This window comes from Hyla sarda, chromosome 1, assembly GCF_029499605.1.
Source record: "Hyla sarda isolate aHylSar1 chromosome 1, aHylSar1.hap1, whole genome shotgun sequence".
NCBI lineage: Eukaryota > Metazoa > Chordata > Amphibia > Anura > Hylidae > Hyla > Hyla sarda.
Window position 1 is genome coordinate 21,572,623 of NC_079189.1, and position 72,089 is coordinate 21,644,711.

The window sequence follows — 72,089 nt, forward strand, 5'->3', positions numbered from 1 at the left end:
TCAATGATTCGTACTCTGATTGGTCCCCGGTTATTAGTGGTGTACCCCAATGTTCTAAACTGGGACCGCTGTTGTTTAATTTATTTATCAATGATATAGAGGATGGCATTAACAGCTCTGTTTCTATCTTTGCAGATGACACCAAGCTTTGTAGCACGGTACAGTCTATAGAGGATGTGTATAGGTTACAAGATGACTTGGATAGACTAAGTGTCTGGGCATCCACTTGGCAAATGAGGTTCAATGTGGATAAATGTAAAGTTATGCATCTGGGTACTAATAACCTGCATGCATCGTATGTCTTAGGGGGGATTAAACTGGCAGAGTCACTGGTAGAGAAGGATCTGGGTGTACTTGTAGATCACAGACTACAGAATAGCATGCAATGTCAGGCTGCTGCTTCCAAAGCCAGCAGGATATTGTCATGTATCAAAAGAGGCATGGACTCAAGGGACAGGGACATAATACTCCCCCTTTATAAAGCATTGGTACGGCCTCACCTGGAATATGCTGTTCAGTTTTGGTCGCCTGTACATAAAAGGGACACTGTGGAGCTGGAAAGGGTGCAGAGACGCGCGACTAAACTAATAAGGGGCATGGAACATCTTAGCTATGAGGAGCGATTAAAGGAGTTACAATTGTTTAGTCTTGAGAAGAGACGTTTAAGGGGGGATATGATAAACGTATATAAGTATATAAATGGCCCATACAAAAAATATGGAGAAAAACTGTTCCAGGTTAAACCCCCCCAAAGGACGAGGGGGCACTCCCTCTGTCTGGAGAAGAAAAAGTTTAGTCTCAAGGGGCGACACACCTTCTTTACCATGAGAACTGTGAAGTTATGGAACAGTCTACCTCAGGAACTGGTCACAGCAGGAAAAATGACCAGCTTTACAACAGGATTAGATACATTCCTGGAACAAAATAAAATTAATGCTTATGAAGAAATATAAAATCCCATCCCTTCCCCAATATCGCGCCACACCCCTACCCCTTAATTCCCTGGTTGAACTTGATGGACATATGTCTTTTTTCGACCGTACTAACTATGTAACTATGTAACTATAACAGCGCAGCTTTCAAATTGCCAGAGTTCATTAACATATTAAAGCTTTTAACACTCCTAGCATGCCACCTCCTGAATTAACTAAATGTGACTTGTTAATGCAATATTTTAACATTGGAGGGCCTGCTTTTCATTTTTCCCAGGGCCGCACTGTCTAAAACCGGCACCGTGTAAGCTGTACTGCTACCTGAGGCGACACATATTGAGTTGTCCATTGACTGCAGTCACAGGATACCTAAACCAGAAAGACTGAGTGTAGCATTTCCCTGGGATTTTTTTTGCCTGCATTACTTTCAAACTTTGGAGAATCTCCTATAGGCTGTAAGATCTAATTTGGATTTACCAGATGGCTTCTGATCCATATCTCTGTATACTGACCTCTCACCTGGAAGATCATTTTTTGAAGTTACTAAAATACTGTGCAATGCTAATATTTCCTGCTGCTAGGATTTCCCAGAAAAACTGTTCATCTACAATATTATATTTAATTTCCATGTTCATTGCACATACTCATTCTAATGGTCCACATTATGATATTTAGAGTATCACTAGTTCCTTGATAGAAGCATGGGGTAGGCATCTTCTCAAACCTTTTTTTAAAGAATGCTACACACAAAGTCTATAATATTCAGGTCTTACTGACTGAGCTGACTCTGGTAGTTGCTTAAAGAGTACCTGTCATCATCTAAACTTTCCCTGATCCCCCTTCCCATCTGTCCCTTTCTCTAACTATGCCTATCCCTGTGTTTCTATAGGTTTAAAACGCTGTGGAAATACCTTTTTTCATCCCTCTTCATTAGCTCAGTCTTTCTGAGGGGTGGAAGGAGGCGGGTCCCGGCAGGCATGATGTCACATGAAGCTTGGCTGGGACTCTGCTTCTGCCAGTCCTCCTGTATGCTGCTCTCCCTCTTCAGCAGTGTTTCCCAACCAGGGCACCTCCAGCTGTTGCAAAACTACAACTCCCAGCATGCCCAGGCAGCCAACAGCTGTCCGGGCATGCTGGGAGTTGTAGTTTTGCAACAGCTGGAGGCACCCTGGTTGGGAAACACTGCTCTGCAGTGTGCATACAGACTAAGTACAGGGGAGGGACAGCAGCCTGTCTCTATCTCCTGTGTCTCTCTGCACTAAAAAGTCAATGCTGAGAACCAGGGGCTGAGGGAGCAATTACAGTGGCAGTAATTAAGATGAATGTCAGAGGGGGGGGGGGGCACAGAGCAGGGAGTGCAGTGAGATAATACAATGTATAAGATAACGTGTGGTGAGGGGCAGGGAGAACACAGAGCAGGGGGGAGGGGAAGGTGACTGGCTGTAATATGAGAGGCATGTGAAGGCTTGTAGCTCACAGTACTGAACTTCCGGTGGAAGGACCAGAGCCCTTCAGCATTAGTCCTAAAAGCTGTACACTTACTATGAAAAGCATAGGAGGCTGCTTGCAGACCAGGCATAGAAGAGTGACCCCTAGTGGCCAAAAGTATAAAATGAAAAAACTGGTATAAATATTAATATTTTTTAATGAAGATATATTACAATATCTCTTCATTAATGATTATGAACAACATATTAAAAGTTTTTGTTGATGACAGGTACTCTTTAACTTTATTTTAATGCTCCTTGAACCAAGATCCAACACACAAAGTATGGACAGGATCATTGTCAACCTGGAGGATTGGATCACCACCTGGAAACCATTATCACTTTACCTTTGAGGATGACTATCGGACTATAACATAAGAGGACACCCACACTGTATATATTAAGAGATGTAACAATCACAATAAGGCTATGTTTCTACACAGGTTTTTTTCTTGTATTTTTGGGAAAACTGCCACTGCAGTTTTTCAACCAAAGTCAAAAGTGGATCCAATAAGAAGGAGAAGTGTACATTATAGTGGTACTACCGTTACAGTTAAATCAACTGGTGCCAGAAAGTTGAACAGATTTGTAAATCACTTCTATTAAAAAATCTTAATCCTTCCAGTACTTTTAGGGGATGTATACTAAAGAGAAATCCAAAAAGAAATGCATTTCCTGTGATGTCCTGACCACAGTGCTCTCTGCTGACCTCTGCTGTCCATTTTAGGAACTGTCCAGAGAAGCATATGTTTGCTATGGGGATTTTCTCCACTTCTGGCTTTTGGCTCAAAAACTGCAGGGTTTTCCAAAAGATGCCAGATAAAAACCTGTGTGGAAACTTAGCCTTACTTACTCTTTCTCAATGTCTTTTATTTGTAACTAATGCCCTAGATTCCCTTATTTTGCGATCTAATTCACACCAGACGTCACGTCATGTCTTCTATCTTCACTTTTTCCATTGAAGTGATGTTTTATAATGTTTTCATTACATGTGAATATTGAAGGGATCAAACCATTGACTGACCCTATAAGGAAGAAGGGGAGTCTCCTTCCATACCACCTTGTAACAGAAGTCTACAAAAATAATTTTCTACCGACTTTATGGTGACACAAGGTGGGGACCCAAGTATATTACATCTGTGCACAAATTCTGACCAAGTATTAAAATAAAATAAAAATGTTTTTAAACAATTTACTTACGGTATGGGGCGGGGGGGTAGTCTTATCAAACCTTTAGTCGTTACGGAAGAGAAGAACATCTCTCATTCATGTCACACTAGGTCATCCTTTTATTTATTTATAAGAAAACTATTTATTAAAACAACCTGCATGTAATACTACATTTCATTCCATTTACAGAGAGAAAACATGGCCAGCAGCAGTTGTCCCAAGTAATAGCAGAGGGTTTTAAGAATCTAGATCCATTAAATCAATGTATTACATAAAAGAAGACAATAAAATAAGGGTAGTCAAGTTTATTGACCCCCTTATGTCAATATCATTTATTTTACTAATAAACGTCTAGTGTTCAGTTCTGGTTTTGTCAGTAAATTCCACAGCTTAGGTAAAAATATACAAAACAATATCCCATTACCTGAAGCCAATATAGCAAACACTTCTACACTAACCATACTTTTCCCCTTACTGCTCAGATAGGCCGGGATGGCACCGATCCAGACACTGCAGAACACCAGCATGCTGAAGGTGATGTACTTGGCTTCATTATACATATCAGGTAATGTCCTCACCATAAAAGCTAGAACAAAACTCACAGCCGCCAGAAACCCCATGTAACCCAACATGAAATAAAAGGCCAGTCTTGAACCCTCATTACACTGAATGATGATTTTCCCTGGATATGAGTCCATGTCTTCCTCCTGGAATGGAGGAGAAAATGACAACCAAAGTATTCCATTCAGGACCTGAAGAGATGAGAAGACCAACACTATAGCATTGGGGAGTCTAACACCAATCCATTGTCTCCAGTAGCTGCCAGGTGTGGTGGCCTTGAAAGCAATACAAACCATGATAGTCTTGGCCAAGATAGATGACAACACAACAGTGAAGATGATTCCAAAGGAGATGTGACGGAACATACAGGTTGTGTCCTCTGGTTTACCAATATACAGGAATATGCAAAGGAAACTAAGCTTGAGGGAAACAAGCAAGATGAAGCTGAGGTTACGGTTATTAGCTCTGACAACAGGAGTATTCCGGAAAAATATAAAAATTATGATTATAATTAAGACCACAATGGAAGATAATATAGAAAATAACAAGAAAACATAAGCTACAACATCAGTTTCATAAGAGAGAAATTCAATAATTTTAGGAATACACTTGTCTCTTGTCTCATTTGGCCATTCAGTGCTAAAACACTTCTCACAGTTTTCAGCATCTGAAATATAGAAATGTTGGAAAACAAAATTAACATTTTAAAAGATTTTTATCAAATGCAGGAGGAAATGATAGGGAAGGGAATGATGGTCGAGGTTTTCTTCTAACAATTGGTTGTCCAACCTCCTTCAATTTCATATATTTGCTCTATCTGTTTAGTAGGCAATAAATTATGCTATTTGCTTAATTTTAGTTTAGTCATTCTTTGTACTTAGGACACTAAAGGGGTACTCTATTGATAGACATATTAAACTCTACCCATGTTTGACCCCCACGATCTCTGTGCAGACACCCGGCATTCTTACTATTATGTTCAGATCCCTGTGTTCAGGAGGTCATGGTTGTGATGTCATGCCACGCCCCCTCCATTCATGTCTATGGGTGGAGGTGCCATGGCTGAGTACCACTTTAAGCTTTCTTGGGCTTAAAGGAGGTATCCAGCCAAAAGTGGAAATGAAATACTTAAATAAGTTATATATATCAAAGCTCACAAGGCATTCCAGCTGATATTTTCAAAATCAGACCCCCATAGCCCCCATAAATAGCCTTTGAAAATCTTGCTGTGTCAGCAAAAACCTGCACACACTGGGCTTCTTTCCTGTGTGAGCTGCAGGGAGGGTCTGATGTGAGAGTGAGCAGGGAGGGGGTGTGCCCCCCAACCAATTAGAAACTTCCAAACACAGCACACTGAATCTGTCAGCTGGGGAGAAGGGAGAGTAAAGATTCATCTATAGTAGACGCTAGTCATCAGTATGATAAGATCTCCTGGACTTCCTGCCTGGAGAGAAACAGCGTATGGGCACAACAAAATTACACTTCACATTGCAAAGTTATATAACTTTACCATGTGAAGCTATATAAAGCTAATTTTATTTGGCTGGAGTTCTCCTTTAATGTCTTGTTTGTACTTTCTACTTTGTAAATACTGGTTTAACGGCTAACATTATTTTTAATCTTTTTATATAAAAGTAATTTGTGTCTTTTTTTAAGACAAATTGGGCAATCATTTTTTTTAATCAAACAATGCAATGTGTTTTTAAGCCCAGGTTTACCCAATGCGCAGTGTAGGTGATATACCTGCCCTGACCATGCTTTGCAGACAAGGTATCAGTGGTCAGATGGACCCTTGCCCCTACACTGTGTGCCAGACATGCCATAATTTCCTTTTGCACAATGTAGTAAAGGTTGGGGATTGCCTTTTGTGCCAAAAAAATCCGGTCGGGTACCTTCCACTGCGGTGTCCCAATGGCTACAAATTTTTGAAAGGCCTCAGACTCCACCAGCTTGTATGGTAAAAGCTGGCGGGCTAGCAGTTCCGACAAGCCAGCTGTCAGACGTCGGGCTAGGGGGTGACTTTGAGACATTGCCTTCTTGCGCTCAAACATCTCCTTGACAGACACCTGACTGTGGGAAGATGAGCAGGAACTGCTCAAGGGGAGAGACGGAGAGGCGGATGGTTGAGAGGGGGCAAGGAGGGCAGCAGTGGTTGACCTGGCTGAAGATGCTGGACCAGGAGGAGGATGGCGGCTTTGACTTTGTGTGCTGCTTGTACTGACGTGTTGAACCCATAAGCGTTTGTGATGTGACATCATGTACCTACGCAAAGCAGTTGTGCCTAGGTGGGTGTTGGACTTCCCACGACTCAGTTTCTTCTGGCACAGGTTGGAAATGGCCTCGCTGTTGTCAGAGGCAGACACACAAAAAAAAATGCCACACTGCTGAGCTCTGCGATGACGGCATTCTGGTGATGGCAACAGCATGCGTTGATTGGCGTCCCGTCTGGCTGACCACGGGTGCCGATGCTTGCTGTCTGACTGTGCCATTAGCTCCTTGCGACAATCTCCCCCTGCTTCCAACTAGTCTCCTCCTCCTCTCTGTCTCCCCATCTGAACTTTCCCCCTCTTCTTCTCTTCTAGCGGGCACCCACGTGGCATCCACTGACACATCGTCATCATCAATACCTTCACCGCTATCTGACACCTCAAGAAAGGAAGCAGCATCGGGTACAACATCATCATCACACCGTACGTTCATGTGTGTAATGCTGCCTGACTGAGACATATCCCTGTTAACTACATCCTCTGGCAATAATGGTTGCGCATCACTCATGTCTTCAAACTGATGTGTAAATAACTCCTCTGACGGATCAAGTAAAGCTGCTGTGGTGCTAGAGTTGGTGGTGGCGGCAGGCGGGCAAGTGGTAGCATGAGAGTTGCCCGAAGCTAAGCTAGAGGAGGAGAAGGATGGTGCGTCAAGGTTCCGAGCGGAAGCTGTAGTAGATTGGGTGTCTTGTGATAGCCAGTCAACTAAGTCCTCAGAACTTTGGGGTTCAGAGTACGTGGCCTCTGAACACTGGCCATTCTAGGGCCAAAGGGAATCCCAGCACCACGACGGCCCCTGCGGGTGGCCTTCCTCTGCCTGTCATTTTTTTGGTTACATTTTCACAAGTGTCACACCAAATGTGATTTGCACTAGGGTGAAACAATTTGCCCTGCAGGCAAAAAAACTGGTAACTTTGACCTGAACTGTCAGTGACGACTGGTTTTATTTAACAGCCAAAAAGGGTATTTTTTTTTTATTTGCACAACTGTCACACCTAATGTGATTTGCACTAGGGTGACACAATTTGCCATGGAGGCAAAAAAAACTGGCAACTGTGATGTGAACTGACAGTGACAAGTGGTTTTATTTAACAGCCAAAAAAGTTTTTTTTTATTTTTTATTTGCACAACTGTCACACCAAATGTGATTTGCACTAGTGTGACAATGAGCAAAAAAGCTTGCCAGCGGAGTTCCCCTTTTAAGCAGTAGTTCCCAACCAGGGTGCCTCCAGCTGTTGCAAAACACACGGACTGATATATTTCAGCCCTTTGAATACTGTAGTAGTTAGTTGCTTTAAATAAAAAAAGCTTGCCAGCGGAGTTCCCCTTTTATGCAGTGGTCCCAACCAGGGTGCCTCCAGCTGTTGCAAAACACACGGACTGATACATTTCAGCCCTTTGAATACTGTAGTAGTTAGTTGCTTTAAAGAAAAAAAGCTTGCCAGCGGGGATCCCCTTTTAAGCAGTGGTCCGCAACCAGGGTGCCTCCAGCTGTTGCAAAACAGATGGACTGATATATTTCAGCCCTTTCAATACTGTAGTAGTTAGTTGTTTGAAGGAACTTCAGTTTTATACTGGAGTACCCCTTTTAACCAGTGGTTCCCTCCCAACCAGGGTGCCTCCAGCTGTTGCAAGACACACGGACTGATATCTTTCAGCCCTTTCAATACTGTAGTAGTTAGTTGCTTGAAGGAACTTAAGTTTGATTCTGGAGTACCCCTTTTAACCAGCGGTTCCCTCCCAACCAGGGTACCTCCAGCTGTTGCAAGACACACGGACTGATATCTTTCAGCCCTAAAAAGGGCTTTTTTGGGTGCTGTCCTTAAAGCAGATGTTACACTAGTGCTTTAGAAGTAAACTGGACCCTGAATACACCACCTAGCAGCAACCTAGCTATCAATTTCCCTATACAGCAGGAGCAGCTTCTCTGACCCTCCACTTCCTAAGCCTGCAGCATGCTGAATGAGGGTAAAATGGTGTCCGTGAGAGAGGTAGGAGGGTCTGGAAGGGAGGGACTGCTGCTGATTGGCTGTAATGTGTCTGCTGACTCTGACTCACAGGGTCAAAGTTTACTGCAATGTTAATGTATAGGGGGCGGATCGAACTTCACATATGTTCGCCCGGCGATGTGAACGCGAACATGCTAAATTCGCCAGGAACTGTTTGCCGGCGAACAATTCGCGACATCTCTAGTGGGCTTGTACTTTTTGATCAAAACGTATACTAACAACCTGTTAGTTTTTGAAATTATGCTGAGAAGCAAGTAGATCAAATTACAAATGGTGGATTTGCTGCTGTGTTTCTCTCTTTGTGTTGTACATTTGTAGTCTCTCCCTTCTTCCATAGCCAGTACTCCACTCCACCCATTTGGCCCAGGCATTTTTAATTAGCAGGAAACTGCATAATGGTTTCCTCCAACCATTCTCCCAGCCCTCTGGCAGTAAGCACATGGTAGGTTTCATACTGGTGTGGTTCTCTGTGGCGTCCATTGTTTATGTGATACTTTGTCTGTGGGGTGGAGTGGCCCAGAGCCAGGGGCTTGGTCGGGCAGTAGTGGGGCTGCCTGGCCACTGGGTCGCTCCCTCCATTGGGCATGGGGTCTCGGAGGCAGTGGTTGCCACCTGGGGCTACGCCAGTGTCAGGTTAGGGACCCACTCTAACTAGGTGGCCTTGACGTGGCGAGTGGGCATGTACTTTTTGATCAAAATGTATATTAACAACCTGTTAGTTTTTGAAATTATGCTGAGAATCAAGTAGATCAAATTACAAATGGTGGATGTGCGGCTGTGTTTCTCTCTTTGTGTTGTACTTATTGAATATTGGTTTTATATTATATGCACAAAAAATACTGAAACTCCAAGGTTTTGTCCACTGTAAATTCAAACAAATGGTTTCAGGATCATCTTCTACTTATATAGAAAGAATAACAAATAATTGTTGAACATCTTTTCATTTCTGTATACCCCCCTAGAACAATGTGGAACTCAATGAACAATTCCTTAAAGGGAATCTGCCATCAGTGTCCCCCACACTAACCTGTTGGTACAGGATTGCAATGCGAGTGACAATAATGACAATGATATTTACCACAGGTTGATCAGTGGCTCCAGTAACCCGTTATCCTCCTTAATTGGATGGCAGACTTGGTGCATGAGCTGCACTCAAGGAGCACAATGACGTCACTAGATAGTGATGAGCAGCAGGGGCCATCATTCGTCCTATGTTCGCGAAATTCGCATTCGCTATGTTCATTTTTTTTATGTGAAATATCGTAATGAAATTCGCATAGTGCACATGCGCAATTATATTTTTCACCTAAAAGAAGGGAGGGATCAGTGTCCAGTCTGGAAGTGCCGATATTCGCATAAATATTCACATAAATATTCGCACAAAAAAATAATAATATTCGTCATTACTTCAATTCCCTGGTTGGACTTGATGGACTTATGTCTTTTTTCAACCATACTAACTATGTAACTATATATATATATATATATATATATATATATATATATATATATATATATCACTATATTCAAAATATTCGCAAAATCACGAAGGGCTGATCTTAGCGGTAAAAATTAGCATTTTAACTGCTGCCCAAATAAGGAGGATAATGGGAAAAAATAGGTGTGAGATTTTTGTTGGTTAACCAGAAAAATTATAATTGCCACTTTCAGAGCACAGAGGTACCTCCATCATGCCTCTGCGTCAGATGCTCGTATATATAATTTCTTACTGGTAGAAACTAGGGATGAGTGAATCGAATCTGACGAATCTGATGAATCTGAATTCGTTACAAATTTGCAGGAAAAATGTAATTCGTAAAACTTCATTAAACTCCATTTAGTGCGGTCCAGGATCCAGGGCATCTAAAATGGTGGATCCACATCTGAGGACATGGGGCAAGGAATCCTGGGAAGGTGGGAACAAGGGTCGGCAGGATGACCCTGAATCACATGAAGCATGCAGCTTATGAGCAGCCAGCCATCCATGTGATGTCACAGCCCTATATATTTGCGGCCAGTCACATCAGCATTCTATTATAGAGAGAGGGACAGACAGCTGTGTGTGTTGCACAGAAACACATTTTTACAGCAGCGATTCACCTCCCAGTCACATCAGTGTTCTATTGCAGGGGGACAGAGAGCAGTGTGTTGCACAGAAAAGCTTTTTTTACAGCAGCGATTCACCTCAAGCCCAAATCCAGCCTAGAAGCACTGATAGGGAAGGGAGTGAGATTGAGAGAGAAAGTGCAATTTTGGGTGTAGTACACAGCGACTGTGTGCTGCAGCACTGGTGTGTACAACAACTGAAAAGCTAATAGTAGCCAGACAGTTAGGGTGAGCAGAGCACTAAAAGCATATTGTCCTCTATTAAGTGTAACCTGTGCGTACATCTAAGCGGTGTACCATTTACCAATGCCTGATGCATGAGAGTAGATTGACCATGGTGCCACACCAGCACTGCACAAATATGGATATTGCAAAACAGATTTAAGGTGCTGCTCCCCAAATACAGACATTCCTCGGCATAAGACCACAAGTAAGTATTGAGGATATGCATTAGCTAAAACTTTTCTTAGGATAAAATATATGGTCCCAATTTTTTTTTTTAAATGAAACAATAGGAAAGGTGTGCAAAAATCACCATGTGCCTCCTACACCACCAAGTATTGATGTGATGCAAAGACCTCTAAAAGGTGGAAGGGAACAACGTATGGTCCATTTTAACTGGTGGGGGTAAAAACTTCCTCTGTAAGGCCCTACTCTCGCATTATTAATTCCCTTCTTCTGAAGAGTTGCTCACCCTTAAAAGAGCAACCTCACCCAGGAACCTCTCCCTATTTCCACCTAAAAGCCCTGGGAAATGGCAGTGTTAGCAGGTGGAAATAGGGAGAGGTTCCTGTGTGGGGCCGCCCTTTTTAGGGCGAGTAAAAATTGCCAAGAGGGGAATTAATAATGTGAGAGTAGGGCCTTACAGGGGAAGTTTTTACCCCCACCGGTTACAATGAACCATACGTTGTACCCTTCCACCTTTTATAGGTCTTTGCATCTCATCAATACTTGGTGGTTTAGGTGGCACATGGTGTTTTTTGCACACTTTTCCTTTTATTTGATTTCCAAAAATTTTTGGGTACATATGTTTTATCCTAAAAATATTATTAAAAGTTAAGTTTTAAGTAATGCATATCTTCAATACTTGTTTGTGAAAACTAACACTTTTACAAAAGAGACCATTTTCTTCTGCCTACCTGCATCAGCTACTACTCTGATGATTCTGCCACCCACCTGATGCCACACATCTAATGCCACATTTTCCTTTTTTCATACATCTTCATCACTGGGTACTGGTACCCCCACCCACCACCCCACTATGTCACCGGGTCACTTTCAGGACTCCTGATGCTGTTGTTGCCACCTCCAGGCTGTCTCATCCTGCCACCATATGTTCTTCTCATGCTGATACCAGCTCCAGGCTGTCTCATTCTGCCACCATATGTTCTCCTCATGCTTCCACCACCTCCAGGCGGTGTCATTCAGCCTCTATAGGATCTCCTCATACTGCCGCCAACTCTAGGCTGTCATTCAGCCACTATATTGTCTCCTCATGCTGCCGCCAACTCCAGGCTTTGTCATTTAGCCACTGTATGGACTGCTCTTGCTGCTGCCAACTCCAGGCTGTGTTATTCAGCCAATACATGATCTCCTCATGCTGCTGCCAACTACAGGCTGTGTCAATCTGCCACTATATGGTCTCCTCATGCTTCCGCCACCTCCAGTCTGTGTCACTGTACCGCCATGTGGTCTCCTCATGCTGCTGGCACATTAAATAAAACTTTTTAGGTTCATCTATCTGAAATCTTCAATTTAAATGTTAAAAAAATATCTTTAATCTTTTCAATTGTGAGGCCCTATGGTCTTATCAGGCTGTTGTATGGTCTGCTCTTGCTGCTGCCAACTCCAGACTGTGTCATTCAGACACCTTATATTCTCCTCATGCTGCCGCCAACTACAGGCTGGGTCATTCAGCCACTATATGGTCTCCTTATGCTGCCGCTACCTCCACGCTATGTCATTCAGCCACTATTTGGTCTCCTCATACTGATGCCACCTCCAGGCTCTCTCATTGTGCAGCTCTGCGACAGTGATTCTAATCTGCATGTTATACTGAATAACAGTATTATTTCACTAACCCAGCACATACCCTATGCGTGTTACAGCAAAGCAAAGTGTTCTACACCCCTATTGAGGCTTTCTGTAGGCCAGAAATAGCCGTCTTTAATACAGTTTCACCGCAATTAAATTCAGACCAAACCAAATTTTTCAGACAATTTAGCGAATCGACTGAATAAAATTTTTCAAAAATTCGCTCATCTCTAGTAGAAACCACATTTAATGTCTTCTGTGGATCTCATATGAACTAGGCTTTTATTATAATTTTTGAGCAGTTACAAAATTATTATGCAAATTCTATTTATTTTGTTTTTCGGTTTAACTTATGGATTTCATTGTGTCTCAGGGCTTTTTTGATCACTAGTGTTGCTCACGAATATTCGCAATTCGAATATTATTTGCGAATATCGCATATTTGCGAATTCGCGAATTTCGCGAATATAGCGCTATATATTCGTAATTACGAATATTCGTTTTTTTTTTTTTGTTTTTTTTTCCCAGTACACATCACAGTGATCATCCCTCTCTGCTTCCAGCTTGTGTGGTGTAAAGAAGGCTCTAATACTACTGTGTGAGACTGGCGTGCGAAAATTCGTATATGCGAAAATTAGCACATGCTAATTTTCGCATATGCGAATTGTAGCGTATGCGAATTTTCGCATATGCTAATTTTGTATATGCTAATATTCACATATGTTAGTTTTCGCATACGCGAATTTCCGCATATGCGAAAATAAAACGAGAATATAACGAATATGCGAATATTCGCGAATATATGACGAATATTCGTCCATATATTCGCGAATATTCGCGAATTCGAATATGGCCTATGCCGCTCAACACTATTGATCACTGAAAACAATCTCAGATACCTGTGATAATTAAATTGCCAGGTGAGCCCATTTAAAGAAAAACTACTAAAGGTGGGTGTTCCACATTATTAAGCAGAGCACCATTTTCAAGCAATTTGGGGAAGAAAAAGGATCTCTCTGCTGCCAAAGAGTGAACTATGAAAACATTAGATATTTCATGAAAAAGTAAGCTTGATCATTGCACTATTAAGAGATTTGTGGCTGGTACAGAGCACAGACAGGTTTGTGCAGATAAAGGCACATTGAGGAAGATTTTTGCCAGATCCATGCATCAGATCAAAAGAGCAGCTGCTATAATACCATTGCATAGCAGCAAACAGATATTTGAAGCTGCTGGTGCCTCTGGTGTCTGATGGACATTAAGGTGTAGTGTCCTCCTGAGTCTTGCAACTGTGCATAAACCTTCTATTTGGCCACCCCTAACCAATGTTCACAAGCAGAAATGGCTGCATTGGGCAGAAAAATACATGAAGACTAATTTAAAAAAAAGTCCTATTCACTGTTGACGGCACGTGCAACCCTTGATGGTCCAGATGGATGGAGTAGTGGATAGTTGGTGGACAGCCACCCTGTTCCAACAAGGCTGCAACGTCAGCAAGGTGGTGGTGGAGTCATGCTTTGGGCTGGAATCATTGGAAGAGAGCTGATCAGCCCTTTTAGGGTCCCAGAAAGTGAAAGATGAACTCTGCAAAGTATGTGGAGTTTCTAACTGACTTTCTTCCCTGGTACAGAAGGAAGAACTATAGTTTCCATAATAAAATCATCTTAATGCAGGACAATGCACCATCTCACGCTGCAACGATTACCTCTGCATCAATGGCTGCTATGGGGTTAAAAGAGAAAAAGTCATGGTGTGGCCCCCATCCTCCCCTGACCTAAATCCTATTGAGAACCTTTGGAGCATCCTCAAGCAAATGATCAATGAGGGTGGGAGGCAGTTTACATCCCAACAGCACCTCTGGGAGGCTATTCTGATACCTTGCACACAAATTCAGGCAGAAGCTGTCCAAAAACTCACAAGTTCAATGGATGCAAGACTTGTGAGGCTGCTATCAAATAAGGGGTCATATGTTAAAATGTAACGTGACCTGTCAAAAAGTTTAAAAAGTTAAAATGTTGTTAAAAGTTTGATTGAAATATCTTTTGATTTCAGTAAATATGCTGCAAACACAACACATGACAATATTCAGATCTTTACAACCTATAAAGTGTTTTGAAACTTACTGTGATTAATAATTTGGGACAGCGCATTGTAATTTTTTAATGTTTAAAAAAAATCCTGCTATCATTAGGAGGTTTGTTCAATAACATTTGAATTGCACTCTTAATAGTTCATAATTTGATAATTATGCTGGCTGTTATTTACATAAATTATTTAGGTTAATGAGAAAAATATAATTTGCATTATAATTTGGGAACAGGGTGTTTTTGTGTTGTGCATATAAGCAAACCCAAGCTCTGTCAATAATTTCTGAGTACTGGAAAGATTCCTTATCTGTCTTCTTTTGGAAAGATTTATCCCAAAACCTGTGCAGAGGAAAAGCGGAGCAATTGCCCATAGCAACCAATCAGATTGCTTCTTTTATTTTTCACAAGGCCCCTAGAAAAAGAAGCGATCTGATTGGTTGCTGTGGAGGAGTGCTCCGCTTTTACTCTGTAAAGAGTTTGTTAAATCCCCTCCTATATTTCTAGATTTTGTTTTTTAGTTTTACCAGTTTCTCTTACCGTAAATATTAGAAATTTCTCCTTCAGAACACGCGATGCAGTCGTAACAGCAAATGTGATTTCCTTCTATCACAGCTTTTCTGAAGCCCGGAAAACATTTTTCTGAGCATCGGCTATAAGGTATCTATAAAAAACAAAAATATTAATTACAGATAATATAAGGACAAATGTTTGTAGTCAGGATCTTTGTGGCTTGTTATTTCTGCTCTATACTTTTATGTAAATAAAAAAAAAAAACATTTAGCTTGAGATGATATACAAAATATAATGAGAGATAATGTCATTTTAAGTAGCTTTTAAGGACAGGCTGCCCTCTATGTGTACATGTGTAGCACTATTTCTGGCCAGTAAATCATTTATATATTACATTTTTCATTAGATTTCTTTTCTGAAGGCTTTTTTTCTTTAAAGCAATTTACCCAGCATGTGTAATAAAATAAAAAAAAAGCCTCTACTTCCCTCCCTCGCTCCCGCTCAGCCTCCGGTATGGGCAGCCAGTCTTACTTCACGTCATGGAGCTGCAGACACGACGTTACATTGCTGCTCAGCCAATTACTGTCTGAGGCAGGACATGGCTGTAGTAAGTGATTGAGGCTTATACTCAAACAAAGGCAATGTTGTCCAGCTCACCCGTTCTTGAGCACAAAAACTCTTACGCAGTCTCCTGCTGACTGAAAACGCCTGGGTCGACTGGGTGGAGTGGAAATCTTTAGTAAAGTGTCTATGCATTACAAACAGTTGCACAGTAGCCACATCTTAAACACATTTCTGGTACCTAGGCACCCTTAAAGGGGTACTCCCACCCTAGACATCTTATCCCCTATCCAAAGGATAGGGGATAAGATGGCTGATCTCGGGAGTCCCGCCGCTGGGGACCCCCGCAGTATTACATGCGGCACCTTCCTGTTTTTTGTCCTGACGTCATGGACTTCCGCTCCCATAGTCGCAACTCAGACCCTCCAGCGCTTCCGGACAAAAAACAGGTGGGTGCCGCATGCAATACTGCGGAGGTCCCCAGCGGCGGGACCCCCGAGATCAGACATCTTATCCCCTATCCTTTGGATAGGGGATAAGATGTCTAGGGTGGGAGTACCCCTTTAACCCCTTAACGACCACATACACATATTTACGTCCATGGCCGGCTCCAGCGATATAACCCGGGGTCACGTGGTGACCCCGCGTCATATCGGGTCGGTGTAACTCAAGGCGGGACCCAGGGCTAATGGGTGCTGCACACTATTAACCCTTTAGACACGGCATTCAAAGTTGAAAGCAGCTTCTAAAATGATAGTAAAAGCTACCCGGCTGCTCATTGGGGCAGAAAATGCGATGTCCCGATCAGCTAGGACGCGAGCGCAGGGTCACCCACCTTCCTCTGGCTCGTCCGAACGGCGAATGAGTGTTCCAAGCCTGAGTTCCACGCTTGAGCAATCGACCGCCGATAACACTGATCAATGCAAAGCTATGGCTTTGCAGTGAACAGTGCTGGCAATCAGTGTATGCAATGTTATAGCCCCCTATGGGGATTATAACATTGCAAGAGAAAAGTGTAAAAAAAAAAAGTTAATAAATGTGATTTAACCCTTTCCCTAATAAAAGTCCAAATAACCCCCCTTTTCCCATAAAAAAAACATGTAAATATAAATAAATATAAACAAATGTGGTATTGTAAATGTCCGTACTATAAAAAAATATAATTAATTAAACCGCAGGGTCAATGGCGTATGCACAAAAAAATTCCAAAGTCCAAAATAGCGTATCTTTGGTCACTTTTTATATCATGAAAAAATGAATAAAAAGCGATCAAAAAGTCCGATCAATACAAAAATGATACCGATAAAAACTTCAGATCATGGCGCAAAAAATACGGAGTCATTTTACCAAAAAATGTACTGCGTAGAAACAGAAGCCCACAAAAGTTACAAAATGGCGTCTTTTTATTCAATTTCGCACAATGATTTTTTTTCCCGTTTCGATGTAGATTTTTGGGTAAAATGACAGATGTCACTGCAAAGTAGAATTGGTGGCACAAAAAATAAGCCATCATATGGATTTTAAGGTGCAAAGTATAAAGGGTTATGATTTTTAAACGGTGAGGAGGAAAAAACGAAAGTACTAAAACGGAAAAACCTGTGGTCCTTAAGGGGTTAATCATGGCCATGATTTCCACCTACCATTCTCACAGCCGTCTGGCAGAGAGCACATAGTAGGTGTTCGCACTGGTTTGGTGCTTTGTCTGTGGGGTGGCCCAGAGCTGGGGGCTTGGTCGGGCAGCATTGGGTCATTCCCCCTGTGGTCAAGGTTTTGCCTCCCTGCGCTATGCCAGTATTAGTCTAGGGATGCACTCTTATCAGGTGGCCTTGATGTGGCGAGTGGCCTTGTACATTTTAATCAAAAGTTACACTTACAACCTGATAGTTTTTGAAATTATGCTGCGAAGCAAGTAGATGAAAGTACAAGTTGTGAATGAGTGGCCATGTTCTGTTTCTCTATTTTTGTATTGTGTAAAAAAAAAATTAAACTTGTGTCACCTTTTAATTAAGATCTAACAACAGTCCTTTTACTAAACAACATCAAATAATGATAATATATTTACAAATATATATTTGTATTATTGTTGTAGTAAAGCATATTGTATTACTTGAGATCATTGTGCATCATTTACCTTATTATTATTCCACTTAATATTTAAAGATGAAATATTAAGTTGCTGATCTGGTGGAAGTGTTTCATCGAATGCACCAACATCTAATGTGAATCCTTGTATAAGTTTCTTTTTTCCGTTGTATTGTATTTTAGTTATACAATTTAGAATCTCTAAATGTTCAGGGATTTCACCTTTATTGTTAAAACACAATCTTCCTGCCTCTGGATCATAGATACACATCAACTTCATGTAATGTCTCAACTGTAACATAAACACATTTACAATTTAGCTAATATACTTTTATTTCCATTCTTATATAAGTTTACTATAATTCAATATGGTGATCTCTGTTTTGCTTCAGGACCTGTTATGTAAAAGCAATTTTAAAGTACTTAACTTAAAGGGGTACTCCGGCCCTGAGACATCTCACCGTGGGAGTCCTGCCGCTGGGGACCCCCGCAATCTTGCATTTGCCACCCACCTGTTTGAGCTGCATGCCGCGGTGCCAGCTCACAAACAGCCAGGTGGCGACCACAGGGTTGGAGTATCGCGAGCCCCGCAGTGAGACATCTTATCCCCTATCCTTTTGATAGGGGATAAGATGTCTCAGGGCCAGAGTACTCCTCTAAAGGCGTTATCCAGGAATAGAAAAACAGAGCTTATTTCTTTCAAAACCAGCTCCCCGTCTGTCTCATGGTTGGGTGTGATTCTGATGCTCAGTTCCATTGAAGTGAATGGATCCTAATTGTAATGATACACACAACCTGGGGAAAGACAGGGAGCTATTTTTGAAAGATATTAGCTCTGTTTTTCTATTCCTGCATAACCCTTTTAACCCCTACAGGACCCATGATGTAACGTTACGTCATGACACCCTGGGTCTTAAGGACCCATGACGTACAGTTACGACATGGGCAATTGCGGTCCCTGCCGCACAAATGCCCAGGGGGGTCATCAGACGATCACACTTGCGATTTGCTCAATTCTGGGTCATACGGGTCTATGGTGACCCGATGACCCGGAATATAAGGGGTATCACGGTTGTCCATTACACCCATGATCCCCCTGAAGGGATAGGAGTGATGTGGCAGGGGTGCCACCCCTCCTATCCCTGCTATTGGTCGCCAGACACGACGACCAATAGCAGATCAGGGGCGGGGGGCTTAACTTTTGGTTTATCCGTTCTGCCCACCCACAATAGGCCGGGCAGAATGGCGAAACCCAAGGGGACCGGGCGCCGAAGTCCACTTACCCATCCGGAGGCAGAGGAGCTACGATCAGGGACAGAGATCAGCGACAGAAGAGGAACGCGATGCGGCTCCCTGAATCCTACAGAAGCCGGTGAGTTGCCTAGCAACATCTGGAGGGCTACAGTCTGAGACCACTATACAGTGGTTTTCTAAACTGTAGACCTCCAGATGTTGCAAAAGTACAACTCCCAGCATGCCCAGACAGCTGTTTGGGCATGCAGGGATTTGTAGTTTTTCAACAGCTGGAGGGCTACAGTTTGAGACCACTGCACAGTGATCCCTATACTGTGGCCCTCCAGATCTTGCAAAAATACAACTCCTAGCATGCCAACACAGCTGTTTGTTGTTTGGGCATGCTGGGATTTGTAGTTTTGCAACATATGGAGGGCCACAGTTTGGAGATCACTGTGCAGTGGCGTTAAACTGTAGCTCTCCAGATGTTGCAAAACTGCAAATCCCAGCATGCCCAGACAACAAACAGCTGTTTCAGCATGCTGGGAGTTGTAGTTGCATACATCCAGCTGTTGCATAACTACATCTCCCAGCATGCCCTTCGGCGATCAGTACATGCTGGGAGTTGTAGTTTTGCAACAGCTGGAGGCACGCTGGTTGGAAAATACTTAGTTAGGTAACTGAACTTAACTGAAGGTTTTCCAATCAGTGTGCCTCCAGCTGTGGCAAAACAACAACTCCCAGCATGCACGGTCTGTCAGTACATGCTGGGAGTTGTAGTTTTGAAACAGCTGGAGGTTTGCCCCCCATATGAATGTACAAGGTACATTCACACGGGTAGGTTTACAGTAAGTTTCTTGAAGTTTGAGCTGTGGCAAATGTTTCGCCATTGCACAAACTCCCAGCGGGCAAACTCACAGTAACCTGCCAGTGCGAATGTACCCTAAAAACACTACACTACACTAACACATAATAAAGGGTAAAACACTACATATACACCCCCTTACACTGCCCCCCCCCCCCCAATAAAATTGATAAACGTATCGTACAGCAGTATTTCCAAAACGGAGACTCCAGCTGTTGAAAAACAACAACTCCCAGCTTTTCCGGACAGCCACTGTGCAGGCATGCTGGGAGTTTAGCAACAGCTGGAGGCACCCTGTTTGGGAATCACTGGCGTAGAATACCCCTATGTCCACCCCTATGCAATCCCTAAGAAGTCCTCAAATGCGCATGGCGCTCTCTCACTTCAGAGCCCTGTCGTATTTCAAGGAAACAGTATAGGACCACAGATGGGGTATTTCCATACTTGGGAGAAATGGCACTACAAATTTTGGGGGCTTTTTCTCCTTTTACCCCTTATTAAAAGATAAAGTTAGGGGCTACACCAGCCTGTTAGTGTAAAAAAAAATAAAAAAAATTTACACTAACATGCTGGTGTTGCCTCATACATTTTATTTTCACAAGAGGTAAAAGGAAAAAAAGACCCCCAAAATTTGTAACGCAATTTCTCCTGAGTACGGAAATACCCCATATGTGGGCATAAAATGCTCTGCGGGCACACAACAAGGCTCAGGAATGAGAGTGCACTATGCACATTTGAGGCCTAAATTGGTGATTTGCACAGGAGTGGCTGATTTTACAGCGGTTCTGCCATAAACACAAAAAAAAAATACCCACATGTGACCCCATTTTGGAAACTACACCCCTCACGGAACATAACAAGGGGTACAGTGAGCATCAACACCCCACAGGTATTTGACGATTTTTTGTTAAAATTGGATGGGAAAGGAAAGGAAAAAAATTCACTAAAATGCTGGTGGTACCCTAAATTTTTCATTTTCACAAGGGAAAATAGGAAAAAAGCCCCCCAAAATTTGTAACCCCATCTCTTCTGAGTAAGAACATACCCCATATGTGGATGTAAAGTGCTCTGCGGGCGAACTACAATGCTCAGAAGAGAAGGAGCGCCATTGGGATTTTGAAATCTGGAATTGAAGGCCACATGTGTTTACAAAGCCCCCATAGTGCCAGAACAATGGACCTCCCCACATGTGACCCCATTTTGGAAACTACATCCCTCATGTAATGTAATAAGGGGTACAGTGAGCATTTACGCCCCACTGGTGTCTGAACAGTGGTCCGTGAATATGAAAAATTTCTGCCACACTGAAAAACTGTTCCAAAGAGCTGTCAAACGCCAGTGGGGTGTAAATACTCACTTCAACCCTTATTAAATTCTGTGAGGGGTTTAGTTTGCAAAATGGGGTCACATGTGGGGAGGTCCACTGTTTTGGCACCACGGGGGGCTTTGTAAACGCACATGGCCCCTGACTTCCATTCAAAATAAATTCACTCTTCAAAAGCTCAATGGCACTCCTCTTCTGAGCATTGTAGTGCGCCAGCAAAGCACTTGACGTCCTAACATGGGGTATTTCCATACTCAGAAGAAATGGGGTTACAAATTTTGGGGGTCATTTTCTCCTATTACCCCTTGTAAAAAGGTAAAATTTGTGGGGAAAAACTGCATTTTAGTGAATTTTTCTTTTTCATTTACACATCCAACTTTAACAAAAAGTCGTCAAACACCTGTGAGGTGTTAAGGCTCCCTATACCCCTTGTTACGTTCCTTGAGGGGTGTAGTTTCCAAAACAGTATGCCATGTTTTTTTTTGCTGTGCTGACACCATAGGGGCTTCCTAAATGCGACATGCCCACCAAAAACCATTTCAGCAAAATTTGCTTTCCAAAAGCCTAATGTGACTCCTTCTCTTCTGAGCATTGTAGTGCGCCTGCAGTGCATTTGACGTCCACACATGGGGTATTTCCATACTCAGAAGAGATGGGGTTACAAATTTTGTAAAAATTGTAAATTTGGGTAGTTTCCAAAATGGTATGCCATGTGGGGAGTTTTCTGCTGTTCTGACACCATAGGGGCTTCCTAAATGTGACATGCCCCCCAAAAACCATTTCAGCAAAATTCACTCTCCAAAATCCCATTGTCACTCCTTCCCTTCTGAGCCCTCTAGTGCACCCACCGAACACTTGACATACACATATGAGGTATTTCCTTACTCGAGAGAAATTGGGTTACAAATTTTGTGGTGTTTTTTCTCCTATTACCACTTGAATACTTTGAGGGGTGCAGTTTTTTTTAAGGGTGTAATTTATGGGGTATTTCTAATATGAAGGCCCTTCAAATTCACTTCAAAACTGAACTGGTCCCTGAAAAATTTCGATTTTGAAAATTTTGTGAAAAATTTGAAAATTGCTGCTATACGTTGAAGCCCTCTGATGTCTTCCAAAAGTAAAAACATGTCAAATTTATGAAGCAAATATAATGCAGTCATATTGTATATGTGAATCAATATATAATTTATTTGGAATATCCATTTTCCTTATAAGCAGAGAGCTTCAAAGAAAAAAAAATGACTCTCTTTCAATAAAAAAAACAAAAGTTGGAGTCAAAATGTCCAACTTCAAAATGGCCGCCATGGTCACCACCCTTCTTGAAAAGTTTCCCCCCTCACATATACTAATGTGCCACAAACAGGAAGTTAATATCACCAACCATTTTATTAAGGTGTATCCATATAAATGGCCCACCCTGTAGAATATATCATGAAAAAACAATCTCGGAATCAGAATGAAAGGTGAAAGCATAGAAGCATAGAATGTGTCGGCAGATAAGAACCATTTGGCCCATCTAGTCTGCCCAATAATCTGAATACTATGAATAGTCCCTGGCCCTATCTTATATGAAGGATAGCCTTATGCTTATCCCATGTATGTTTAAACTCCTTCACTGTATTTGCAGCGACCACTTCTGCAGGAAGGCTATTCCCTGCATCCACTACTCTCTCAGAAAAGTAATACTTCCTGATATTACTTTTAAACCTTTGCCCCTCTAATTTAAAACTATGTCCTCTTGTGGTAGTTTTTCTTCTTTTAAATATGCTCTCATCTTTTACCATGTTGATTCCCTTTATGTATTTAAAAGTCTCTATCATATCCCCTCTGTCTCTTCTTTCTTCCAAGCTATACATGTTAAGGTCCTTTAACCTTTCCTGGTAAGTTTTATTCTGCAATCCATGAGTTATTAATGCTTATAGTGACACTGGTCAGATGTGCAAAAAATGGCCGGGTCCTACAGCGAAAATTGGCTGGGTCCTTAAGGGGTTAAGGGGTTAAGCCCTGTCTACTGCTTAAGGTGCTGATACCATTTAAAAATGTAAAATGCCATCTGTGTGACTAGCATAGAGACTGAATGGATCATCATTGTGTCTGCCTGCTTCTGTCCCTTTCCAGCCCTCATGTAACTTGATAGAGCAAAGTGATATGTTTGGAAACAGAGTTGAGCAGCTCAGAGTGTCTGACGAGTAAAGGAAAGAAGGATGGATGGAGGATGGTACGGATAGACCAGAAAGGTTACCTCACTCCTTATTGAGACTCAGCTACTCAACTTGTATCAGCACTTTGTTGTGATTTCTAATGCTTTTTTACTCCGGTTGAAAACTTTTTTTTTTTTTTTTTAATCAACTGGTGCCAGAAAGTTAAACAGATTTGTAAATTACTTCTATTAAAAAATCTTAATCCTTCCAGTACTTATTAGCTGCTTAATACTACAGAGGAAATTCTTACTTTTTGGAATGCAGAGCTCTCTGCTGACATCATGACCACAGTGCTCTCTGCTGACACCTCTGTCCATTTTAAGAACTGTCCAGAGTAGGAGAAAATCCCCATAGAAAACATATGCTGCTCTGGACAGTTCCTAAAATGGACAAAGATGTCAGCAGAGAGCACTGTGGTCATGATGTCAGCAGAGAGCACTGTGTTCCAAAAAGAAATGAATTTCCTCTGTAGTATTCAGTAGCTAATAAGTACTGGAAGGATTAAGATTTTTTTTTATTGAAGTAATTTACAAATCAGTTTAACTTTCTGGCACCAGTTGATTAAAATAAAAAGTTTTCTACGAGAGTTCCCCTTTAATGTCCCTTTGGTGGGGCCTGAACACGGTGGTTCTGGTCCACAAACAAATTCACCTTAGGATAAATTGATTAACAATAAGAACCTAAACAGACTCTTGATTACCTTATCTCTCATCATATTGACTCCATAGTGTCTATCACAAAAAAACAAGGGGAACTCCAATCAATCAGAATTACAGAGGAACAGCCTTTAAGTTAAAAATAGACATACATTTTTTTAAATAATAATCCAAACATACAATCTATGACCAGATAAGTAAAACTATAGAGAAAAAAACAGTATATGACGGATGAGTGAAAAATAAATATATCTCAGTTTAATCATCCATGTATATGTTTTAAATAGATTACTACCTAATTTTATAATCCCATGTACTTAGTACATGTAGCAACCATATATCCCCATATGGGCCTGTTGTAGTATATTCGACCATAATGGTACAGATAAGCAATCTGAGCCCCGGAAATCCTGATTCAAACCCCATTTCGGGTTGGTCGTGGCTTTCAGAACTTTCAAAAGTGTCTTGGTTCAGCTCTCGCTAACAGGGAAATGTGCACAATAATAACAGCAGGGACGAGGAACACATGGCGTTTTGCGTCCAAAGGAAAGGAAGTACTGGGACAGTAAGATGACATCAGGATAGCCCAGCCTACATCACATGATGACCCCAGGTTACACAATGATTTGCTGGTTTATGAGTCGATCAGCTCCCAGGCCAATAGGAGTGTCACGATGCCGGCTGGCAGGAGGTGGATCCTCTGTGCCAGAGAGGGATTGGCGTGGACCGTGCTAGTGGACCGGTTCTAAGCTACTACTGGTGTTCACCAGAGCCCGCCGCAAAGCGGGATGGTCTTGCTGCGGCGGTAGTAACCAGGTCGTATCCACTAGCAACGGCTCAACCTCTCTGACTGCTGAAGATAGGCGCGGTACAAGGGAGTAGACAAAAGCAAGGTCGGACGTAGCAGAAGGTCGGGGCAGGCAGCAAGGATCGTAGTCAGGGGCAACGGCAGGAGGTCTGGAACACAGGCTTGGAACACACAAGGGAACACTTTCACTAGGCACAAGGGCAACAAGATCCGGCGAGGGAGTGCAGGGGAAGTGAGCTATACATAGGGAGTGCACAGGTGAAAACACTAATTGGAACCACTGCGCCAATCAGTGGCGCAGTGGCCCTTTAAATCGCAGAGACCCAGCGCGCGCGCGCCCTAGGGAGCGGGGCCGCGCGCGCCGGGACAGGACCGAGGGAGAGCGAGTCAGGTACGGAAGCCGGGGTGCGCATCGCGAGCGGGCGCCACCCGCATCGCGAATCGCATCCCGGCTGGAGGCGGTATCGCAGCGCACCCGGTCAGTGGATCTGACCGGGGCGCTGCCGTAGCGAGGATGTTGCGAGTGCTCCGGGGAGGAGCGGGGACCCGGAGCGCTCGGCGTAACAAGGAGGCAGCAAATAAGGTAGGATTTTAGACACAAATAAAACCCCATGCATTGCTTGCAGCCACCATTCTGAAGAGAGACAGTGTAGGAGCAAGCTCTGCAGAAGCCAGAAATTCTTCTCATATTCTAACCTATATAATTCCACAAATCGACAGCAAACTGAGCCCAAAATCTAACCTATACAATGCTACAAATACACAACTATCTGAGCACAATTTCTAATCTATACAATTCCATAGTAGCACAGCATTAATATGTGGGCTGATCTCTGGGACCTCTTTTCCCTATATGCAGAAGTCTTTTTGTGCACTACAAATCCCAGCCAGCAGTGTCCCAGTCCATAACAAGTATCACATTCAAATATGTTTAAAACTAAGCAAAGCTGTAGGCTGACCTGTATTGACCTTTATTTTCGCAATACATATTTAAAGCATCTAAAGTATTTAAAGCATAGCCATCTATAGCGGATGTAAGTGTATTTTCTGGGTTTATACTTACACATAGTATTTCTACCTGGTTGAAACATCCTTGTGATTAGGATTGGTGTCAGGGGAGAATACTGGATGCAGAAATGTCATCATCATGTTCTCCAGTGTAAAGATGGTGCTGGTGCTGTTGGTGCTTCTGTTGCTACTACTCCTTCCTCTTGCAGGGGTAGTGCTGCTTTGACTCATAGGAAAGCGGAGACTGGACCCCCATGTGGCAGGTGTTTGGTGTTGGAAAGCCATGGCAAACTAGCTTTTTTTGTAGTTCTCTATAGAACTACAATTTATCCACCCTTTCAGAAGGCTTGAAAAATTCCCACATTTTGGCTTTATATCGAGGGTCTAAGAGTGTTGCTTTCCAGTAATCACTTCCTTCCTTTAAGCTCACATTATGCCTGTCAATGAGTATGTGAAAACATGTAGCTAGCCATCCTTGCTAGGTTTTCTGAGGGCCTTGCTTGTTCCGCCTCATCCCATACTGCCATGGTTGTTCATGGTCCTCCTCATCATCAGTGTTCCCTTTCCCTTCCTAAGTGTCCATCGCCAAATCCTCCTCCTGAGGTCCCACTTTCCCTACCTCCTCATCCAAGTCCTCCTTCTCAAGAAGAACATCCATCCTGCTGCCAGGCATATGGGAACTCTCCTCCATCCCTCCTTCTTTAATCATCTTTAGCATTTGCTATAAAGGAAATATAAGTGGCATTACATCACTAATTCTGCTGTTCTCCTTGCTGCCAAACCTGTTAACCTCCTCGAAAGGCTGGAGCATGAGATTAGCTGCCAATCCCTCAGCTGAAAGTCACACTAGAAAAATCATCATTCTGTTGCATTAGGAAGTCTGTCACTGCTTTCAGCTGCTGGTACAGGCAGTCCAACATATATAATGTTGAGTTGCATCATGTTGAAATGTCACCAATCAGGCGTTGTTGAGGTAGACCGGTTTTGCACGTTAAGTGAAGGAAGACATGTTTAAAAGCTGAACCGAACAAACACTTTCCTGCTCTTTCCTGCCAAACACAACTAGACACAGCTCTTTGAGTGTTTGTGCTGTTATCGGTGACCACATTTCCTAATATCAGATCAAGACCAGAGAGCCAGTGTGGAACTTTCTGTTGAATATAGGACAGCAGCTCCTCTGCTGTGTGGATTTTCTCTGCTCTCTGCCCCCTCATAATTACACATGTTGTCCAGAAAAGCCAGATCATCTGCTGAAACCAAATAGCCTCTGGCAACCAGGGAGAACTTGGGATGGCTAATGTGGCTGCTACTACTATCACCACGCATCTGCCTGCTGTTGCTGCTTCCTGTACTGGTACTGGCACCGGCACTAGTACCAACATCCTTACTCCCAGAGGACATAGCAGGGGTATTCTGACCTCTACCCCTTCTAACATTTCCTTTACCAAACATACTTTTGGTGGATAGTTTGGATTTTAAAGTTAGTTTTCTTACAAGCAAGTTTCAAATATAAACATATAGTCGCTTGAGAAGGCTAATGCGCATAGGATGCAGACACTTTTTAGTGGGCTGCTATGTCCCAAACAAACTGGTGTTTGCTGAAACTAATACTATTCCCAACAATTTTTTTTTTTTTTGCAGGGCTAATCCCTTTCAAATATGTTAGGGCGCTGCTATGTCCCAAACAGGAAGATGTGACCGGTGTTTGCTGAAACCAATACTATTCCCGAAAAATGTTTTTTACAGGTCTAATCCCTGTCACATGCACACCCTTTTTAGTGCGCTACAATTTAACAACTAGGAAGATATCATGCATGCTTCATTGAACCAGGAAAATAAACATACAGTGTCTTCATAAGACTGATGCCTTTAAATTGTTTTCGCTTTTCAGTCCGCTGCTATGTAACCTGTAGGTATACTGTTTTTGTGATCAATCCCAGTAGATGTGAATACAGCGCTATGCTGTGTTTAGGGCACTTTGCATATGTATCACTACTATACAGTTCTGCCACTGCACAGCTTTTCTCAGTTCACTGCTTGTTGTTTTTTCCTTTTGTATGAGCCTTTAAAAAGACTTGCTGTGTTTTGTGGTAAAAGTTGAGGCTTGTTTACGGATGGACAGGAGATCCCCTGCTTTACTGTGGACCCTTGTATAGCTCATTAGGATTTGTGCACTGTGGACGTTGTTGAAATGGATTCTGGCTGTGGACCCCCCAACATACACACACACTGCCTGTCTGCTTTTCTTAGTTCCCTATCTCTGCCCTATCTCTCTCCCTATATCTCTCCCTCTCTGTCTGTCTCTCTGCCATCTGTTCCTCTCTCTTTCATCAGAGTGTGGGGCGCAGAGTGTGTGACCTTATGAATGTGTAAAACTGACCTCCTCCATACTCCTATTGGGCCTTTTGGCTGATTGACACATAAAATCAGCAAATCATATGATAAACTGGGTTTACTATGTGATATGCTGGTCACCTGATTGTGGCATTTAAAGGGTTAATATGCATTAATATGGGGGCATCCAACTTTCCTTAGCTGTTTTAGCAGCATTTTTTTTATTTTATTTTTATTGTATAATATTAAGGCTGGACCCATGGACTCTAGACAACAATACAAAGGACCTGTCCCGCTCACATTTATTGGGAATGTTACCGGCTATTTTCTGTGACCTCTTCAGAGGCCACTCTACAGGGTGGTGGAGACTGATCTCTGCTGTGAATGGTGGCAGATTCAGTGTTATCTCACTTTTGGTGTCACCTTACACTGTGCTCTTGTTTGACCTGAGAAGAAAGGCATTACTGGAAAATGATTCGTAGAGAACAGGAAGTCTCAGCTCGTTGTAGGCTAATGGCCAGAATTGAAACTGCAAGACTTCAGGATTATTATAAAATACAGATTTGTAAATTAAAAATGAGAAACAAACATGACCAAAAATTCTTAAAAAAAATATGGTCAACATAAAAACCTGATTTCAAAAATAGGCCATTTTCTGATGTCACATTCCATTAAATATGTCATAGAAGGAAATCTTGGATCAGAGATTATGTTAGGGGGTGTATCGAGTGGTCAGTTCAGACATGTATGGAGGGGTCAGGTTGTGGATGAACTGGTATGTGATTGTTAACAGTTTAAACTAAATTTCTTGGGGATATGGAGCCAGGGAATTGGTGAGGGGAAGAGAGGAGGAGCCAGGGGAGAGATTAGTCTGGTAACAGAGTTTTGTTTTCTTACCTTCTTTCGGTATAAATGAATCCCATTTTCTTCGTTATATTTTCCACTCCTTAGTAAGGCTTTATGCATATCATCCAATGCGTGGGCTATCATTCGTACAGCTGTATTCACTCCGTGTGGTATTCCATCCACAAAATAGTGGGTGAGATTAGTAAAACGTTCCTCACCCGTGCACTCATGAAGAGGAACAGAAAAAGTAGACTGTAATAGAGTATTCTTTAGATCATTCCTTGAAATACAATACTTTGAGGTTATCCAAAGATCCTCTAGAACTGGATCATGTGGGTGTGTGGAAGGATGACGGCTTAGTACCCTTTCCTGTAATCCTTCTATACTGTGCCTTAAAGGGCTAAACATAAGGCTACAATTAATGTATGCTCCATAAAAAATGGAATCATGTGACCAAGATGTCAAAAAAATTAAAGTCTTGTTTCTGATGCTTTGTGCTGCTTTAAATAAAAGAGTTTTAACTATTCCACTACTTGTGCCACAAAGTATAACAACTTCAGCTTTTATCTTCTCTATGATAGATAAACGTAATAAATTGTCTTCTATTGGATACGTTAGTATATGAGTTAGTTCAATACACATTCCAGATTTTTTCAGCTCTGCGCTAAGGAGGCGAAGATCCCGTTCTCCAATATCGTCATCTGTAGTAAAGATACAAACCATATTCCACTTAAAATACATCAGCAACTTCACTAAAGCCGCATATTGCACTTCATTATTCTGAACCATACGAAAGAAATGTGGATATAATCTTCTGTCACTGAGTGCAGAGTCTCTTGCCCCATAACTAACCTAAAAAAAAGACAAGTAATTATTAAAAAATGATAATTAATTCTTGTTTTTTTTTTTAGCTATTTCATGTTGATTTGTTACTTAGGGGTGGGCTCCTCTTAACACAACCCGAGTACACCCCCCCCCATTTTATTTTAGCACTACAAATTAATAAAGATGTTAATAAAAATGTAATCAGACCTTTATCAGAGCTTTCTGTAAGGAATAGTTTTGTGTCCAAAGAATATGAAGCCTGCCATCAGGACAAGGTAAACTCTTTTACGCAGAACCCTAAACTAGCTTCTCTAATCTGCCCTATCAATCCTTCCTTGGTACATTTAAGAAAAACACTGTTTCATAAGAGGGAAATAACATAGTAACAGTTCAAAAGGTTGAAAAAAGACATGAGTCCATCAAGTTCAACCTATGACCCTAATGAGTTCCTATTGAGATGATCCAGAGAAAGGCAAAAACCCCTCATACTAGAGGTAAAAATTCCTTCCCGACTCCAAATATGGTGAACAGAATAAATCCCTGGATCAACGTTCTGTCCCTATAAATCTAGAATCCGTAACCAGTGATGTTATTATTGTCCAAAAATGCATCCAGCCCCTTTTTGAACTCTTTTACAGAGTTCCCCATGACCACCTCCCCAGGCAGAGAATTCCATAGTCTCACTGCTCTTATAGTAAAGAACACCGTCTGTGCTGGTGTAGAAACCTTCTTTCCTCAAGACATAGAGGATGCCCCCTTGTATTAGATTCAGTCCTGGGTAAAAATAGATCATGGGAGAGATCACTGTACGGTCCCCTGATATATTTATACATAGTTATTAGGTCTCCCCAAAGCCTTCTTTTTTCTAAACTAAATAACCCTAAATCTTTCTTGGTACTGTAATACTCCCATAACCCTCTCCAGCTCCACTATATCTTTCTTGTACACTGGTGCCCAGTACTGTACACAGTATTCCATGTGTGGTCTGACTAGTGATTTGTACAGCAGTAGAATTATTTCCTTGTCATGGGCATCTATGCTCCTATTGATGCACCCCATGATTTTAATTGCCTTGGCAGCAGCTGCCCGACACTGGTCACTACAGCTAAATTTACTGTTCATTAAGACTCCTAAGTCCTTTCCACGTCAGTTGTCCCAAGTGTTCTCCCATTTAATACATAATCCCAGCCCGGATTTTCCTTCCCAATGTGCATTACCTTACATTTTTCAGTTATGAACCTCATCTGCCACTTCCCAACCCAAACCTCCAACCTATCCAGATCCATTTGTAACAGTTCACTGTCCTCTATTGTGTTTACCGCTTAACAGAGTTTAGTATCATCTGCAAAGATTGCTACTTTACTATTCAACCCCTCTTCAAGGTCATTAATAATATGTTAAATATGACAGGATCCAAGACGGACCACTGTGATACCCCACTAGTAATAGTCACCCACTCAGAATAAGTACCATTAATAACCACCCTCTGTTTCCTATCACTGAGCCAGTTACTTACTCACTTACACACATTCTCCCCCAGTCCAATCTTTCTAATTTTATGCACCAATCTTTTATGTGGCACCGTATAAAATGTAACGACATCCAGCAATTGCTCCTGGTCTCACCTCCTCACCTCTGGAGCTCACCTCCTCATAAAAGCTGATCAGGTTAGTTTGAAAGGACTGATCCCTCATAAATCCATGCTGATATGGGGTCATACATTTATTTTTGCCCAAAATAGCATCTCTTAGAACACCCTCAAACAATTTACATACAACTGAGGTTAAGTTAACAGGTCTAAAATTCCCGGGGTCACTTTTTGACCCCTTTTTAAATATTGATACCATCATTTAAATATTACCATCATACATAATACCCTTATACACATTACCATCATACTGTTACTGACCAAATCCTGTATACTGAGACAAATTTTACAAAAAAAAAGTAAACAAAGAGGAATATTATCATCATACACATTACCATAAATCTACTTAATGAGCAAATCCTGTCTACTTTGACCAATTTTACTAATAGTACCAGCATACAAGGAGGAATATTTTCATCATACATATTACAATCAAAAGAATAGAATTTCCTCTGTAGCATATAGCTGCTAATAAGTACTGAAAGGATTAAGATTTATGAATAGAACTAATTTACAAATCTGTTAAACTTTCTGGCACCAGTTCATTAAAAAAAACAAAAAAAAAAACGTTTTACTCTGGAGTACCTCTTTAACCAAAGCGAAGGCAGGGTCCAAACCAAGATATTGTCAAGGTTCAAAACAACTACAAGGCACAGAACAGCAGACTAAAGAATAGAAAACAGGCAGGAGGTCAGAGAAGCCTTTGACACAATAACAGACTAAAGTTGCTGAGACAGTTATCAGCTGTAATCACAAGTGGGGCTGGGACACACTACAGAAATGTAACCCCTTAAAGACTCAGCATTTTTCCGTTTTTGCATTTTCATTCTATCCTCATCACCTTCTAAAAATCATAACGCTTTCAATTTTGCACCTAAAAATCCATATGTTTGCTTATTTTTTGCGCCGCCAATTCTACTTTGCAGTGACATTAGTCATTTTACCCAAAAATCCATGGCGAAACGGAAAAAAAATAATTGTGCAACAAAATTGAAGAAAAAAATTCATTTTGTAAATTTTGGGGGCTTCCGTTTCTACGCAGTGCATTTTTCGGTAAAAATAACACCTTATCTTTATTCTGTAGGTCCATACGGTTAAAATGATACCCTACTTATATCAGTTGGATATTGTCGTACTTCGGAAAAAAATCATAACTACATGCAGGAAAATGTATATGTTAAAAATTCGCAACAGAAGAGAGAAACTGGAGTTACTTATTCATTTTTATAAAAAATAGTAAACAATTTTATTGGTAATCAAATTACATAAAAAGTGGGAGAATATCTACCCAGGAGGGGAAGAAAATCAAGAAAAGGTGTCACTCAGGTATCCTTTACAAAGTGCCTAGTGCATGGTACATTAGCAAACTGACAGGCAGCATATACATAGCAGCAAACACATGTAAACAAAGTATATACTTAGCCATACATAGAGGTAAAGAAAGCACAGGACACCGGAGCGACACCACCCCAATGCAGCGTTTCGGCAAACCTTTGTCGAGAGGCGGCGTCTCTCCAACAGGATATGCTATTTATGTTACCACAGACCAATCACAAGTAGCCACATCACGGCACCTAATTATAAACATTGATTTTACCTGAGAGCAGCGTTCAAATGGCGCACACGCCGTCATTCCCCGTACTGCGTCAGAGGCCCGGTCAGCTGACCGGATCACGTGACGCCGCGTGAGCTGGGAGATGGCACCTGCGCACTATGCTGGGCTCCGTATTTCGCGAAACAAAGTTTGTATTACCCCGGAGCCGGCTCCTATGTTAAAAATTCTCATCTTCTAACCCCTATAACTTTTTTACTTTTCCGCGTACAGGCCGGTATGAGGACTAATTTTTTGCGCTATGTTCTGAAGATTTTATCGGTGCATTTTTTGTATTGATCGGACTTTTTAATCGCTTTTTATTCATTTTTTCATGATATAAAAAGTGACCAAAAATACACTATTTTGGACTCTGGAATTTTTTTGCACGCACACCATTGACCGTGCAATTTAATTAATGATATATTTTGATAGTTCGGACATTTTCGCATACGGCGACACCACATATGTTTATTTTTATTTACACAGTTTTTTATGGGAAAAGGGGGGTGATTCAAACTTTTATTAGCGAAGGGGTTAAATGACCTTTGCTAACTTTTTTTTTCCACTTTTTTTGCAGTGTTATAGCTCCCATAGGGACCTATAACACTGCACACACTGATCTCCTATGCTGATCCCTGCAAAGCCATAGCTTTGCACGGATCAGTCAGATAGGGGCTCGATTGCTCAAGCCTGTAGCTCAGGCTTGGAGCAATCAATCGACGATCGGACGCCGCGGAGAGAGAAAAGGAGACCTCCGCCTGCGTCCCAGCTGATCTGAACATCGGGATTTTATCGCGATGTCCCGATCAGCCCGACTGAGCTGCCGGGAAGCGTTTACTTTCGTTTTCAGATGCAGTGGTCAACTTTGATCACCGCGTCTAAAGGGTTAACAGCGCGTGGCACAACAATCGATGCTGCACGCTGTTAGCCCAGGGCCCCGGCTATGATTAGCAGCTGGGACCGAGCCGGTGTTTTTCACACCGGGAAGGGCTCAGGGCACACAGGTACGCCCTGAGTCCTTAAGAGGTTAAATACTCCATCTGCTACTGATGATTGGACCAGTGTATGAAATATCGGAGTGTCCAGAGCGAGGCATATGAAGAATAGCCAGGTGCCGTCATAACATGCACATTGCATTTATACATCCTTAGTATTTAACACACAAATAGAATCATTACATAGATTCCCACATGTATACACCATACACACACACACACACATACATACTGTACATATACACGCACACACACAAAATCTTACTTTTCATTCAAAGTTTGAAAGCTTTAGAGTTCTAAAGTGAAATGAATAATGTTTTCAACTTTCTTATTAGAACTTACCTGTGTATATCCAAACATCCCTACCAACTGGGCCATTGGTAGAGTGGTGGCAGACTGAAGGTCCCCAATATAACCGGCTAATGTCCCATGCTCCATACATGAATAGTTGGGAGCTGTTACTGAGTGTCCAGACATTATCTGCAGGACATCCTTTATCACCTTATTCACATTGCTACATGAATCATACAGATGATATCCCAGGGTGATATTTGGCAGAATGGTTGGGTCATCGTTAACATCGTTAATGGCAAATATAAATGACAGGATATGTCTGTATTCTTTAAAGCCAGGACTGTAGAAAACAAGATATTTTAGTCACAATTTTATAACAAATATAGATAGCTAGATACTGTAGATAGCAACAGAAGAATACAGCAGCACACTGCCAGCACAAGGATATAGGTGAAACATGAACATGCAGATAAAACATGGAGAGCTATACAGCTATGGTGTAATAGATGCAAATGTGAAACTATGAGATAGTGAGGCACTTAGCTCGCAAATTTGTCTCCGTCGGCGGTCAAATAGCTTGGACCGTCCCACCGCGATAAGGTGGCCTCATTGGGACGGACCCTACACTGTGAATATGCCTCTGTGTGAACAGTTCAGTAAGCATGGCAGGATCTGGAACATCCAAGACACCTTATATACACACCTGATAGAGGTGGGTGGGGTGCAAGGCCAACATGGAGGTAGCCACTCCCCCGTATGTGTAATACAGACAAAGAATAAGTCAGCCAGCACTTTAGTTGATACCAAACCTAGCCTAGTAGCGTGCACCTGCAGGCCAGGTCCATATAATAGTTTGGTATCAACTAAAGTGCTAGCTGACTTATTCTTTGTCTGTATTACACATACGGGGGAGTGGCTACCTCCATGTTGGCCTTGCACCCCACCCACCTCTATCAGGTGTGTATATAAGGTGTCTTGGATGTTCCAGATCCTGCCATGCTTACTGAACTGTTCACACAGAGGCATATTCACAGTGTAGGGTCCGTCCCAATGAGGCCACCTTATAGCGGTGGGACGGTCCAAGCTATTTGACCGCCGGCGGAGATAAATTTGCGAGCTAAGTGCCTCACTATCTCATAGTTTCATATTTGCATCTATTACACCATAGCTGTATAGCTCTCCATGTTTTATCTGCATGTTCATGTTTCACCTATATCCTTGTGCTGGCAGTGTGCTGCTGCATTCTTCTGTTGCTGTATATTTAGCCTAGTAGCGTGCACCTGCAGGCCAGGTCCATATAATAGTTTGGTATCAACTAAAGTGCTGGCTGACTTATTCTTTGTCTAGATACTGTAGATAGATAGATAGACAGATACTGTAGATAGATAGATAGATAGATAGATTTAATTAGAGTCCATAAAAACGTATACGCACTTTAACATGAGAAATATCTGCATAAATGCTTTATTACTTTATATCTACATCACATCACATATATAGACATCACATATATAGACATCTCAGGTAGGTGAAATTAATGTTTGATTTCTACAATCACAGTATAGTGGGGATCAAAAGTTTGGGCACCCCAGGTAAAATTTTGCATTAATGTGCATAAAGAAGCCAAGGAAAGATGGAAAAATCTCCTAAAGGCATCAAATTACAGATTAGACATTCTTATAATATGCCAACAAAAGTTAGATTTTATTTCCATCTTTTACACTTTCAAAATAACAGAAAACAAAAAAATGGCATCTGCAAAAGTTTGGGCACCCTGCAGAGTGAATATCTTGTACTGCTCCCTTTGGGAAGTATCACAGCTTGTAAACGCTTTTTGTATCACCGTTGGCATGGTGATAGAAAAGTCATCTCAGGTGTCCTAGACAGCTGACCGATGACACTATGCAGCTGGGGACCAATCAGACTGGTCCCCTGCTGCAGATCATTGTCATTAGTCAGTCAGTTAGTGACTGACTAATGACAAGGACTTGCGGGGTTCTGGGCTGATCGGGTCTCCGGTGACCCGATCGCCCGGAAAACAACGATGATCGGAGCAGTCAGAGACCGCTCCAATCATTCTGAAGGGATAGGACCGAGGTGGCAGCTGCCACCTCGCTCCTAAACCCCTGCCATTGGTCGTTAGGACTAGCCACCAATGGCAGGAGGGGGGCGGGGGGTTAAAGGTGAAATCCTCGCTCTGCCCCGCCCCTGGATGTCGGGGCAGAGGGGGGGGGAAGATGGTGGAGGGTCCCGGGACCAGTGATCGTGTCCCGGGACCAGCGCTCGTGTCCCGGGGCCAGCAATCGCAGCGAGGATCCGCGGCGGTAACGGCGGAGGCAGCGGCGGACGGAGCTGTGAAGATCAGCGGTAAGTGATCTTCACTGCTGCGTTCCAGGAGTTGCTGGGAGTTGTAGTTTTGCAACATCTGGAGGCCCACAGTTTGGAGACCACTGTGCAGTGGTGTCCAAACTGTGCTCTTACAGATGTTGCAAAACTACAACTCCAAGCATGCCCAGACTGTCCAGGCATGCTGGGAGTTGTAGTTCTGTAACATGTGGCCCTTCAGATTTTGCAGCACTACAACTCCCAGCATGCCTGGACAGTCTGGGCATGCTTGGAGTTGAAGTTTTGCAACATTTGGAGGGCTACAGCTTGGACACCACTGCACAGTGGTCACCAAACTGTGACCCTCCAGATGTTGCAAAACTAACTCCCAACATGCCTATCGGCGGTCTGGGCATGCTGGGAGTTGTAGTTTTGCAACAACTGGAGGCACCCTTTTTGGGAAACACTGAATTAAATAACAAATTCAGTTTATTGCAACCAGTATGCCTTCAGCTTTTGCATAACTACAACCCCCAGCAGGCACGGACAGCCAGAGGGCATGCTGGGAGTGTTAGTATTATACCTCCAGCCATTGCATAACTACAAGTCCCAGCATGCCTTCAGTTGTCACTGCATGCTGAAAGTTGTAGTTTTTGCAACGGCTGAAGGATCACTGGTTGCAAAGTTTGTTACCTAACTCAGTGTTTCGCAACCAGTGTGTCTCCAGCTGTTTCAAACTGCAACTCCCAGCATGCACTGATAGACTGTACATGCAGGGAGTTGTAGTTCTGCAACAGCTGGAGGCACACTGGTTGCAAAACACTGAGTTAAGTAACAAACTGTGTTTTGCAACCAGTGTGCCTTCAGCTGTTGCATAACTTCAACCCCCAGCATGCACGGACAGCCAAAGGGCATGCTGGTTGTGGTAGTACATTGTACATTCACACGGCCTGGGTCTACAGCGAACTTCATGATACAAGTTTGAGATGCAGCAAGTTTTCCGCCGCAGCTCAAACTCTCAGCGGAAAGCTCGCTGTAGACCCCGGCCGTGTGAGTGTACCCTAAAAACACCACACTATACTACATTACACAAAATAAAAGGTAAAACACTACATGCACATACCCCTACACAGCCCCCTTTCACCCCCCCCCCCCCCCCCCCAAATAAGAATAAAACATTTCTCGTATGACACTGTTTCCAAAACGGAGAATCCAGCTGTTGCAAGACAACTCGCAGTATTGCCGGACAGCGATTGACTTTCCAGGCATGCTGGAAGTTTTGCAACAGCTGGAGGCACCCTGTTTGGGAAACCCTGCCATAGGGTATTTTTGGTATCGGAGGCAAGTGTAATTCTTGCATCCAGTTCCGTCCTCATGCAAATCCCTTATTTAGTCCTCAAATGCGCATGGCGCTCTCTCACTTCGGAGCCCTGTCGTATTTCAAGGAAACAGTTTAGGGCCACATATGGGGTATTTTCGTACTAAGGAGAAATTGCCTAACACATTTTGGGGGGCTTTTTCTCCTTTTACCCCTTATGAAAAGGTGAAGTTGGGGTCTATACCAGCTGTCATTGTAAAAATGTTTTTACATTTTTTACACTAACATGCTGGGGTTGCCCCATACTCTTCATTTTTACAAGAGGTAAAAGGAAAAAAAGAGTACGGAAATACCCCATATGTGGACATAAAATGCACTGCGGGCGCACAACAAGGCTCAGGAGTGAGAGCGCCATGTACATTTGAGGTGATTTGCACAGGGGTGGCTGATCGTTACAGCGATTCAGATGTAAACACAAAAAAAAAACACCCATATGTGACCCCATTTTGAAAACTACACCCCTCACGTAATGTAATAAGGGGTACAGTGAGCATTTACGCCCCACAGGTGTCTGACGGATTTTTTGAACAGTTGTCCACAAAAATGAAAAATCTAATTTTTTATTTGCACAGCCCACTGTTCCAAAGATCTGTCAAAGGCCAGTGGGGTGTAAATGCTCACTGCACCCCTATTACATTCCTTGAAGCGTGTAGTTTCCGAAATAGGGTCACATGTGGGGGGGGTCCCCTGTTCTGGCACCACGGGGGGCTTTGTAAAGCACATGACCCCCGACCTTCATTCCAAACAAATTCTCTCTCCAAAATCCCAATGGCGCTCCTTCTCTTCTGAGCATTGTAGTTCGCCCACAGAGCACTTTACATCCACATATGAGGTATTTCCATACACAGAAGAAACAGGGTTACACATTTTGGGGGGCATTATCTCCTATTACCTCTTGTAAAAATGGTAAGTTTGGGGGAAAAAACAGCATTTCAGTGAAAACATTTTTTTTTCATTTACACATCCGACTTTAACGAAAAGTCATCAAACATCTGTGGGGTGTTAAGGCTCACTGGACCCCTTGTTACGTTCCTTGAGGGGTGCAGTTTCCAAAATAGTATGCCATGTGAGTTTTTTTTTTTTTTTGCTGTTCTGGCACCATAGGGGCTTCCTAAATGTGACATGCCCCCCAAAAACCATTTCAGAAAAATTCACTCTCCAAAATCCCATAGTCGCTCCTTCCCTTCTGAGCCCTCTACTGCGCCTGCCGAACACTTGACATAAACATATGAGGTATTTTCCTTACTCGAGAGCAATTGGGTTACACATTTTGGGGGGATTTCTCTACTTTTACCCCTTATAAAGATTCAAAAACTGGGTCTACAAGAACATACGAGTGTAAAAAATGCAGATTTTGAATTTTCTCCTTCACTTTGCTGCTATTCCTGTGAAATACCTAAAAGGTTAACTTCCTTATTGATTGTCATTTTGAATACGTTGAGGGGTGCAGTTTTTTTATAATGGGGTAATTTATGGGATATTTCTAATAGGAAGGCCCTTCAAATCCACTTCAAAACTGAACTGGTCCCTGAAAAATTAAGATTTAGAAAATTTTGTGAAAAATTAGAAAATTGCTGCTATACTTTGAAGCCCTCTGATGTCTTCCAAAAGTAAAAACATGTCAACTTTATGATGCAACCATAAAGTATACATATTGTATATGTGAATCAAAATTTCATTTATTTGGAATGCCTATTTTCCTTACAAGCAGACAGCTTCAAAGTTTGAAAATTGGAAAAATTTCAAATTTTTCATGAAATTTGGGAATTTTTCACCAAGAAAGGATGCAAGTATTGACGAAAATTTACCACTATTTTAAAGTAGAATATGTCACGAAAAAACAATCTCGGAATCAAATTCATGAGTAAAAGCATCCCAGAGTTATTAATGCTTAAAGTGATAGTGGTCAGATGTGCAAAAAACGCTCTGGTCCTTAAGGTGAAAATGGGCTTGGTCCTTAAGGGGTTAATGATATCAAGGATTTTTTTGCCTTATTGACACTAAAATAATGGGTCATAAGTATCCCTGGTTGTTAGTAGATGCCTGCCAGTGTTAAAATGCACACCGGTATCGGAAGATGCAGTGGCTTTCGCCAAATGTGCCAAAAATTATCCCTTTTTGTGAGTAGTAACATGAGAAGCATGACTTTTTCAAGGCATTTTATAAATTCTCTTTTTTGTGAGCAGCAACTTTTTAAGAAGTGAAGAAGAGGGCATGGATTTCCCAAGCATCCCAACTATTACTCCTTTTTGGAAGTAGTAACAGAATTGGTGTCCCAAAATATTTAAGTAGAAATAGCTATTGAATGAAAATCCCCCTAAAAACATCCTTGGATGATAGATTGTGTTTGTGTAGGCCTGGATGGAAGTAGGGTGATGGTAGATTGGTGAACTGGCATTACCCAGCATACAGCAGGAGGTGGCAGATTGTTGTTACTAGTAGTAGCCAACGTACCGCAGAAGGTGTTGGACTGGCATTAGCCGACATACAGAAAAAGGTGGCAGACAAGTGTGGCTAGTAGTATGCTGCATACAGCACGAGGTGACAGACTAGTGTTTCTAGTAGTATTCAACATACAGCAGGAGGGGGCAGACTGACATTATCCAGAAGGTAGCAGACTGGTGTTTCTAGAAGTAACCAGCATACAGCAGGAGATGGCAGACTGTTGTTTCTAGTAGTATCTAGCATACTGCAGGATGTGTTTGATAGGTGTTACTAATAGTTACTAAAGTATCCAGCACACAGGAGGAGATGTCGGACTGATATTAGCCAACATAAAGCAGGAAGTAGCGGTTGTTGTCTCCAGCGTACAGCAAGAGTTGGCTGACTGGTATTAGCCAATGTACAGAAGGACATGGCAGTCTGAAGTTATCTAGCATACAGCAGGAGGTGGTGGATCAGTGTTTCTTGTAATAGCCAGCATAGCCAAAGGTGGCAGACTAGCCAGCACACAGTAGGAGGTGTCGGACTGATATTAGCCAACATAAAGCAGAAGGTATTAGTCGTAGTGGCCATCTTACAGCAAGTGGTGGCTGACTGGCATTTGCCAGTATACAGCAGGAGGTGGTGGACTGCCATTAGCCAGTGTAAAGCAGGAGGTGGCAGTCTGGCATTATCCATCATACAGCAGAAGGTTGAACAGTGGCCAGCATACAGCAGAAGGTTGCAGACTTACATTAGCCAGCATACAGCAGGAGGTGGCGGTTTGTCATTAAACAGCGTACAGCAGGAGGTGACTGGTTTCAGGGTCAGCTCTTGTCATAGGCAAAATAGGCTACAGTTTTTTGGGGGAACTCGGTGGTGCTGCGCTGGCTTCTCTATCCAGCTGTCAGGAGCACAGCACTGTCACATCACATACACAGTAATTATTACTGTATATATGATGTGATAGCTGCGCTCCTGATGGCCAGATAGAGGAGCCAGCGCAGCACTACTGCTGCAAGCTCCTCCACTATTAACCAAGGCTTGAGTCCTGCAGGGCCAACCTTAGAATTCTGCTTACTCCTTCCTCTACCTCCTTCCCTGGCCATGCCGACTAGATGCTGATGATGAAGGACCTTTGATGATGTCACCATTATGTGACCAGTTACATGTTGTGGGCGGAGCTTCACCATGCAGGATCGGAGAAATTGTTGCTGAAGGTGATGCCGTGGAGAGGAGGACTGAGCTGAAGTGAATCTCACATGATTCCTGCACAGTCACTGCTTGTTGTGCTGTGTATGAAGAAAGCTGCACCTTGGTGTCACCCCAGTGGTAAGGTAATTACATGAGGAGATTTGTTACAATGTGTCACCCAAGTAGTAAGGTGATTACATGCGGAGGGGGTTTGTTACAGTGTGTCACCCCAGTAGTAAGGAGATTAAATGAGGAGGAGGTTTGTCAAAGTGTGTCACCCAAGTAGTAAGGAGATTTCATGAGGAGGAGGTTTGTGTTACGCCGAGCGCTCCGGGTCCCCGCTCCTCCCCGGAGCGCTCGCTACACTTCCCTCACTGCAGCGCCCCGGTCGGTTCCACGGACCCGGGGCGCTGCGTTACCACCTCCGGCCGGGATGCGATTCGCGATGCGGGTAGCGCCCGCTCGCGATGCGCACCCCGGCTCCCGTACCTGACTCGCTCCCCGTCAGTTCTGTCCCGGCGCGCGCGGCCCCGCTCCCTAGGGCGCGCGCGCGCCGGGTCTTTGCGATTTAAAGGGCCACTGCACCGCTGATTGGTGCAGTGGTTCCAATTAGTGTTTACACCTGTGCACTTCCCTATATCACCTCACTTCCCCTTCACTCCCTCGCCGGATCTTGTTGCCCTAGTGCCAGTGAAAGCGTTCCTTGTGTGTTCCTTGCCTGTGATTCCAGACCTTCTGCCGTTGCCCCTGACTACGATCCTTGCTGCCTGCCCCGACCTTCTGCTACGTCCGACCTTGCTTCTGTCTACTCCCTTGTACCGCGCCTATCTTCAGCAGCCAGAGAGGTTGAGCCGTTGCTAGGGGATACGACCTGGTCACTACCGCCGCAGCAAGACCATCCCGCTTTGCGGCGGGCTCTGGTGAAAACCAGTAGTGACTTAGAACCGATCCTCTAGCACGGTCCACGCCAATCCCTCTCTGGCACAGAGGATCCACCACCTGCCAGCCGGCATCGTGACAGTAGATCCGGCCATGGATCCCGCTGAAGTTCCTCTGCCAGTTGTCGCTGACCTCACCACGGTGGTCGCCCAGCAGTCACAACAGATTGCGCAACAAGGCCAACAGCTGTCTCAACTGACTGTTATGCTACAACAGTTACTACCACAGCTCCAGCAATCATCTCCTCCGCCAGCTCCTGTACCTCCTCCGCAGCGAGTGGCCGCTTCTGGAATACGACTATCCTTGCCGGATAAATTTGATGGGGACTCTAAGTTTTGCCGTGGCTTTCTTTCCCAATGTTCATTACACTTGGAGATGATGTCGGACCAGTTCCCCACTGAAAGGTCTAAGGTGGCTTTCGTAGTCAGCCTGCTGTCTGGAAAAGCCCTGGCTTGGGCCACACCGCTCTGGGACCGCAATGACCCCGTCACTGCCTCTGTACACTCCTTCTTCTCGGAAATTCGAAGTGTCTTTGAGGAACCTGCCCGAGCCTCTTCTGCTGAGACTGCCCTGTTGAACCTGGTCCAGGGTAATTCTTCCGTTGGCGAGTATGCCGTACAGTTCCGTACCCTTGCTTCAGAATTATCCTGGAATAATGAGGCACTCTGCGCGACCTTTAAAAAAGGCCTATCCAGCAACATTAAAGATGTTCTGGCCGCACGAGAAATCCCTGCTAACCTACATGAACTCATCCATCTTGCCACTCGCATTGACATGCGTTTTTCCGAACGGCGTCAGGAGCTCCGCCAGGATATGGACTCTGTTCGCACGAGGCGTTTCTTCTCCCCGGCTCCTCTCTCCTCTGGTCCCCTGCAACCTGTTCCTGTGCCTCCCGCCGTGGAGGCTATGCAGGTCGACCGGTCTCGCCTGACACCCCAAGAGAGGACACGACGCCGCATGGAGAATCTCTGCCTGTACTGTGCTAGTACCGAACACTTCCTGAAGGATTGTCCTATCCGTCCTCCCCGCCTGGAAAGACGTCCGCTGACTCCGCACAAAGGTGAGACAGTCCTTGATGTCTACTCTGCTTCTCCACGTCTTACGGTGCCTGTGCGGATGTCTGCCTCTGCCTTCTCCTTCTCTGCTGTGGCCTTCTTGGACTCTGGATCTGCAGGAAATTTTATCTTGGCCTCTCTCGTCAACAGGTTCAACATCCCGGTGACCAGTCTCGCCAGACCCCTCTACATCAATTGTGTAAACAATGAAAGATTGGACTGTACTATACGTTTCCGCACGGAGCCCCTTCTAATGCGCATCGGATCTCATCACGAGAGGATTGAACTGTTGGTCCTCCCCAATTGCACTTCTGAAATCCTTCTTGGACTTCCCTGGCTTCAACTCCATTCCCCAATCCTGGATTGGTCCACTGGGGAGATCAAGAGTTGGGGGCCCTCTTGTTCCAAGGACTGCTTAAAACCGGTTCCCAGTAAACCTTGCCGTGTCCCTGTGCTTCCTCATGTAACCGGTCTCCCTAAGGCCTATATGGACTTTGCGGACGTTTTTTGCAAAAAACAAGCTGAGACTCTACCTCCTCACAGGCCTTATGATTGTCCCATTGACCTCCTCCCGGGCACTACTCCACCCCGGGGCAGAATCTATCCTCTGTCCGTCCCAGAGACTCTTGCCATGTCTGAATACGTCCAAGAAAATTTAAAAAAGGGCTTTATCCGTAAATCCTCCTCTCCTGCCGGAGCCGGATTTTTCTTTGTGTCCAAAAAAGATGGCTCTCTACGTCCTTGCATTGACTACCGCGGTCTTAATAAAATCACGGTTAAGAACCGCTACCCCCTACCCCTCATCTCTGAACTCTTTGATCGTCTCCAAGGTGCCCATATTTTTACCAAACTGGACTTAAGAGGTGCTTATAATCTCATCCGCATCAGAGAGGGGGATGAATGGAAAACGGCATTTAACACCAGAGATGGACACTTTGAGTATCTGGTCATGCCCTTTGGTCTATGCAACGCCCCTGCCGTCTTCCAAGACTTTGTTAATGAAATTTTTCGTGATCTCCTATACTCCTGTGTTGTTGTATATCTGGACGATATCCTGATTTTTTCTGCCAATCTTGAAGAACACCGCCAGCATGTCCGTATGGTTCTTCAGAGACTTCGTGATAATCAACTCTATGCCAAAATAGAGAAATGTCTGTTTGAATGCCAATCTCTTCCTTTTCTAGGATACTTGGTCTCTGGCCAGGGACTACAAATGGACCCAGATAAACTCTCTGCCGTCTTAGATTGGCCACGCCCCTCCGGACTCCGTGCCATCCAACGTTTTTTGGGGTTCGCCAATTATTACAGGCAATTTATTCCACATTTTTCTACCATTGTGGCTCCTATTGTGGCTTTAACAAAAAAAAATGCCGATCCCAAGTCTTGGCCTCCTCAAGCGGAAGACGCCTTTAAACGACTCAAGTCTGCCTTTTCTTCGGCTCCCGTGCTCTCCAGACCTGACCCATCTAAACCCTTCCTATTGGAGGTTGATGCCTCCTCAGTGGGAGCTGGAGCTGTCCTTCTACAAAAAAACTCTTCCGGGCATGCTGTTACTTGTGGTTTTTTTTCCAGGACCTTCTCTCCGGCGGAGAGGAACTACTCCATCGGGGATCGAGAGCTTCTAGCCATTAAATTAGCACTTGAGGAATGGAGGCATCTGCTGGAGGGATCAAGATTTCCAGTTATTATTTACACCGATCACAAGAACCTCTCCTACCTCCAGTCTGCCCAACGGCTGAATCCTCGTCAGGCCAGGTGGTCTCTGTTCTTTGCCCGATTTAATTTTGAAATTCACTTTCGGCCTGCTGATAAGAACATTAGGGCCGATGCTCTCTCTCGTTCCTCAGATGCCTCTGAAATTGAACTCTCTCCTCAACACATCATTCCTCCTGACTGCCTGATTTCCACTTCTCCAGCCTCCATCAGGCAAACTCCTCCAGGAAAGACCTTTGTTTCTCCACGCCAACGCCTTGGGATCCTCAAATGGGGTCACTCCTCCCATCTCGCAGGTCATGCGGGCATTAAGAAATCTGTGCAACTCATCTCTCGCTTCTATTGGTGGCCGACTCTAGAGACTGATGTGGTGGACTTTGTGCGAGCCTGCACTATCTGTGCCCGGGATAAGACTCCTCGCCAGAAGCCCGCTGGTTTTCTTCATCCTCTACCTGTCCCCGAACAACCTTGGTCTCTGATTGGTATGGATTTTATTACTGACTTACCCCCATCCCATGGCAACACTGTTATTTGGGTGGTCGTTGATCGATTCTCCAAAATGGCACATTTCATCCCTCTTCCTGGTCTTCCTTCAGCGCCTCAGTTGGCTAAACAATTTTTTGTACACATTTTTCGTCTTCACGGGTTGCCTACACAGATCGTCTCGGATAGAGGCGTCCAATTTGTGTCTAAATTCTGGAGGGCTCTCTGTAAACAACTCAAGATTAAATTAAATTTTTCTTCTGCATACCATCCTCAATCCAATGGACAAGTAGAGAGAATTAACCAGATCTTGGGTGACTATTTACGACATTTTGTTTCCTCCCGCCAGGATGACTGGGCAGATCTTCTACCTTGGGCCGAATTCTCGTATAATTTCAGAATCTCTGAATCTTCCTCCAAATCTCCGTTTTTCGTGGTGTACGGCCGTCACCCTCTTCCCCCCCTCCCTACCCCCTTGCCCTCTGGTCTGCCCGCTGTGGATGAAATTTCTCGTGATCTTTCCACCATATGGAAAGAGACCCAAAATTCTCTCTTACAGGCTTCTTCTCGCATGAAGAGATTCGCAGATAAGAAAAGAAGAGCTCCTCCCATTTTTTCCCCTGGAGACAAGGTATGGCTCTCCGCTAAATATGTCCGTTTCCGTGTCCCGAGCTATAAGTTGGGACCACGCTATCTTGGTCCTTTTAAAGTTTTGTGTCAAATTAATCCTGTCTCTTACAAACTTCTTCTTCCTCCTTCTCTTCGTATCCCTAATGCCTTTCACGTCTCTCTTCTTAAACCTCTCATCCTCAACCGTTTTTCTCCTAAATCTGTTCCTCCCACTCCTGTTTCCGGCTCCTCGGACATCTTCTCTGTCAAAGAGATCTTGGCCTCTAAAAAGGTCAGAGGAAAAACTTTTTTTTTAGTGGATTGGGAGGGTTGTGGTCCAGAAGAGAGGTCCTGGGAACCTGAGGACAATATCCTGGACAAAAGTCTGATCCTCAGGTTCTCAGGCCCCAAGAAGAGGGGGAGACCCAAGGGGGGGGGGTACTGTTACGCCGAGCGCTCCGGGTCCCCGCTCCTCCCCGGAGCGCTCGCTACACTTCCCTCACTGCAGCGCCCCGGTCGGTTCCACGGACCCGGGGCGCTGCGTTACCACCTCCGGCCGGGATGCGATTCGCGATGCGGGTAGCGCCCGCTCGCGATGCGCACCCCGGCTCCCGTACCTGACTCGCTCCCCGTCAGTTCTGTCCCGGCGCGCGCGGCCCCGCTCCCTAGGGCGCGCGCGCGCCGGGTCTTTGCGATTTAAAGGGCCACTGCACCGCTGATTGGTGCAGTGGTTCCAATTAGTGTTTACACCTGTGCACTTCCCTATATCACCTCACTTCCCCTTCACTCCCTCGCCGGATCTTGTTGCCCTAGTGCCAGTGAAAGCGTTCCTTGTGTGTTCCTTGCCTGTGATTCCAGACCTTCTGCCGTTGCCCCTGACTACGATCCTTGCTGCCTGCCCCGACCTTCTGCTACGTCCGACCTTGCTTCTGTCTACTCCCTTGTACCGCGCCTATCTTCAGCAGCCAGAGAGGTTGAGCCGTTGCTAGGGGATACGACCTGGTCACTACCGCCGCAGCAAGACCATCCCGCTTTGCGGCGGGCTCTGGTGAAAACCAGTAGTGACTTAGAACCGATCCTCTAGCACGGTCCACGCCAATCCCTCTCTGGCACAGAGGATCCACCACCTGCCAGCCGGCATCGTGACAGTTTGTTACAGTGTGTCACCCCAGTAGTAAGGTAATATTACACGGGGAGTGGGTTTGTTACAGTGTGTCACCCAGTAGTAAGGTGATTACATGTGGATTGGGTTTGTTACAATGGGTCACCCCAGAAGTAAGGTATTTATATGAGGAGGAGGTTTGTTACAGTGTGTCACCCCAGTAGTCAGTTCATTACATGAGGAGGGGGCTTGTTACAGTGAGTCACCCCAGTAATAAGGACATAAAATGAGGAGGAGGTTTGTCAAAGTGTGTCACCCCAGTAGTCAGGTAATTACATGGGGAGTGGGTTTGTTACAGTGTGTCACCCCAGTAGTAAGGTGATTACATGAGAATTGGGTTTGTTACAGTGTGTCAACCCAGAAGTAAGGTAATTATATGAGGAGGAGGTTTGTTACAGTATGTCACCCCAGTAGTCAGTTGATTACATGAGGAGGGGGCTTGTTACAGTGTGTCACCCCAGAAGTAAGGAGATTACATGAGGAGGAGTTTGGGTACAGTTTGTCACTCCAGTAGTCAGGTGATTTCATGAGGATGGGTTTGTTACAGTGTTCCATCCCAGAAGTAAGGTAATTACATAAGGAGGGGGTCTCTGATTAGCTGCCAATGCATCAGCTGAAAGTTATACTGGCTCCAAAAATTGTCTGTCTGCTGCATTACGAAGTCTGTTACAGCTTTGCACTGTTGGTACAAGCAGTCCAACATGCGTAATGTTGAGTTTAACCTTGTTGGAATGTTGCAAATGAGGCAGTGTTGTGGTAGACCATGCTGATACTGTAGGTGAAGGAAGGCATGTTTAAAAGCACTGCTCAACCGAACGCACACTTTCCTGCACATAGCCAGCATATTACTGAGACCGCCACAAGTTCTCAAGAAATGTTTGAAGACAAGATTGAGCACATGCGCCGAACAGGGGATAGTGTGTCATACCACCTAGACACAGGGCTTTGACGATGTTTGTGCCGTTATGGGAAACCATGTTTTCCAATGTGAGATCACGACCAGAGAGCCAGCTTGAAACTTTAGGTTGCAGTTCCTCCGCTGTTTGGATTTTCTCATCCAGGCTCAGCAGATGTAACACAGTGTGGTAGTGCTTGATTTTGTACTGATAAAAAGGGGGGGGAGAGGGGAGGATAAGCTATGCCCTTCCCTGTGGGAGGATGCCTGATGTCTGTGGAGGAGGAGGACCTGCATGAGAAAGAGAATTGGTTGGTGGGGTCAACAGTTGAACCTGATCGGCACAACCGTGGTGGTGTCACTACAATTTTCTGGTCATGTTCTGCGGACCCTGGCCTTAGTTACTACTCCATGTATATACCATGGCATATAGTGTGCTGTACATCGACAACTACGTAGAGTGGCTGACCCTCTCCGCTACATGATTGTGCAAAGTGGAAACAGCTTTCTGGGTTGGACAAACCCAATTAGTTGCCTGAAGGCAGTGGAGTCAAAAAGATGGTATGGAAGTGTTTGCACCACCAATAACCTGGCCAGATGTGAATTAAGGTGCTCTACAACAGGGTGATGACGTCCATTATGTTTGACAGTTTTTCTGTCCCAACCTTGGCTGCGCTGTTATTCATCGTTTACCCTGCCTCTACCCTCCTGCTCTGAACAGGTCAGCTCCTACTCAACTGGTTCCCACATCCTGTCCAACATGACATCATCGTCATCATCAAATTTATTGTCCCTGCCACTCCTTTCTGCATGAACTTCTTGGGTTCCTTGCTTCCCCTCAGCATAGCCACCAAGACGTCTTACAGTATGCCAATGATGCCTACCATTACCAGTCCCGCTAGTGCTATGCTCGACCACTGCTTCCATGTTCACCACCTCGAGTACAGACTGCAAAGCTTGATTCTCCTCACACAACTCCTCCTCATGGCTTGTGCTATCCTTCTGTGTAGCAGCAGTGGGGAGGCAAAGAAAGAGATAAGGAAACAGTGCGTCTAGGATGGACCTTTCCACTGCGCCATGTGACTATTGTCAGACTCTTCTTCCTCTGCCTAAAAAGACCTACGACTTCACATCAGCTCAGATAATGGACAATGTTAAGATTATCCTGGATGGCAGCTCATACAGGCAATATTCAGACAGGAGGGCACACATAGGGCTGTGTGCAGGGGATAATCATGTACAATTTCAATCAAAATTATTCAACTAACCATTGTAAATATAAGTTTTATTTGCATAATTTACAAAATTTCAGCTGTTTTCAAAATGATTATATGTAAATAGATACACAACTAATATTACAAGTTTTTTTTTGTTTTTTTATTAAACACAAACTGCAACTTTTTGAACTGATAAATACATTTTCTTCTTTATAGTACAGCTGTTGGGTATTACATAATTTATCTTATATTGTTAAATTAAAACAAATGTACTCCAACCCTGCTAGGCCTCTTTTACATACAACACTAGTGGCTACAGCTATAATTGCATTAACCCCTTAAGGATTCAGGGTTTTTCCGTTTTTGCACTTTCGTTTTTTCATCCTTACCTTTTAAAAATCATAACCTTTTCAATTTTCCACCTAAAAATCCATATTATGGCTTATTTTTTGCGTCGCCAATTCTACTTTGCAGTGACATTAGTCATTTTACCCAAAAATGCACGGCGAAACGGAAAAAAAAATCATTGTGCGACAAAATCGAAAAAAAAATGCCATTTAGTAACTTTTGGGGGCTTCCGTTTCTACGCAGTGCATATTTCGGTAACAATTACTCCTTATCATTATTCTGTAGGTCCATACGGTTAAAATTATACCCTACTTATATAGGTTTGATTTTGTCGCACTTCTGGAAAAAATCATAACTACATGCAGGAAAATTTATACGTTAAAAAATGTCATCTTCTGACCCCTATAACTTTTTTATTTTTCCACGTACAGGGTGGTATGAGGACTCATTTTTTGTGCCGTGATCTGAAGTTTTTATCGGTATGATTTTTGTTTTGATCGGACTTTTTGATCACTTTTTATTAATTTTTTAATGGTACAAAAAGTGACCAAAATACGCTTTTGACTTTGGAATATTTTTGCGCGTACACCATTGACCGTACGGTTTAATTAATGATATATTTTTATAGTTCGGACATTTACGCACGTGGTGATACCACATATGTTTATTTATTTATTTTTTTGCACTGTTTTATTTTTTTTATGGGAAAAGGGGGGTGATTCAAACTTTTATTAGGGAAGGGGTTAAATGACCTTTATTAACACTTTTTTTACATTTTTTTTGCAGTGTTATAGGTCCCATAGGGACCTATAACACTGCACACACTGATCTTTTACACAGATCACAGGCGTGTATTAACACGCCTGTGATCAGTGTTATCGGCGCTTGACTGCTCCTACCTGGATCTCAGGCACGGAGCAGTCATTCGCCGATCGGACACCGAGGAGGCAGGTAAGGGCCCTCCCGGTGTCCGGTCAGCTGTTTGGGATGCCGCGATTTCACCGCGGCGGTCCCGAACAGCCCGACTGAGCAGCCGGGTCACTTTCACATTCACTTTAGAAGCGGCGGTCAGCTTTGACCGCCGATTCTAAAGGGTTAATACCGCACATCGCCGCGATCGGCGATGTGTGGTATTAGCCTCGGGTCCCGGCCGTTGATGAGCGCCGGGACCGACGCGATATGATGCGGGATCGCGGCGCGATCCCGCTTCATATCGCGGGAGCCGGCGCAGGACGTAAATATACGTCCTGCGTCGTTAAAGGAGTACTCCAGTGGAAAACATTTTTTTTTAAATCAACTAGTCCCAAAAAGTTAAACAGATTTGTAAATTATTTCTATAAAAAAATCTTAATCTTTCCGATACTTATTAGCTGCTGAATACTACAGAGGAATTTATTTTCTTTTTGGAACACAGTGCTCTCTGTTGACATCTCTGTCCATTTTAGGAACTGGAAAAAAGCAATTGCTTTCCAAGTGGCACAAAACCCTCTACTCGTTGCTTTTGCAAAATGAGTGTAAAACATCCAATTAGAACAGATTTTGGTATAAGGTATTTGTGATATTGCCTGGCTCCATCTTCTGCATCATTTTGCTCTTTTCTCTCTGTTTCTAACTCAGAGAGTTGGATAAATCAGGTGCTGCTTGCTGATTGGCAGTTTTAACTGTACATCAGCCAGTGAACTGTACAAAAAAGCAATTTTCCAGCCTATTCTAATCTCCCCCCCTTCTGTCAATCCCCTGCTGTCAACCAAAAATTCTAATTAAAAACCCGTAAAGCACCCTTCCTGTTGGGTCACTCACTCCAGTTGTCACCCACCCCTGTCGCCACCCACCCTATTATCACCCACCCCATTGGTCTGTCAAGTGTGCATTGGAGAAAAAAGGTGTGCTTATCATCAGCTTTACTGTAGATCAGCAATAGTTTGTGTTCAATTTCCCAGCATGTCATCACCCACCACTGGGATCACATCACCCACACCCACTCCATTATCACCCACTCCTGTGATTAACCGACCGTTGTCAACCCACTCCATTGTCATCCACCCTGTGATCACCCATGGATATATCAAGTACACCAAATAAATAAAAAGTATATGTGTTGAAGTACCTCATGTAATAAAATTTGTCTCAATATATGTATTCTGCTTAGGAAGCATATATATATATATATATGAAGAAGCAGAATGTCCAGCGCAAATGAAAAGGAACTGGATGTTTATTCCAATAGCCAAAAAGACACGTAGAACATGACAAGGTGACGCGTTTCGGTCCTAAGGTTGGACCTTAGTCATACACTAGTATACAGTGAGTACAAACCTTATATAGGTGGCCCTTCAAACGCCGACCAGTAATCCGGCCGCATCTGAATAGGGTCCTCCTCCTCTCTCCGTGACGTGGGGGGGATGAGTAAAGCCCGGAGAGAAGAATGAAAAAGTGAAAAGAAAAAAGCGGAGACAAAAAAGCAAAAAAAAAGAAAAAGAAAAAGAAAAAGAAGGTGGAACAAGAGAAGAAAGAAGAAAAGGAAGAAAAAGGACCATACGTAATCGCCCCCACGTGACGGAGAAAGGTTACAATCTTAGACAATACAAAAGATCAATAAAAACAATAACGTTTATTACATGTAGGTGAAATATTTTTTAAAAAAGATCAATAATACAACACATAATCTTATTCTAAGACTACTCCCAAAAGGGAGAGAAGAAATGAAAGGAATGTACTATGTTTGGGGTTTCATAAGGAAAAGAAATGGAAAAAGAAATTGTTAAACGATAAACAGTAAATTAAATGGTATTACTAATTTTTTTATTTTTTTATATATAATAAATAGATGTAATTCACTATATATAAGTAAATACATGATATAATGAAATAGTAAATACCAATAACTTTCTCACAAGAGAAAGAATACTGTATCCTATGAAACCCTGACATAGATACTCGTACAGGATCAGCAAGTAGCTAGATTAGTCTGGGGTACTGGAACCGGTCAGGGAAAAGGATTGGGGGAGGGGACAGGGGAAAAAAGGAAAAAAGAGAAGTAAGAAAGCCCATGGTAAAATGGTCATGAGCATCCTAATTGAGAGGAACAAGGGAAATTTAAATAGGAAAGGCAACACCAATTAAATGGAAGGAGCAAAACATAAATAAACTTGAGTATGGGGTACCCGTACAGAAAAGAGTATTTCAATAAAGCAAATAGGAGGAACAGAGCTAAATAAATAAATCTCCAGCCAAAAATCACTAATAATGGAGAATGGTGTCCATCCTTTTATTAAGGCCCCGAGGGACGCGACTGTCCAATCTCAAAATCCAATAGACCTCTCGGTCCAGGAGTTTGAGCTTGACATTGCCACCCCTCACAGGTGGGCTGACTCGTTCTAGCCCCTGTAATATAAGGGATGACGTATTGCCGGCATGCACCTCGGCTATATGTCTCGAGACCATAGAGATATGTCTTGAATTAAAATGGGGTATATCCGAGATGTGTTTTCGGATACGGACTTTCAGTGGAGTGGAAGTACACCCCACGTATTGTAAATTACAGTCTCTGCAGGTAAGGACATAAACAACGTACGGTGTGTTGCAGTTGATATAAGCATTAATTTTATGGGTGTCGCCCGTAGTAGTTGAAACCACCGAATTTGAATTTTGCATAAAACCGCAACACACGCACCTGTTGTGTCCACACCTGTAGGACCCCATATAGCGTAACCAGGTTGGTTGTGATTTCTGCTGTGTGGAAAATAGACTGGGTGAAATGCTCTGACCGATAGTCGGGGCCCTTCTGGATATACATTTATATCCTGTAGGGAATACCCCTTGAAAGGCAGGATCACATAAGACAATGGGCATATATTTGTGTATGATGTTACAGATCCGTTTATATTCAAGACTATACTTGGTGCAGAAGACCACCGGGGAATCGGGGGTCTTCTGGGTACCTTGTGTCTTATTGTAGGAGGGAGAGATCAACAGCGCCCTATTTTTATTCGAGGCAATATTAATGCCCCTCTCTATGTCCCGAGACTGGTACCCACGGGCTTGGAGACGGGAAGAAATTTCACATATCTCCCGTCTAAAATCTGGGTCGGCCGAGCAGTTTCTGCGGGCTCTCACCATCTCACCCGTGGGCAAGTTACGAGTTACATGTGATGGGTGGCACGAGGACGCGTGTAATATTGAATTTACTGCAGTTTTTTTACGAAATGTAGCAGTTTTCACACAGCATCCCTCATTGTCACCCATCAAATGCAAGTCAAGAAAACTAACCATGGACACCTCATGATTAAGAGTGAACCTCAAGTTAAGAGAATTCTCATTGATGTACGTGCAGAAATCCGGTATGGCCGCCACATCGGAACTCCAGATGATAAGAATATCATCTATGTAGCGGCCATACCAGATCATGCACGACAAAAATGGGTTGGATGGGGAGAAGATTGTCCCCCTCTCCCACCAACACATATAGATGTTAGCGAGAGAGGGGGAGAACTTCGCCCCCATAGATGCTCCCGTCACCTGCAAAAAGAAATGGTGATCAAACATAAAGAAATTATGGTGTAACAGGTAGTCCACCACCTGAATGATATACTCTTGTACTGTATGAGAATAATCAGAGTATGTGATAAGGAACCATGTTAAGGCCTGAAGAGCCAGGGAGTGGGGGATAACAGAATATAGTGAGACAACATCAGTTGTAATCCATCGGTATGAATCACTCCACTTTATCTGGTTCATCATATGTAGAACATGGCCGCTGTCCTTGATGTATCCCGGCATATGTGCAATCAAAGGCTGCAGGGAAGCATCAACCCAAGCGCAAAGGCGTTCGTTGAGGGAAGATATCCCCGCAACGATAGGCCTCATAGGGGGAGGAAAAATACACTTGTGGATCTTGGGTAAGGAGTGGAAAATGGGGACCACGGGGTCCTCCACAATCATATATTCCGCCTGCTTTTTGGAAAAAATATTATGCTTAACTCCAAGATCCACAAGTGCACCTGGTTCACGTTTATAGATTTGAGTGGGGTCACTCCGGAGTGGCCTGTATGTATCGATGTCAGATAGCATAGACATATTGACTTTAGCATACAGACCAGCATCCAGAATGACCACAGCTCCCCCCTTGTCCGCCTGGCGGACAATTATGTCTCCCATATCTGTTAATTGTGATAGAGCTGTTCTTTCCCTGTGAGTGAGATTGTGGTTAAATTTCCCTGTATTAGCCTGTCTGGCCAATTTAGTAAGATCCCTCTCCACAGCTTCCTGGAATAAATCCAGTGAAGCGGTACGAGAGCCAATGGGGTAGAAGTCCGGATTCGGTGTCGGAAATGCAGGAGGTCCGGACCGAAATTCGGAAGACCGGAGCTCCTGCAGCTCAGAGACCGAAACCAGATCCCTAAAGGTAAGTGCAACCCCCCCACTATTGCAAACAGGCGTGGGCAAACATGGGGGAATGGATGACACAAAACTAGGATCATCATGCATAGATAATATATTGGAGGTCTCACAATCAGATTCTACAGGGGTAGGTTGCATGTCATTATACAGGTCCGTGCTGGCATCGACCCACGTATCAGGATTACTTTTAGAGATATTATAAAAATGTCTCTTGACGGTAATGTTACGGACAAACTTATTGATGTCCAAGAGAGTCCGATATAGATCAAAATGTACCGAGGGAGCAAACGTCAGTCCTTTAGACATAACAGATAGTTGATCGGCCGTGAACACCTTTGCAGACAAGTTGTAAATAGGTATGGTGGTTACCTCTTGTTCCTTTGTGATCTCCGGACGTCTTGACCTGTGTTTCTTCCCCGCCCTCCGGCGTTTTTTGGACGGGCAGATGCATACTGGTCCCGGGTCGTTATGGGTGCTGGTGTGCTCTGTGAGGCTTGTTGCATATCCTTATGTTGCTGGAATGAATCCTCAGCCTCAGATGCGGAGGTGATAGACTCGGCGTCTGTGTCACAGAAGCTAATTTTTCTGGCACGAGCTTTACGCCCACGTTTCTTGTTCCTATTATCATTTTTAAGGATAGAGCGTGGCGTTGATTGACCCATCTGTGTATTCGGCCATAGAAAAACACTGTCCGTTTTGTAGTCTTGTAGATCGCGAAGAAATTTTTTGTGTTTAATGTACGTAATACTTTCCTCCATCTGTGCCAAATTAGCAGTGATTTTGGCGTTTAGTTCAGCATACAGAGGATGTTGTTCAAATGGGGTAAGTTCCTGCTTCAGGGCTTGGATTTGATCATTAACCCCTTGTAGAGCGGTTTCCTCATGTGCTATAATCAAGCGCATAAACCGTAGAGAAAAGTCCGATAACAACTGATTCCATTCCGACCGGAATTGTTCCGAAAATATTGTCGTAGGAAATTTTCTTATACGGAGCCCTCTAGGGATCATCTGCTGCTCCTCGTATTTTTTAAGAGTAGACAGGTCCCACCAGATCCTGGTTTCAGTGGAGAGGGCTTCCTCTAGCTTGTTCATGCTGATCCGTAAGTCAATGTTCTCACATGTACTTTGATCTGTGGCGTTAAAAATCTTCATCATCCGTTCCGATCTTGTCGGGCGGACCTCTGGTGGTACATGGTCTAATTCTTCGGCCATGACGCTAGTAATTCGAATCTCCAGAGGTCGGGAGGAGCAAGGGCTAGGCCCCACGTGTGACTGCAAACAAAGAAGTGTATAGTCCAGCTCACTCCCTCAGCCCGTCGCGCCAGGACCGGCGTGGGCAACGCCGACTGGAATTAACAAGAAGAAGCAGAATGTCCAGCGCAAATGAAAAGGAACTGGATGTTTATTCCAATAGCCAAAAAGACACGTAGAACATGACAAGGTGACGCGTTTCGGTCCTAAGGTTGGACCTTAGTCATACACTAGTATACAGTGAGTACAAACCTTATATAGGTGGCCCTTCAAACGCCGACCAGTAATCCGGCCGCATCTGAATAGGGTCCTCCTCCTCTCTCCGTGACGTGGGGGGGATGAGTAAAGCCCGGAGAGAAGAATGAAAAAGTGAAAAGAAAAAAGCGGAGACAAAAAAGCAAAAAAAAGAAAAAGAAAAAGAAAAAGAAGGTGGAACAAGAGAAGAAAGAAGAAAAGGAAGAAAAAGGACCATACGTAATCGCCCCCACGTGACGGAGAAAGGTTACAATCTTAGACAATACAAAAGATCAATAAAAACAATAACGTTTATTACATGTAGGTGAAATATTTTTTAAAAAAGATCAATAATACAACACATAATCTTATTCTAAGACTACTCCCAAAAGGGAGAGAAGAAATGAAAGGAATGTACTATGTTTGGGGTTTCATAAGGAAAAGAAATGGAAAAAGAAATTGTTAAACGATAAACAGTAAATTAAATGGTATTACTAATTTTTTTATTTTTTTATATATAATAAAAAGATGTAATTCACTATATATAAGTAAATACATGATATAATGAAATAGTAAATACCAATAACTTTCTCACAAGAGAAAGAATACTGTATCCTATGAAACCCTGACATAGATACTCGTACAGGATCAGCAAGTAGCTAGATTAGTCTGGGGTACTGGAACCGGTCAGGGAAAAGGATTGGGGGAGGGGACAGGGGAAAAAAGGAAAAAAGAGAGGTAAGAAAGCCCATGGTAAAATGGTCATGAGCATCCTAATTGAGAGGAACAAGGGAAATTTAAATAGGAAAGGCAACACCAATTAAATGGAAGGAGCAAAACATAAATAAACTTGAGTATGGGGTACCCGTACATACATATATCTATATATAGTAGAAAAAGAACAGCACAGCCAATGAGAGGAAAATTTCGTAGGGAGGTGCACGCAGCTCCTGGATCCTTGGTTAGGGGATCATCTTTCAAACAGTACAAAAGTCTTGTCCACAGCACCAAAAATCATGAAAAAATATGTGTTTATTCCATAAAAGGTGTCAATATAGCAGCAACGTTTCAGTCAGCTCAACCTGAGCTCAACCTAAGCTTGAGAAAGGTCAGGTTGAGCTGACTGAAACGTTGCTGCTGTATTGACACCTTTTATGGAATAAACACCTATTTTTTTTCATGAATTTTGGTGCTGTGGACAATACTTTTTGTACTATATATATCAATATATATATATATATATATATATATATATATATATATATATATATATATATATATATATAATACAGACAAAGAATAAGTCAGCCAGCACTTTAGTTGATACCAAACTATTATATGGACCTGGCCTACAGGTGCACGCTACTAGGCTAGATATACAGCAACAGAAGAATGCAGCAGCACACTGCCAGCACAAGGATATAGGTGCAACATGAATATGCAGTTAAAACATGGAGAGCTATACAGCTATGGTGTAATAGATGCAAATGTGAAACTATGAAATAGTGAGGCACTTAGCTCGCAAATTTGTCTCCGCCGGCGGTCAAATAGCTTGGACCGTCCCACCGCGATAAGGTAGCCTCCTGGGGCGGACCCTACACTGTGAATATGCCTCTGTGTGAACAGTTCAGTAAGTATGGCAGGATCTGGAACATAAGGCAGGTCCGTCCCAGGAGGCTACCTTATCGCGGTGGGACGGTCCAAGCTATTTGACCGCCGGCGGAGACAAATTTGCGAGCTAAGTGCCTCACTATTTCATAGTTTCACATTTGCATCTATTACACCATAGCTGTATAGCTCTCCATGTTTTAACTGCATATTCATGTTGCACCTATATCCTTGTGCTGGCAGTGTGCTGCTGCATTCTTCTGTTGCTGTATATCTAGCCTAGTAGCGTGCACCTGTAGGCCAGGTCCATATAATAGTTTGGTATCAACTAAAGTGCTGGCTGACTTATTCTTTGTCTGTATTGCACATACGGGGGAGTGGCTACCTCCATGTTGGCCTTGCACCCCACCCACCTCTATCAGGTGTGTATATAAGGTGGCTTGGATGTTCCAGATCCTGCCATGCTTACTGAACTGTTCACACAGAGGCATATTCACAGTGTAGGGTCCGTCCCAGGAGGCTACCTTATCGCGGTGGGACGGTCCAAGCTATTTGACCGCCGGCGGAGACAAATTTGCGAGCTAAGTGCCTCACTATTTCATAGTTTCACATTTGCATCTATTACACCATAGCTGTATAGCTCTCCATGTTTTAACTGCATATTCATGTTGCACCTATATCCTTGTGCTGGCAGTGTGCTGCTGCATTCTTCTGTTGCTGTATATCTAGCCTAGTAGCGTGCACCTGTAGGCCAGGTCCATATAATAGTTTGGTATCAACTAAAGTGCTGGCTGACATATTCTTTGTCTGTATTGCACATACGGGGGAGTGGCTACCTCCATGTTGGCCTTGCACCCCACCCACCTCTATCAGGTGTGTATATAAGGTGGCTTGGATGTTCCAGATCCTGCCATGCTTACTGAACTGTTCACACAGAGGCATATTCACAGTGTAGGGTCCGTCCCAGGAGGCTACCTTATCGCGGTGGGACGGTCCAAGCTATTTGACCGCCGGCGGAGACAAATTTGCGAGCTAAGTGCCTCACTATTTCATAGTTTCACATTTGCATCTATTACACCATAGCTGTATAGCTCTCCATGTTTTAACTGCATATTCATGTTGCACCTATATCCTTGTGCTGGCAGTGTGCTGCTGCATTCTTCTGTTGCTGTATATATATATATATATATATATATATATATATATATATATATATATTTATATATCTGACCTGAGACACATCAGAGTCCGCAAGTGAAGATAATGACTCCACATTACAATGCCTGGGTGTATGTTTCCAGTGATGCAAGCTGCACACAACATATTAGGCAGTGGAATGGCATATTAGTGGAAAAATAACAATTGCCACTCTGCACAGTCCCCAAGAGCATTAGCTTTAAAAAAAAAAAAAAAAAAACACATGTTGGATTAAAATGTTCACTACCCCGTATGTGAATTATACGAGTGGGTAACTATTTTGGTGGTTCCCCTATTTTTACACCTCTCTGTAATGAAAGCATAATGCAGTAAATGTGAACGAAGCCTGAAATTGGGGTTGGTGCTGTGTCTCTCCTGGGCCCTGCCATATGCCCACTCGGGTAACATGCCACATATAGGATACTGGCACATTCAGGAGAAATTGTGTAGCAAAGTTTTGGGGTGTTATTACCCCTGTGTTTCTTGTGAAAGTGAGAATATTGGTTCTAAAAGTGTAATATATGCATAAAAATTTGAAATTTTGTTTATATGGCCTAAGATCTTTCCTCAAATACCTGTGGGGCCAAATGTTTACTACCCCTTTAAATTAATTCTTTGAGGGGTGTAGTTTCCAAAATGGGGTCACTTCTGGGTTTTTCCCTATGTAGTGGTTCCACAGTGGGCACTGCAAATTTACACAGTGGCCCTGAGGTTTCTTTGTGGGTTTTAATTCCCTACAATTTTTTTCCACGGTTTTTACTAAGGTTTCCCTACATTTTCGACTTTCCCTAAATTTTCCTTTTTTTTTCACATGCACTGATCTGTAGGGTTTTCCTCAGCTGAAATCCACCACATTTTATGTGGAAACCTTAGTAAATATGCTGGGTTTTTGAGAAAATGTCGGGAACACACCATGGCCATGCCCCTATTTTGGGTTTTCTTAGTAAAATGGAGAGTAAGTCAGGATTTTTTTTTTTGAAACAGGGTCTTTTAGGGGTTATTTCTTATGTTTTTGCCCCTAGAGCCTCTGCAAACTTGAAATGGCGCCTGCAAAATATCCTACGACAAAGGTAGTGTCAAAATCCAATAGGTGCTTCATCATGCTTAGACCTGTGTGTGTTAGACTGCAGCAACAAATGGAATATTACAAAAAAAACTGAAGAATTAGGCTAATAAATATTGTTTAGAATTATTCTGCTAATACCTGCTACAATGTTAAAAAAAAAAAAACAATAATGAACTGAAATAGAAAAAAATTGACTTGGCAAAAAATTATAATGATAATTTATTAAAATATTACCTTAAATTTTCTTTAATTCTTATACACCACCTAAAGGGTAAATAAACTTTGTAAATGTCATTCTGAATAATTTGAAGGTAGCCGTTTTTAAAATGGGGATTTATGGGAGTTTTCTAGCATACAGGACTCTCAAATCCACTTCAAATTAGTCCCTTAAAAAAATCTGATTCCAAAATTACCTTGAAAATGTTAAAAAATGCTTGTAATATTAAAAGCCTTCTAATGCCCTAAAAAAGTCAATAATGTTTAACAAATGAACAGTACTAATAAAGGTGTGTTAGGGCAGCTTACAAGTTTAACAAATTGTTTGACAAATGATGCCAACATAACGTACCTATTGTAGATGTGAATTAATAAGTAATTTATTTGGTGTAACTATTTCTCTTATAAATAGAGATTTTTGATTTACACAGCAATCTCCACAGTGCCTCTCGGCTCATGAGAACATCCGGGTGCCGCAGGGTATGGAGCGAGTCCCAAGCCAGCTTCATACAATGGTGAAAGCCACTGGATGATCATACTCATCCTGTGGTTGCAAAATGTTGACCAAACAAATAATAGATACATTTTGGAAAAAAATAGGTACAATACAATACACAGAAAAATAAATTGACATTTGTCATGGAGCAGAATGAGAAGGGGAAAGTAAGTTATCGGTGAATTGGTTGCAGACACATAGGCCTGAGGCACCAGGTCGCTCAGGAAACCACAAAAAAGAATGTGCAGACTGTTTTACATTGATCAGGTCATCATGATCCAAACAGTCCTCTTGTATCTGAAAATAAGTGTGGAGAATGATATATGTCTTTATTACAGAATCTATAGTCCTCATATACAACTTTGTGGCTCCAATGGACTTTCTGCACTTTGCTGTTAAAATCCCAAAAGCACGTTCTACATACCTCTTGACATAGGCAAGCCAGAAATTGTATGTTAGACTCCTGTCATTATGGCCTTTCTTTGGGTAAGGCCTCATCACTTGTCTGGTAAAGGCAAAGCCCTCATGAGTTGCAATAACAAAAGGGGCTGATGGTCCAATCATTCCAGGTATTGGTCTTGGAAGGAGGAGATCAAGTTGGTTACTCAAATTCTGCTGACCCATTTTGGAAGCACCAAGGACCCTGGCAAGTGCAATACTTCTATTGGACCTGATATCAACTGCTAAGAGTCTGCTTTTGGTAACATCTAACAGCCTCAATGATGATTTATGCTTGTAGTTATAATATGGGGTCCCCTTAGGAGGCTTTTTAATCCAGATGTGCTTCCCATTCATGGCTCCTGCACTATTGGAAAACTGGGTGGTCTCCATGAAATGGGAAGCAATCTGCAGCCATTCCTCATTGTCTGGAGATAATATAGGAGATGATATAACCACAGGCTGGAGCTTTTCCGATATTGCTTGATATGCTCTCCAGAAAATTGCAGAAATTTTCAAAATTGCGACAAAGAAATGGTAGTGAAGTGATGTGTGCAAATTCTCACCTGCAAGAAATCTATCGAGAAGCCAACATAAAGAATAATAAACATATTTTTTTTACATTACATGGTTTAAAATACACACAATTTACATCAGCATCAAACAAGTCAACTTAATACAAGAACATTTTAATATGATAGCAAGGGAACTAATGAAAAATACTTCACACCATGTGAACTATCAATAACATTAAATACACCCCAAAGAATCCAAAGTACAGAGGATTTCCAGGAAAACTTCTCATGTAGCCCCATTCCTCCCTGTGCCATAAAACAATAAAAGAATGCATAATTACCTGTCTCACTTCAACATGGCTGCCATTGACACATCTTCCGGTCCTTTCTCTTGTGCTGTTCTTCTTTAGGTGATGTTCCACTCCCCCATACAGAGCAAAGCAGGGGAGCGAGAGATCACCAGAAGAAGAAAGAACTGCACAGGAATGCTGACTGGAAGATGTGACAGTGGCTGCGCCAGGGGAGCAGGGGAGGTAAGTATGAATTATTTTATAGTTTTTTTTTATAACTGCTTATTTATTGAGTTTTTCAATTTTTAATACAAAGAAATCAATAAAATGAAAGAAAATAATTATTGACAATTCATAACATATGACAATAACACTAGTCCACTTGTATCTAAAAAAAAATTGGAATAACTCAGTATTTCCAGTATTGCACTTGGAGGCATTGGACTAAGTTGCTAGAAAGCTATTTAACATCATATAGCTTACAAATACAGGTATAGAACATACATTATAAAGATAAGAAATTAAATGTTTTTAGCCTCTAAGAAATATGGTTAAACATTACAAACATGGGGTGGCAGAAATCAAACATTATCATGAAAAACATAATGCCATAAATATCAAAAATATGTAGAATAGATAATTAAATAATACAAAAACACGTTGTTAAGAACATTAAAGAGTACCTGTGAAGTTGAACTCCCGGCAATTCTTCAGATCAATGTGGAGAGACACTGGTCCATGTAGTATCTCCTACTTGGACAATATCAATGTAGACAAGTTTAACAAAATTGTCCATAAAGAACTACTTACAGACCATCTTGACATAGATATTTTCTTTTTCTTTTATTGGTTGAATCCATAACTTTTCTTTACATGCATCATATTTAGATGAAATTGACTTTCATCTTGAACCTGCCATGCAAAGTTTCAGGGAAGCACTCCTTTAGGCATGTGTACTGCCCCTAAAATGTGGCATGACAAGTTTAGGCTTAAAGGCTAATTTCATCTTACCAAGGCTGTAACACTTCTATTGTCTTGTTGTGAAGAAATGTTATGGATTCTAATAATAAAACAAAATTAAATATCTACGTCAAGATGGTCTGTGAGTAGTTCTTTAATGGGCAATTTTGTTTAACTTGACTTAATTGATAGTGAGAGGTGCTACATGGTCTGACGAGACGGATAGAGCTTGTTACTGTGGGTAATAATGTGAGTGCCATACACGTGAAAGGAGTGCTTAGATAACTAATGTTTGTATAAGAGACACTGGTCCATGCCTGGCATTCATGTTGCAGACATGTATGAGGCGGGGCCCCTCTGTTTGTCATCTTAGCTGATCGTGATTGTGCAATTTTGTCTTGGTGGTCCCGACCAGCCCACTGAGCTAACCAGCAACTAGTTTTAGCAATTTTTTACTCACTGCAATCAAGAGAAGACATGGACTCCTGAGGCCTGACATCAGTTACCAAAAGGATCCTTTGTCCTTATAAAACTTAGCCCTTTATATCAAGTGTTCACTAACACACACAATAGAACAAAAAGTAAATAAAAGCTAGACTGTGTAGTAGTTACTCTATTATTGTGCCTTTTTGGTGCAATATATTAATTTTTAGATGATGTGTTGATATCCGGATTCCCAACCACTCTTGAGTTATTGAACCACTATCTCAGTAATTGTTAAAACATTATGTTATACATCCAAGTCAATGCCAACCCACCGTCATATTTTGCCATAAAAGTGGCTACTTCAGGGGTCTGGGCCATTCATACTCTGACCCAAACTCTTGACGAAGCCCTAAATTTTCCCCAAATAAAGTATTAGGTTTTAGTGAACTTGGGCTTGGTCTATTTAGGGGGCAAATGGGCAAATAAAGTGTCAGAAACAGATGTAAAAACAAAGAGCAGAAATATTTGCCTGTCTACTCTACTCTTCCTTCTTTTCAAATCTACTCTTGGCACTGGAATAGATTCAAGCCTAGGGTGGTGGTCCAGAAAGAAACACTGCATTTCTTCTACATGTTTAATTTTTCCCTGTTTTGTTGGAAGTCAATGTCAGCTTGAAGTCAGCTGGAGAATATGAGTATATAACTTTTGAATGGTAATATAGTAACATAGTTTGTAAGGTCAAAAAAAGACAAGAGTCCATCGAGTTCAACCTAAACCCTACTGTGTTGATCCATAGGAAGGCGAAGACCCCCATGAGGCTGATGCCAATTGCCCCATGACAAAGGAAAAATTATTTCCTGATTCCAATATGGCGATCATAATAAATCCCTGGATCAACATTGTATCAACATGAATCTAGTATCATAACATGTAATGTTATTACTCTCTAGAAAAACATCCAAGCCTCCCTTGAACTTGTTTATTGAGTCAGACCTCACAACATCATGTGGCAGAGAGTTCCATAGTCTCACTGCTCTTACAGTAAAGAATCTCCATCTGTGATAATGGTGAAACCTTCTTTCCTCTAGATATAGAGGATGCCCCCTTGTCATGGCTATCGGCCTAGATATAGCTAGAAAAGCTCTCTGAACTGTCCATAAAACATCTTTTCTCTAAACTAAATAACCCCAAGCGTGATTACCTGTCTTGGTCCTGTAATCCTCCCATACCATTCATTATCTTTGTCGTCCGCCTCTGCACACTCTCCAGTTCAGCCATGTCCTTACCTATAGGTGTCCAGAATTGGACACAGTACTCCATATGTGGTCTGACTAGTGGTATTTTTGTTTACTCAGTGACACATCATGTTTCAGGTATGAAATGTTTCACCCAGTAAGTGGAATTTCTTTCATGCTAGGGCACTTTCACACATACATAATCTGCTGCAGAAATTTCATAGCAAATTTGGGGGAAAATCTGTAGATCGTAGATCTGTAGTGGATTATGTTAAAAATTCTACTGCATTTTTTTTTTTTTGGGGGGGGGGGGGGGGGGAGAAGAACTACTGTCGTTTTTGATGCAGTTTTATTTTTTTGTACTTACAATACACAGACCACACTGGAGAATGTTTCCCCTGTATATTTCCATGGCACTGTCCATGTATGTGCAGTGAAGATTCCTCCTATAATGATGTCTCCTTCTTGGGAATATTTATACTCAAATGTGAAATCCTTCATAGTTAGATGACATCCGGGTGCTGAGGTCTGTGACTGTGCGGAGGAAAGTATCAAGCACAAGAGAAATAACCAGCAGAGTTTATAGAAAAGATCCCATATAATGGAGAAGAACATAAGACATGTAGTAAAGAGTCTTCCCTCTGTTCCCAACCACATGACAGAAATCTTTGAGAAAAGATCAGGACTGCACTGACAATGACAGAGTGAGGGCTATATATCTGGTTCCAGGTTATATTTTGGGCTTGATGTGTAAAAATTTATTTAGAAGAAGTGAAGAAAAAGATTAGTCACAGGTGTAGGAGATTTATTAGAATTATAAAAAAAAACTAAAAAATAAAACAAGAGAACATTACACAGTTTACAAAATGCTTTTACACTGAAATATGTTGTGCATTGATCTTAAAGGGGTATTCCTATAATTTAAAGGAGTTATCTGGCCAAAAGTGGTAAAAACAAAAACTATATACAGTGACCCCCCCCCCCGACCTATGATGGCCCCGACATACGAGGCCATCGCATGTTGAAGACAGCATCAACATACAATGCTTTTTTGTCGGGGCCATCGCATAAACGGCTATCTGGCAGCGCAGACTGCTTCAGCTGCTGCCGGATAGCCGTTTGAGGTGCCCCGTGTGGTCCGGGGAGTTTTACTCACCTGTCCCCGCCACTCAGTACCATCCTATTCGGGATCGGGATCGCTCTCCTACGTCATTATTGCGAGGAAACATGTCCCGTGGCAAGTGACCAGGACGATCCCAGAGCTAATCCCCAAGGAGGAATCCTTACAATTGGTGTCGGATGCAAGCAAACACGTTACTAGGAGCAACCAGTGGTCGAGTTGCAGTGAAGTTGTTGCCAAGAGAAAACTACCGTGCATGGTGCAAGTGTGTATTCTTTCTCAGAGAGGAGACAGTGGGATAAGCCCAGCTGTGGAGTACAAGAGCAGGACTGAGCCTGTGGTGAAGTTGTTGCTAGGGGCAACAGATCGCATCAAGCAAGTGGGCGCTCTTTCTCAAGTAAGGAGACAGGTGGATGGGCCACCTGCAAAGTGCAATGGAAGTTTGGAGACTGTATAAAGGCGTTGCTAGGGGCAACCGAAAATTTTCTTGGCAAGTGGCTGACATTTTGGCAGAGGACTGTGCTGTGTTTGCAAGGTTTAAAGTGTTGCAAGATGGAGGTACTAATAAGTGCTTTGTTGCAGACTGCTGCAGCGCAAGAGGAAGCAACCTTTGCAGAGTTTGAAAGGATTGCTACGCATGAGGCATGGCCCAAGACACACTGGGGAAACTTGGTGTTTGGATTAATTGGTGGAGAGGCCCAAAAAGTTTATTCTGAACTGGATCCAAAGATCTTACGGGACTATGAGAAAGTCAAGACAGAGATCCTGACTCAAGTGGGAGTAAGCCAAGCTGTAAGACTACAGTGTGCACTGCAGCCTAACAATGATGCTGGATTTAAAGTTGCAGAGCTACTTAAAGAGCAAGTGGAGCAATATTCTGCAGCGGAGAAGCTGGTGAGAGGTGTCCAGTGCCAGCCATTAACTGACTGGAGGGCAAGAGATTCTGGTAAGGCTGTTCCAGGGGTTATGGGGGCCATGTATAGAGACTATGAGACTGTACATAAGAATGATGGGACTGTGCATAAAAATGAGGGTGGTGGTTTCCTAATTGACTGTGTGAACTATGTTCAAGGTGGCTCCAACCTATGTCCAGTTGCAAAATCATGTGAGGGTGAGGAACCCCTCATGAAGACTGATGGGACTGTTCAGATTGGATTAAAAAAATCTGGTGAACAGAAAATGGTGCATGCAGGACTGGGAGAAAATTTTACAAAACACACTTTGCATGAGTTAGTTCCTAGTGCTATGAACTGTCCTGTAAGTTCTGAACCTGTGCAATGTGATAATGTTTTTTTATGAAAAACCCATGCCTATGTCTTCTGAAGTAATGTGTACTGCTGCCAACTCTGACAGGACAAAAGAAAACCTGTGTGAGCTGGTAGTAGATGGTAAAAAGATGGTGGCTTTGCTAGAGCCTAGGGGTATAAAAAGTCTGGTAAAGACAAGTTGCAGAAAGACGGACCCTGTCATTGTGTCTATACATTTAGATATTTGGGGTTATAAAACCATTAATGTCTGTGTTTCTACCCTCTATGGTACCGTGAGTCACAAGGTCGCAATAGAGCCCTCCTTGGAGTATGATGGATGGATTTTCCATTTTTTCAGCTATTATGGGAAGACTGTCAGGTTACAGCGAGAGTAAGGAGACCGCTGTAAGTAAGAGATCTCGGAAAAAAAACGAGCTGGTCTTGGTAAAAAAAAAGGGAGCAGATACAGAACCTTGAAGAAACCTTACAGATGGTTTCTGCTAAATTGTTGCAAAAGGAAGAAGAGGTTCATCACCTGTCAGAGGAGAAAGAAAAAACGCTTGCAGACTTGAATAAAGAGCAAGAAGCAAAGCTACAGCTGCAGAAAGATATGGAGCGCCACAAAAGTGAGTTTGCGACTCTGCAGGATGAACTGTCCCGCTCCCAGGATCTTGTGACCAGCAAGGAGAGAGAATTGGAGAATCTGGCCAAGCAGATCTCATTCAATAAAGAAGTGAATGTTCTATGTGAGGCATATCTGGCTCTACAAATTGATCACAAGGCTAGGTTGGTAGCTAGAGATGAGCGAATCGAAGTTGACGAACCCAAATTCGTTACGAATATCATGAAAAATTTGATTCACAACGAATGCAAATATTGCCGCGATTCGATCGAGCAAATTGCTTCATTAAACTCCATTTTACAGCGTTCCAGGCTATTGGAGACCTAAGATGGCGGATCCATATGTGAGTACATGGGGCAGGGGATTATGGGAGGGCAGGAAAAAGCGGCGGGAATGAAGGTAGGCGGGCTGACCCTAAATCACATGTGAGATGCAGCCTATCAGTGTTCACTGACCCCTGTGATGTCACAGCCCCTATATAATCGGCGGCCATCTTGCCTCTCTTCATTTCATCTATGCACTCAGATGGAGAGGACGGGACTGCGTGTGTGTGAATAGCTCATACCACAGCGTTACACTGCAACTGCTAGTCACATCAGCATTAGGGAAAGGCCGGAGTGCAGAGTGCTGTGCTGTTACACTGAGAAGGATCATTGATAGCTAAACCTCCTATTCACGTTATTGAGCATTGAAGCAAAGTGCAATTTAGGGTTTAATCCCTGTATTTTTTGTTTTTTTGTGGCGCTGCACTGTTAGGTCCTGCTGCTGTTCAGAAATACGTGATTGTTCAGTGGATTGTAGTGCATTTGTACCATTTTGTAACTGTTAATCTGTCAAGGGGCTACATACTGTGCAAATCCATACAATAGTATTCAAAGGCTGTTTTTTTTTTTTAATACAGAGTTTTTTCTGCATATAGTTACGCATATTACTGCCCTTATCAGTGCATACCGCATAGGTACATCCAAGTAGTGTACCATTTAGTACCTGGTAATCTGTCAAGGTGCTCCAAACTGTCAAAGTCCAAACAATAGTATCCACCGGCTGGTGTTTTACAAAAATACAGAGTTTTTTCTGCGTATAGTTATGCATATTACTGCCCTCATCAGTGCATACCGCATAGGTACATCCAAGTATTGTACCATTTAGTAACTGTTAATCTGACAAGGTGCTCCATACCGTCAAAGTCCAAACAAAGGTATCCACCGGCTGGTGTTTTAAAAAAATACAGAGTTTTTTCTGCATATAGTTACGCATATTACTGCCCTCATCAGTGCATAACGCATAGGTACATCCAAGTATTATACCATTTAGTACCTGTTAATCTGTCAAGGTGCACCATACCATCAAAGTCCAAACAATTGTATCCACCAGCTGGTGTTTTACAAAAATACAGAGTTTTTTCTGCGTATAGTTGCGCATCTTACAGCCCTCATCAGTGCATACCGCATACGTACATCCAAGTAGTGTACCATCTTGTTAATCTGTAAAGGGCCTACATACTGTGAAAGGACAGCCGTAAGTAATCACCTGCTGCTGTTCTAGACAAATACTGTTTAAAGAGTGGTGTCGCGTATTGTAATACCCTCATAAACACACTAAGTAGGTCAGGCAGAGAAGTGCCAGGACGTGCACAGAGGAGTGGCAGAGGCCTAAATACTTCAGGCAGAGCTGGCAGCAGACTTGGGGCGAGTGACAGCAGGAGTCACAGCGAGAGGCCTGAGCTCCCGTTATCAGCCAGCGGTCGTGTCTCCACCAGCAACTCATCTGCCGTCCTCGATTGGTTAACACGCTCATCCACATCATCACAAGTGACATCTGACACCCCCAGTCAACAAACGGTGGGTTCCTCAGACACAACCCTCAGTTGGCATTGCCCGGGAGCAGTCCCTGTCCTGCCATTGCCTTTGTCCTATGCTGTTCCCTCTCCTAAAGAAGTATCTTATGCTGTGGGTTCAGCTCCACTATTTACTGAGGATGATCTAATAGAGGACAGTCAGCAGCTACTGGACAGCCAAGAAGGGGAGGAGACATGCGCCGCTTGCTCCGCTAGGTGGCCAAGTAGTGATGCGGAGAGTGACGTGGGAGGCGGTGTTGCAAGTGTTCAGGGTCCTGAAGCAGACACTGTTGGGGAACCTGAGGAGGACATCAGTGACATGCACACACCTGTTGATGATGATGAAGCCGCTCGCATTTGGGAGCCGGGTGCAGAAGGGGCTTCATCATCATCATCAGGAGAAGAGAGTTGCAGGTTGCCCTTGAGGCATGTAGTGGAACAGGGTTTCCTGGAGACAGCGCCAGTAGCAGTCAATTAGTGCGGACTGCGGGTGGGAAAATCAGCTACTCGGCAGTGTGGAAGTTTTTCATAAGGCATCCGGAGGAGGTTCACGTAGCCACATGCAAGATATGTCGACAGAAGGTGAAGCGTGGCCAGGGTCCCAATGTCAGCACCACGGCCCTGCATCAACACATGCTGCACCACCATAAAGCGGCCTGGGAGAACCGTGGCTCCGATGTAGTGGTCCAGCCTGCCGCATCACCCAGTGGCCATCTGCTCCCTCCTTCATCCAGCCAAGGCTCCACCACCTCAGCCGAAGGGAGCTGTGTGTCAAACCCTCCTTCTGTCACTCCTGCTTCTCCCGCTTTTAGTCAGCCATTCCGCCAACAATCCATTGGCGAAGCCATGTCCAAGAGACAACAGTATGCGCCCACTCATCCAACGGCGCAGAAGTTGAATGTGCTCCTGTCCAAGTTGCTGGTGTTGCAGTCCCTCCCTTTTCAAGTGGTGGACTCTGCACCTTTCAGAGAATTGATGGCATGTGGCGAGCCGAGGTGGAGAGTTCCAAGCCGTCATTTCTTTGCGAAGAAGGCAGTACTAGCCCTGCAAAAGTTTGTACAAGAGAAGGTGGGCCAGTCCTTGAGCCTGTCGGTGTGTTCAATAGTACACGGCAGTGCCGACGTGTGGAGCTGTAAGTATGGGCAGGGACAAAACTTGTCTTTTACGGCCCACTGGGTAAATGTGGTTCCTGCACCGCCACAACAGCAACTTGGACAGGTCACACTGCTTCCTCCTCCACGCTCTCGCTCCCAGGCAGTTGGTCCTGTTACAGTGTGCGACGCCGCCTCCTCATCCTCCACCAAGTCCTCGGCCTCCACTGCACGTCCAAATCTCAGTGGCCCTTCATCGTACCATGTGTGTAGGGCACAGTGGTGTCAAGCTATTCTTCACATGGTTTGCCTTGGCGAACAGAGTCACACAGGGGAGGAACTGCTAAAGTTCATTCGTAAATAAATCCGAGTAAGGCTTACTCCATGAAATCTGGAAATGGGAACCATGGTGACCGACAATGGGAAGAACATTGTGTCCGCGCTGCGACAAGGAAGTGTGAAACATGCGCCCTGCATGGCACAAGTGTTAAATCTGGTTGTCAAGCACTTCCTCAAGTCTTCACCCCATTTGCAAAACATCCTGAAAATGGCAAGGAAACTGTGCATGCACTTCAGCCACTCGCACACCGCCAAACACACCTTCCTTGAGCTGCAGCGTCAGAACGGTATCCCACAACATATTTTTATTTGTGACGTTGCCACAC

General features: G+C 43.2%; 1 protein-coding gene across 1 annotated transcript; it reads right to left on the bottom strand.

The window, feature by feature from the left end:
* Window positions 1-3,874: 3,874 nt before the first annotated feature.
* Window positions 3,875-54,583, bottom strand: LOC130365858 (extracellular calcium-sensing receptor-like). The gene is made up of 8 exons (XM_056568938.1): window positions 53,850-54,583; window positions 34,486-34,777; window positions 29,695-29,933; window positions 29,133-29,361; window positions 26,521-26,622; window positions 17,856-18,098; window positions 15,191-15,314; window positions 3,875-4,817 (listed from the first exon to the last, which is right to left on the bottom strand). The coding sequence occupies exons 1-8, from the start codon at window positions 54,581-54,583 to the stop codon at window positions 3,922-3,924; spliced, it is 2,859 nt and encodes a 952-aa protein (XP_056424913.1). The 3' UTR covers window positions 3,875-3,921.
* Window positions 54,584-72,089: the final 17,506 nt, after the last annotated feature.

Bases quoted from the DNA above. Each gene is read 5' to 3' on its own strand.
- LOC130365858 (XM_056568938.1), bottom strand. From the start codon at position 54,583: ATGATCTGGTATGGCCGCTACATAGATGATATTCTTATCATCTGGAGT. The intron at 29,362-29,694 runs GTATCCAATAGA...TTGTATTTCAAG, and splicing joins GAACTAACTCATATACTAAC to GAATGATCTAAAGAATACTC. The intron at 26,623-29,132 runs GTAAGAAAACAA...TTTCCTTTATAG, and splicing joins TTCATTTATACCGAAAGAAG to CAAATGCTAAAGATGATTAA.